This window comes from Berghia stephanieae, chromosome 1 (assembly GCF_034508935.2).
Source record: "Berghia stephanieae isolate SIO BIC M18660-M18661 chromosome 1, UCSD_Bste_1.3, whole genome shotgun sequence".
NCBI classification, from domain to species: Eukaryota; Metazoa; Mollusca; class Gastropoda; order Nudibranchia; family Aeolidiidae; genus Berghia; species Berghia stephanieae.
The window spans coordinates 119,091,769-119,163,857 of record NC_088360.1 but is presented as its reverse complement, the minus strand read 5'-3'; the positions used below and the strand labels follow the sequence as shown (position 1 = coordinate 119,163,857).

The 72,089-nt window shown below is 35.7% G+C and overlaps 3 protein-coding genes and 2 long non-coding RNA genes across 5 annotated transcripts in view; 2 read left to right on the top strand and 3 right to left on the bottom strand.

Moving 5' to 3' along the window:
* Nucleotides 1–1,533, top strand: part of LOC144962907 (deubiquitinase DESI2-like) — a 9,016-nt gene extending 7,483 nt beyond the window's left edge. Inside the window, exon 6 of the mRNA XM_078896298.1 lies at nt 1–1,533. This exon is cut by the window's left edge and continues 1,928 nt beyond it. The gene's annotated coding sequence lies outside the window, so the exon portion shown is untranslated.
* Nucleotides 1,534–14,869: 13,336 nt separating this feature from the next.
* Nucleotides 14,870–20,406, top strand: LOC144962906 (uncharacterized). The gene is made up of 2 exons (XR_013643541.1): nt 14,870–14,989; nt 17,564–20,406. It is a non-coding gene; the product is annotated as an uncharacterized LOC144962906 (long non-coding RNA).
* Nucleotides 20,407–29,595: 9,189 nt separating this feature from the next.
* LOC144962905 (thioredoxin-related transmembrane protein 1-like) lies at nt 29,596–53,856 on the bottom strand. The gene is made up of 8 exons (XM_078896297.1): nt 53,474–53,856; nt 52,310–52,425; nt 51,902–51,947; nt 51,494–51,622; nt 37,660–37,705; nt 35,456–35,557; nt 34,920–35,006; nt 29,596–33,828 (listed from the first exon to the last, which is right to left on the bottom strand). The coding sequence occupies exons 1-8, from the start codon at nt 53,638–53,640 to the stop codon at nt 33,688–33,690; spliced, it is 834 nt and encodes a 277-aa protein (XP_078752423.1). The 5' UTR covers nt 53,641–53,856; the 3' UTR covers nt 29,596–33,687.
* Nucleotides 47,400–49,897, bottom strand: LOC144965305 (uncharacterized). The gene is made up of 3 exons (XR_013643994.1): nt 49,688–49,897; nt 48,467–48,528; nt 47,400–47,651 (listed from the first exon to the last, which is right to left on the bottom strand). It is a non-coding gene; the product is annotated as an uncharacterized LOC144965305 (long non-coding RNA).
* Nucleotides 53,857–63,545: 9,689 nt separating the features above from the next.
* LOC144962699 (uncharacterized) lies at nt 63,546–64,001 on the bottom strand. Its single transcript, XM_078895868.1, has one exon. It carries the CDS (start codon nt 63,999–64,001, stop codon nt 63,546–63,548), a length of 456 nt encoding a protein of 151 aa, XP_078751994.1.
* Nucleotides 64,002–72,089: the final 8,088 nt, after the last annotated feature.

Below are 72,089 nucleotides of genomic sequence, written 5' to 3'. Positions count from 1 at the left end.
CACCATTCATACACATGGATTTTGATTGGTTGGATGCCATGTTAGAGACTGGAATGCTGAGGCTGTTAAAAATTGTTTTGTATTGTTTCTTGGAGAATTGAACTCTTCCTTTTAGAGATGATCGAATGTTATATTTGTTTCAGTATAACCCAATACAATTTGTTACAGAGGCAAGAGGAACATATCTGCTACCAAATTCAATTATATTTTCGTTTAAGAGTAAGAATTGAGGAATTTATATTGGCAATTATTTATTTCTTATTTATTCCTCTTTCCACATATAAATGGAACCATTTCTATATGAAAAATTATCTCCTTTTTATGTTTTGTTTTGTCCTAAAATTTTATTAAAATTCAAAATTTGATTCATTTATATTTTTGCCAAGTATAGTACCAGATAAATCTGTGAGAAAAAAGAGTTATTTTTTAAGATTGATGCCCAAATAATTAGCATGTCAGTCATGGAATGCTGAATTATTGGGATACTTTTTGTTCTAAAGTTGTATTTTTCTTTGTTTTCTGGCACTGTATTGCACCAGCTTTTTTCCAGATTTTTGTTTTGGCTAATTGCCTGATTGTCTGACGTTCCTAAACCTTACAATTCCTGGTTTTTTTTAAAGGGTTGAGGTTTGGGACCATTTTGCATTGACGAGCTGTACAAGAAATTAGCTTAAATGTATCGGTTATCAGTTAAACGGTTAGAACAAACCTTTATTTAGGTAATTTGGTACTTGATTTTATTTTTTTTTACTTTGAAATGATACATTCAAAATTATTGTGACATTATTTACCTTCCCTTGTTTGTTAACACTATTGTTCTGAACATGTGCAATTAAACCATAAAAATGTTGAAAGCAGCATTCTTCATTTTATTGAAATGAATTGTTCTACCCATATTCTTAATGAATGTTTAACTCAAGATATTTGTGAGTTTGTTAATTTTCCTGTGATTTTCTTATCTGTCAGAATGGAGATTTATGTCTCATATCATTTATTACCATATAGCAATAACTCATTCTAACATTTTTGAAATCTTTTTGAATATCTGAAGATCAAATTGTTTTTGTTGGTTTTTGTTTTCTTCTAAAATTTTCCTTTTTGTTCATACTTTTTGCCATCATATAAAGAAAAAAGAGAAAAGAAATGAATATGAAATGCTTTTTTATCTTTCCTGTGTTTCTTTTATGTCGATCAATATGAACTTGATAACACTTTCACAGAAACTGAAGTATTATGTTATATTAATGAAGTAGCACATCTTTTTAAGTATGTTAAATTGTATTTACTTAATGAATTCTTGATTGACCACATTGAGCAGCAAGTGATTTGAGAGTCAAAAAAAGTCATCTCAAAAAAAAAAATAATTAACTGCATGGTTTAGTATCATAATTGGTAGAAATGAGTACATTTTCTTGTGATCTAGCAACAGGTTTTTAGTGACAAGTTTCGGTTGGCATATAGGATTGTCAATTTTGCTAAACTACATTAATAACAGTTCTAATAATCTTGATGTGATACTCTATCAACATCTCACTTTGACTTTTTTTCTATTTAATCAGTGGTCTTTGTTGTCTGTACTGTAATGAACAGGATGATAGTTTTATCTTGGTACGTTCATTAAAAAAAAAAAAAAAGTAGTCCTCTGTGAGCTATTGGGCCCATGGAGCCAGAGTTTATCCCGGTTTCTATAGCATGAAACAGACAATAACAATTGCTTGCTATCCTTTGGATAGGATGCAAGTCTATCACAAAATACTTTCCGACAAATCTAACAGACTCAGCTACCCATTGGGTGGACAGAGGGGTCAGAAAAAAAATCTGGACGACACCCGGATCGATCTCAGTCCCTTTGCATGTGAAGCGAGTGCTCTACCAACTGAGCTATCGGGACCCCATGTTCATTTAAGTTTAATAAAAATAAGAAAAATGCTGCCAAAGTATTAATAAAGCAAGACAACTTGTTATTTGATCTAGGATACATGTTGCTATTTTTTACAGATGTTGATCGTCGTAGAAATAAGTCATCACATACTGATATAAAAGCTAGACATACAACGGGAGTGGGGGTCATCTGCAAAAAAAAATTAATTCAATGTTCACATTCTTCTACGGGCGATATCTATTTGAAAAATTAAAATAGAGAATTTATATAGCGCAACGTCCACTATTTGTGCTCAAAGCGCTTTACAAGGGGTCCCTAGCCAACAGCAACACTTAAAATGTAGGATGGGACATGACACCTGTTAGTCGATATTACAACTTTTCGGACAGAGACAACACTGTTAATGGCCAAGTACTCATTTTACACCTGAGTACGGTGAGAGAAAGTGAGTAAAGAGCCTTTTCCAAGGGCTCAACTCTGCTCCGAGTGAGGCTCGAACCCGGGACCTTCTGGTTCGATAGCGAGTGTCGTACCACTAGACCACATAGCCGCACAGGTTTGGGGTTTGTACTTATTTTCATCAACAGATAATTTAAAATTACAATTATTTTTCTTCTACCATTGTCATTTCACAATTTGTTTTTCTTATCATGTCTTATTTTCTTATATCGACACATTGTTTTCAGCAGAGCGCATGTAATTTAGGATTTTGAATACTGTGTGATTGACATTATTGGTCTTCCAATAGAACAGCTGACAGCTATTTATTGTTATTTCTCATCAGTAACAGCTCCCATAGTGGGCTGGGAGGTACATAGTGTGTCTTCTATCCCCTTATATCTGTTTTCCAACATGCTTTCTGTCTTGGTCTTGGAATGAGATTACTTGGTTTTGTCCTGGCCCTGGCCGGAGTCCTGGCTGAGAGAGGGAAACAGTCAAATGCATAGTTATTCTTTTGGGAGATGATATTTTTTTCCTTGTAAATCATCTCTCTATTATATATTATTATATTTGTTATTTTGAATGTATAATGTAAGCATTTGAGTGTATTCCTCTTTGTTGGATCTTGTGCTTGTGTCCGGATGAGAGTTATAGGTAATCTCAAACTAAGTATATTGATGGTATGCTCTTGGAATCTACATCTGTTCCATATTTGTCCCTAGTTCCCCTTTGTCTTACTTTCTCTTGTGTGCTTTAATTGTAATTCTATAACTTTTTACTATCCCATTTTGTTCCTTTTTACTGGCGTTGATATAACCTAAATGTGTTGCAAGCGCCATAAAACCCTTAAAAACAAACAGAAACAAACAAACATCATCGGTAACGGTATTTGACTGTATATTAGAACCATATATAAATATATATTTAATCTAAATGTTGTAGACAATGTGTGATGCCCTTGTCGTCTGTCCTGTTGTGGAATTCTATTTCATTGAACATTTAGGGAATATTATTTGAAAAAAACCATAGCGGCACATTTTGTCAAAAATGAGTGATACGGCCATGCTATATAAATCGAGGCACTGACAGTGGAGTCCACTTCACTCCTGAGGACCAGAAAAAAAAAATTATTTTAAGATTGCTTTATATTAAATATTTTAATAGGAAACAAACAACCTTTCAGTTCAAAATGGCAGACAGGTAAAAGTCCGGAAGTCTCCTTTGTTCATTAATATTAATATTGAGTGCATGACTCTTTCTTTATAATAGTAATAATAATAATAATAATAATAATAATAATAATTATAATAATAATCTTTATTGTCCAAATAAAAGGCAATTCATGTGAGGTAAAAAATGCTCAAACAGTTTGGTTCATGGTATGAACATCAACACATTTACAAATACAGACACAGACATAAACAAACATACAAACATGCATAGTCCTTGTCATTTGGTGTCCTACATTTTTTGTTTGTTTTTTTTTTGTGGGGAGGGGGGGGGGGGGAGCTGGCTCGGCGCATGGAGTTGGGGGGGGGGGGGGGGGGGGGGAAGACCACTATAGCAGAGATCAGTTTTATTTTAACCAAACCAAGACCTATTTGTGTTTATATTTAAACCAGACTTTAATTAGTTGACTAATTAACGGAAAGTAATAAATAAAATGGGGCCCAATTGACAGCGTATTTGAAATTAGTTTTTATCTTAAGCATTTAGACTCCACTGTATAACATTATTAGCATGGTTTTGCAATTGTGTTGATTAACATTGTTAATATCTTTTAAATATGGCCTGCAACAATTCATGTGTAGGAAACTTTTATATTATTATTATTATTATTATTATTATTATTATTATTATTATTATTATTATTATTATTATTATTATTGGGGTTCCTGATAGCTCAGTTGGTAGAGCACTCACTTCACACGCAAAGGGACAGAGATCGATCCCGTGTGCAGTTGAGATTTTTTCTGACCCCTCTGTCCACCCAGCATTAGCTGGATCTGTTAGATCTGGTGGAAAGTACTTTGCGATAGACTAGCGACCTATCAAAAGGGTAGAAAGCAATTGCTATTGTCCGTTTCACAGCTATAGACATCAGGATGAACTCTGGCTCCATGGGCCGAATGGCTCTGAAGGACTACTATTATTATTATTATTATTATTATTATTATTATTATTATTATTATTATTATTATTATTATTATTATTATTATTATGATGCATTATACCCAATTGTAAAACTCTGACTGTGGTCTTTTGACCTACCATTGTGGACGAGGAGGTCGTTTTGCTGTGTATTCTATCCCCCTATATCTAATTTCCTTCTTTTTTTTTTTGTCTTGGAATGAGATTACTTTGTTTTGTTCCGGCCTTTGCTGGAGTTCTTGTCTGAGAGGGAAACAGTCAATTTATATTATTAGGTTTGGGAGATATTATTTTCCTTGTAAATCATCTCTCTGTAATGTATTGATACGAGGCTAAGTCAAAAAGTAATTGGACTCTGCTGATTTAAAACAAATTGAATCAATACCATAAATCATACCTCAAATTGAAGCTTGGCATTAGTAGAGTAGAATGTTACTTCTCAACATAGCCTCCACCTGTCTTGATGGCCACATTCACCTTTTTGTAAGGGCATGTATGCATGCATCCCGTCCATCCATCATAAAACTTAATTGACTGAACTTTGAGGCAATTTTTCAATACTGTCTTGGTTTTCTCATCATCTTCAAAGCGATGTCCCCTTATTGCCTCCTACAGTGGACTAAAAGAAAGTTGTCCATTCAAGTGATGCGAGTACCTCCCCAGTCCTGACAATTGTATGTGAACAGGCATTGTCATGAAGAAACAGTTCTCGTTCCATCTCCAAATCCAGCCTAACTCGACTAACTCTTGCCTTCAGTTGGTCAGAGCCTGTATGTATCATTCAGAGTTGACAAAGGACCCCTGTGCGGGTGGTTGGATGGGAGCATCACCCTTGAATCATATACCTATGATGTTCGCATGGGTGTACGATCCGATAGTGATGTCGTTTCTTCTTCTCTTTACTAGCCTATCCTGCTTCTTTGGTTTGTGATTGTATTTTTGACAGGGGATATTTTTTTTTCTGTAAATCTTCTGCCTGTTTGTTCTTGGTTATTTATAATTTAGCTTATGATATCTTTAGGTTGTGATTTTGATTTACATTTGTACTATTTTTGTTAGATTGCTTGTTTCTTTGTTTCAGCGGTCTCTCATATAACCTCAATTGTGTTGGAAGAGACCTAAAGCAACAAACAACAAACAACAAACAAGGACCCCTGTGGTAGGAAATCTACGAGGATTACACCTCTAATATCCTAAAAACATGCCATAGGTTTCCCAGCTGATTTCTCAGTTTTTAATTATTTTATGGTCTTTGGGGAAGATGTCACCATTCCATTGTCTCTTCGACTCGGGTTCAACATGATGAACCCAGGTTTCATATCCAGTGATTATTTTACTAAGAAAGGCGGAGAAGCTCAGAACAGCAATTCACTCTCTTTCACACTCTTGATCAACTGCCTGGGTACCCATTGAGCGCAGGCCTTCGAGAATTCCAAGAATTTGACTAGTTAATGCAGTCTTCTATCACAGATTTTATGGACTCTGCTATCTTATCAAGAGATATTCTTATCAGATCTTATCAAGCTTCTGTCTTTATTCGATTAACTGGGTTGACACTGCTTGGAGGGCGACCATCACTTGGTTTGTCAGATAAAGACATGATTGAGGGGTGTCAGATTGGGTGATGGATTGCCTAACTAAAGCCCAAGTTTTATAAATTATCTTAAGGTTTCTCTTTCGAGAACAAAAAATTCAATGATTGCTCTCTGTCGCTGACGGCATGGGGGCAGCCATTTTGAACTGCGATAACTTTGTCAAAATATGACAGAATTTCAACTTTTGGTTTAAAGAGTACATGTTTAAGGTAAGTCCAATTGGGCCAAGTATGACTTCACATGAAAAAGAAATGAACTCAGTAGGAGAAATGGTCCATTACTTTTTGACTAAGCCTTGTAGTTTGTTTTTTAAAAATATAATATTGTTTTAAAAGTTGACTGTTCCTCTAATTTCTTTTCCTATTTGAACCACTCTGCTTTGTCTTATCTTTGTTAGGTGCTTATAATCTTAAATCTAGAATTTTTTGACAACCCATTTTCTTCCTTTTTACTGACTCTGAAATGACCTAAAAGTGTCGTAAGAATGTAAAACCCTTAAACTTAGGTTTGTTTTAAAAGCAGAATTTTTTTTTTTTTATGACTCACCTCAAATTTTACAAAATTGTAGTCACATCTTAAACTTAAAACCCCAGATTTGAATATAATTTCTTCATTGTAAATATTGTTTGAGCTGAATATTGCAAGTTACATAAATGTGATAATGCATGGACCTTAGACGCAAGTGAGATGTTTCAACCAGTGTTGAAATATTAATCTGAGAAAACATTATTCCTTTTCACTTTTTATTCCACATTTATCATAAATGATATTAGATTTCATGATATTAGAAGACTGCCATAAAAATACAATCAGAAAAGTGTAAATAACCCCAAACATCTTGCTAACAAGTTTTTAATTTTTCACATTTTGTTGTAACTCACCGTAATTGAATCATTGTTAGAAGTTTGCAGTCTTGGTTTTGAATCAAGTATAATGTTAGGTGAAATCCCATTTAGGACTCGTGCCATATCTGGCAGGAGATTCTACATAGTTCACGCCCTTATTATCAAATTCCAATGTAATTTGTCTTTTCCATGTGGGGGGAATGAAACCAATAGGTTTTACCTTGGACCTGCCTTGAGACTATCAGCTTACAGGATGCTCAGGGTGGAATTACTCATAGAGCAGGGAACATTGGCTGACAGGGCTGGCAGATTCTGCATCTCCTCTATTCCCCTTATTTATCCTTTCCATGTAGGTTTGTCTGAAGTGACCTAAAAAGTGATGCAGGCACTTTTAAAATCCCACGAAATACATTTTCAAAACATTCACAGTGATGGGTTGCCTCTTATGTCTAGAAATAATCGGATGTTACAAGAGTTGTTACTGATTATTTGATTGGAATATTTTGATATGATTTTAAAGTTATTCAACCACCTTGAGATTTAAATAACCAAATCAATCTAGAATGTAAATTGTTTGAGTGTGTGTGTGTGTGTGTGTGTGTGTGTGTGTGCGTTATAAATTATTAAGTGAGGTAGATAAAATAATCATCAACTTAATGCCAATCACTACCATTATTTAATTTGCGAGTCTTCTTTGGATATTATTATTATTCAACAGCAGTATCACTTGTTCAATGGAGGAGGAGGGGGAGGGGGGGGGGGGGGGGGTCTTAAGACTCAAACTTAATGATAGCTTGAACTTCGGTTCTCCTTTTCTCTGTTTGAACAATACTTATTGCAGACCTACCATTCATTCTGATTTTATGAGGATGTTTTGATTTATCGACTGTTTTTTTTTTTTTCAATTACATTCTGATATTAAACTTTTACCTTTGGTTTTGTTTTATTCGTGGATTTTAGGCAAGAAATGCCACCTGTCATTATCAGATCAATTATCTTAACTCTCTCGAGTTCACCCTCATTGAAAATCGAACAAATTTGTTCGATTTTCCATGCATATGAACTCGAGAGAGTTAAATTGGTCATTTACAAGCCATTAATTACACAAAATATTACACAGTACTCGGTGGATTCTGGCAATCTGTCTCTGGGGAAGCTAAAAGGCATACTGGAATCCGATCGTGCTGAAACCTGATGTTCATGTGAGATAATGACTAATTTTATGGTTACGAGTTGGTCATCCAGCTCCAACGTATCGTATTGCACAGTGTGCTGGAATTTGGCCTGCTACAATCCAGCGAGTACAGTATTTTGTGTCTTTGCACACACATGCATGTTGACCTATTTTCTTAGGCTGTGCTAGAATCTCATCATCGCTCTCTGTTTATTCTTTGAATAATGAGTATCTCAATTTATAATGAATGTTGAGAAATGAATTAGTAGTTGTAATAAAGTTTAATTATGCTAAAGAGCTGAAGAATAGTTTTGGAAGAATTGCAGAGTGCAAGATGGTTTATTGTATCATACTCTGGTTTTGTTTTTTTTTTGTTTTTTGCAGTCCTATTTGGTTTGGCGGTACAATACGTAAGTGGCAGATCTTTCAGTTTTGATGTCGTCCTAAAATGACATATTTTGTTTTTTTGTTTGTTTTTTTTTTAAATATTAGAGAACAAACTCATGACTTTTACATACAGTTCTGTTTCAAGAGGGGTTCATCAATCTCAAATCGTTTTTAAGATATTGAACATGATGATCATTTGCTTTATACGTCTGTGTCCACAATATTGAAATAGCTCATGAATTGATCTATCACCTCTTCATACTATCTGTTTGAATATGATTTCTAGTATTAGGCTCAGGAAGAGATAATACCTTGGGCAGGGAGGCACTTACTGTGTCTTCTATCCCCCTTTATCTGTTTTCCAATTTGCTTTCTGTCTTTGTCTCGGAATGAGATTACTTGGTTTTTTCTTAGCCCTGGCCTGAGTCCTAGCTGGGAGGGAAACAGTCAAATGCATAGTTATTGTTTTGGGAGATGATATTTTTTCCTTGTAAATCATCTCTCTGTTATGTATTATTATGTTTGTTATTTTAAATGTATACTGTAAGCATTTGAGTGTACTCCTTTTTGTTGGATTTTGTGCTTGTGTCCGGATGAGACTTATAGGTGATCTCAAACTAAGTACATTGATGGTTTGCTCTTGGAATCTGCATCTGATCCCTATTTGTTCCCAGTTCCCCTTTGTCTTCCTTTCTCTTGGGTGCTTTAATTGTAATTCTAGAACTTTTTACTATTCCATTTTCTTCCTTTTTACTGGCGCTGATATAACCTAAATGTGTTGCAAGCGCCGTAAAACCCTTAAAAACAAAAACAAAAACAAGATAATACCTTTTTCTTTTTTCTTTTTTTTTTTAGACAAAACACCTTTGAATTTTTCTACCCTAAAGCAGCATAAGTCTGTTTTAGAAATGAAGTCCCTTTTCCTGATTTTATCAACACATTATTATATTTGTAGATCAGATATCGGGACCAAGCTTTTACTCACCTGCTTTTAATTTTAATACCATTTTGGGCTTAAATATAGAAAATATTCAAATTTACACGGTTGGCATTCAAAATGGGACAGTAGGTATATTTTCATTCCTTGCCTTACTTTTTCTCAGGCGAAACTAAATTCAAGGTCGATACAGCACTTGCTGAATTCTAGCACGCTAAAAAGGTAGAATCCAGTGAGCACTGTTCTCATTTGACAATCCCTTTATCTTCCTTTGGTAGTGAAATGACCTACAACTTCAAGTGTTGCAGGATGATGCCAGTTTGTTGATGTATTAATGCTGTTTCCTTATCCAAGTGTGGTATCTGTCAATATCAATGAATTGTGCGTTTGAAAAGGAATAACTGTAAAATCTATTAATTTCATGTCGCAAGAAACTGGTTTTACAATCTGCTTAATTTGGGTGGGGTTCCTGACCTCCCATAGTGGGAAGAGAGGTGCTTTCTGTGTCTTCTATCCCCTTATATCTGTTTTCCAACTTGCTTTCTGTCTTTGTCTTGGTTTTGTCTTTCCCTGGCCGGATACCCTTGCTTAGAGGGAAACAGTCAAATGTATAGATAATTTTCGGAGATGACATTTTTTTCCTTGTAAATCATCTCTCTGTTATGCACTGTATTATGTTTTGTTTACATATTATATATGATTTGTAAACAGAGTGTATTCCTCTTAGAGGGGTCCTGTGCTTGTGTCTGGATGAGAGTATTAGGTGATCTCAAACTAATTACTTCGATAGTGTGCTCTTGGAATCTACATCTTTTTCCTATTTGAACCAATTCCCCTTCGTATTACCTTTTCTTGGGTGCTTTAATTGTAATTCTAGAACTTTTTACTATTCCATTTTCTTCCTTTGTACTGGCGCTGATATGACCTTGTGTTGCAAGCGCCGTAAAACCCTTAAAACAAAAACAAACAAACAAATCTACTTAAGGATACCACGATGTGAGAGTAATTTTTTGTATATTTATTTCTTTCAAATGGATACTATAGCTTTTCTATCCAATAAATCACACAACACACTTGAGGGTACATAATACATTCAGACTGGATCGCACTTGATCTCACATTTGCATTAGTAGGATCAAAACATAAACAAAAAAGAAGTTGAAATTTACATTAGAATTGCCACTCATTGTTTGTAGGTCCCCTATGTCTTAGACATCGTCTACCTCTTGTTCCAACTTGTCTCTTTTCACTTCATTGTTGATCAATAATACATGAACACTGTCTGAATTGATTTCTATCATAGCTTTAATACATTTTTTAAAATGTTAAGTGCATCCTTGCATAAATCCAAATATTTCTTTAAACTTAAACATATATTCAATTTTACATCTTAAAGAGGGTTTTACTTACTTTTTCTTTAAATTATATCACATCTTACGTCTTCAACAAAACAATTGTGGAATTAATTAAAGAAATTATTTTGGAAAAAAACACGTCTTCTTTAGTTTCCTTGTGCTGTGTTTAAATAGATTGTATTGAGTGAAATTCCCTTTGAGTAACTGCGGCCTTCTGGGCGGGAGTTGCTTTATCAGCCCACGTGTGGTGTGTCTGCTTTCCTCTATATTATTTGCCCTATCCATATGGCTTTGTGTGGTCAGAACGAAACCATTGATTTGGTCTTGTCCAGGCCCTGAGTCTTTTCTTGAGAGGGAGGGGGGGGGGGGGGCATAGATTTATTCTCTTTATTAGAGATGATACATTCCATGAATATCATCCCTATTATTATCAATATTATTATTATTATTATTACTGTATTATTGTTATTATCATACCTACTTTTTGTAACCATCTTAGTGTACCACTCTTCTTGGTGGGATCCTGTGCTAGTGTCTGGTTGTTCCCGAGATAGACTTATTACCCTACTAGGTGCGGTCTTTTGACCTCCCATGGCGGGCCGGAGGCCACTTGATGCGTCTTCTATCCCTTTTTATCTGTTTCCCGAATTTCTTTCTGTCGTTGTCTTGGAATAGGATTAAATGGTCCTGGCCCTTGCCCGAGAGCTGAGAGGGAAACAGTCAAATGTATAGTGTTAGTTTTGGGAGGTGATATTTTTATCATTGTAAATCATCTCTCTAATAAGCACTGATAGTTATAATTTTGTAAAAACATTTGAGTGTATTCCTCTTAGTGGGATCCTAAACTTATGTCTGGATCTGGATGAGACTTTAACATGATCTCAAACTAAGTACATTGACGGTATGCTCTTGGAATCTACTTCTTCTTTTCCCTATTTGAACCAAATCCCCTTTGTCTTACTTTTTCTTGGGCGCTTTGATTGTAATTCTAGAATGTTTTGATTGTTCCATTTTCTTCCTTTTTACAGCGCTGATAACTGGGTGGGGATCCTGACCTCCCATAGCGGGCAGGGAGGTACATACTGTGTCTTCTATCCCCTTATATCTGTTTTCCAACATGCTTTCTGTCTTTGTCTTGGAATGAGATTATTTGTTTTTTTCCTGGCCCTCGTCGGAGGGAAACAGTCAAATGCATAATTATTGTTTTGGGAGATGATATTTTTTTCCTTGTAAATCATCTCTCTGTTATGTATTATTATATTTGTTATTTGTAATGTATAATGTAAGCATTTGAGTGTATTCCTCTTTGTTGGATTTTGTGCTTGTGTCCGGATGAGACTTATAGGTGATCTCAAACTAAGTACATTGGTGGTATGCTCTTGGAATCTTCATCTGATCCCTATTCGTTCCCATTCCCCTTTGTCTTACTTTCTCTTGGGTGCTTTAATTGTAATTCTAGAACTTTTTACTATCCCATTTTCTTCCTTTTTACTGGTGCTGATATAACCTAAATGTGTTGCAAGCGCCGTAAAACCCTTAAAAACATAAACAGCGCTGATATGACCTTAATGTGTTGAAAGCGCTGTAAAAACATTAAAACATTTTTTTTTAAATATTACTCTTGGAACCCACTTCTGTTCCTAATTTGAACAGGCCTCTTTCATGTAATCTTAACACTTTATCTAGTATCCTTTTTTTATTACCTAATTATCTGCCACATTGACTTGGGCTTAGATAACTTTGGAACGGTGGGTGGAATTGAATGTTAGTCGGTGGATTCTTCTATCCTTATAGATAGCATTTGCTCTTCCAAGTGGCTGTCTGTCCTTGTTCTAGAATGCTTACTTCTCTTTTTTTTTACCTTCGGGTTTCTTGCTGGAGAGAGACAGTCAATGGGATTTCCATTTTTTGAGAGATGAAATTTTTGTCTTGTAAGTTATCTCTAGTCAATAAATGTTTTGTTGTTTTTTTTTTTACCATTTGATATGCACTTTGTAACCCTCTGAGGGTACCCCAATTAGTGGGATCCTTCCTAAGTGGGCAGCGAGGCACCTACTGTGTCTTCTATCACCCAATATCTGTTTTCCAACATGCTTTCTGTCTTTATCTTGGAATGAGATTACTTGGTTTTGTCCAGGCCCTGGCCGGATACCCTAGCTGGGAGGGAAACAGTCAAATGTATAGTTAGAGTTTTGGAAGATGATATTTTTTTCCTTGTAAATCATCTCTGTTATGCATTGTATTGTTTTCTTTACATATTAAACATGATTTGTAAACATTTGAGTGTATCCCTCTTAGTTGGGACCTGTGCTTGTGTCTAGATGAAACTTTTTGGTGATCCCAAACTAAGTACTTTGATAGTGTGCTCTTGGAATCTACATGTCTCCTATTTGAACCAATTCCCTCTTTCTTACCTTTTCTTGGGTGCTTTAATTGTAATTATAGAACTTTCTACTGTCCCATTTTCTTCCTTTTACCGACGCTGATATGACCTTATTGTGTTGCAAGCGTCGTAAAACCCTTCTGTCTTCTGTTTGAACTTGTCCCTTTGTCTTACTTTCTCTGAGATGCCTATGTAAGTGCAGATTTGTTAATCATCTTCTTAAATACCGGCACTAAATCAACATAAATATGAAAACTCTCTAAAATAGGTTTTAAGAAAAAAAAAACAAACAAAAACACAAGAGAACTAATCACATTAAAGTGCTGCATGGGCCGGAGAATCCGTGCATATAAATAAACCAAACATTGGTACATTCTAGCAAACTGAGTGAAAGCTCTTTTTTACTTTTTCACTCGAGCCCACTTGAGAAACACTCATTTGTTTTTGTTTGTTTTAAAAAAATGTTTTTCTTCCTTATACAATTTATTCCTTTCCTCTTTTGAACTTGGACATAAGGGTGATTATTGTTGTTTCGTGGGTTGTCTTTATTTCTTTATGATCTAATTTCGCTTCAGCTTGGGTAGAATGGCATGTTATGGTCAACCTGGCCCCTCCCTAGTTAAGATCTTTTGCTGGGATTAGGACAGTCACATGTAATCCACCACAAAATGGCATTACATATGTCGCGCTGATTCAGATGATGAAATTTGCATCTATAATTTTTTTAAAAGAAGAAAAATGTGGTTTGAGTTTAAACCACTTTTTCCCTCGAACAATACGCGAACGGAACAATCTACCACACGACATAATAGACATCGAGACCCCATAATATCATTTCAACGCGTTGTTCACTTACACAAGCGCACCGGGAGGATTGAAAGACGGGAGTGACAGGGTGTGTTGTAGATTTAAGTGATTTGTATATGTGAGATCTGCAATGCAATAATGGGCACATTATGCCTTTTGCATCTTATGGACTTGAACTTGGAAATGTTATTTTTAATTCAGGAGATTGAGTATCAGGGGTGTGGCTCTATTGGTTCAAACGGTGCCTGGCACCACATCCATGTTTTAAATATGGATAACAGCATTTTAAAAAAATATATAAAACTGAGAAATGCTATATATCGCCTTTTATCAACAGGATACATGTCTAACAGGGCGCAATCGACATGTACTTATTTGCATCGAAATGCTATGGGCCTTGGTGTCCTTATTTGCAGGTCTGATAACTGACTGCAAAACATGGGCTTGTTTTAAAGGTTGCAATATAGAATGTTTTGGGTTGGTTTGATAGTATTTCCATTCCAGCAATGAGCCAATAATTTTGGTTTCAGACCTGCAAATATGTACACGTCTCTATGGGCTCATTGTTGTAATGGATATACTCTCACACCAACGCAAATTATTGCCCAAAACAAGAATGTTTAATCAAGCCCATAATTGTCTTCTGTTATCAGTCATGTGTGCTCGTCGGACGCAACCGACCTTGGAAGTGAAAGAAAGCGATGCTTAATTTGAAAACAAAGTGGATAAACAGCTCTCTCTTGTTAACGCCAGTTTAACTTGCGTTGATGCATTTGTATATTTGTAAAATATTTACATTTGCAAATAAGTACCCACACGTCGACCTGCGTGTTTTCGTGACTCACATGTCGAATAACGCAAAATCTATCTGGCAATCTTGTCTTGCATCTGGCAACTCGGATTTTAAGAAACGAAAGTAAAAGTTAGAGGAAAGGACGATTGCTTGTGAGACAATTATCGGTTGACTGGAGCTTGTTCTTCGGTGACCTAGCCAATATTAAATGAAAGAATCCATATTATTTCATCATCAATGTGAGACATATCAGAATTACTAGTTTATTGATCTTATAAGGTCTTCATACACCCACCTCGCAGCTGTGGCTGTAGTTTTACTGTAGTTGTATCTAAATTATTCACGATTATTTTGATGGGGGAGTTATTTTGGCCGCCGCTGGTGATGTGTGTTGTTGGTCACGCCTTAGACTTATCGAGAGGATGTCCAGTGGGGGAATTGCAATAGTAATAGCAAATTTTGAGTTGTAAAACTTTGGAACCGTTTATCCTAGATCTAAAAGTAAGGTATCATATTAAATGGTTTTTAAATGCCTATCTGTCTGTGTAAAAAATAATTATTTAGATATCTAGATCTAATTTTTTATTTTTGAAAAAAATATCAAACCACTTCTCTCTAGGTAAGTGTAACGGTAACTGTGATCCTAACTCCCCCTCATAATGAGGCTCATTACCTCGGGTTCCAACCAAGTTTATGAAATCTGGTTTGCTTTCATGTATAGTATGAATGCTATTATGAGTTCTCTTTTTATCTCTTTTTATTTTAATAGGCTGTCATTGTTCCCAGACACCTGTCTGGGAATAACGAAAATCGGTTATCCCCAGACACATGTAGCAAGTGGGCATAAAGATTTTATGCAAAATGCCAAACTAGGCGTGAAAAATATCAAATATTCTGGAAAAAATGCGAGTGGTTATTTGTGTCCCAAAACAGTCAATAGCAATTGGTATTTAACACAAGATGAGAGTAAATCGTGATCAAATGTCAATCCAGCTTTTTTCTTTTAAAGCAAGTGGATCAATGAAATTTCTTTTGTCACTTTGATCTGAAAACGTCAAACTGGCAATTCGCCTTTTTATTTTCAACCAGGGAGAAAGTTGTTAATCATCAAATCTGTTCATAGTCCACCAACCATTTTAATTTTTACTACCTAGGCCTACCTACCTGTTAACTTTTTATTGATCATCTTTTGTTTCTATAATTTGTTTATTCTGGCCACAATTTTGGGGATATTGATGATGGTCGGGAATTTTTTTTTGTTTTTTTTTGAGCGAGTCTATTCTCTTCTCCTTTGGAGAAGGATGGATGGGAGATTTATCCCTTGCAACGCTCTGTAAAAAGAAGACTGACTTTAAAAAAAAAAAAGTAGCGGGACCAGGATTCAAACCCACAACGTCGATTCTGGTAAACCTTCCAGGGCAGACGACTTAACCATTCAGCCATGACACCCACTTCGAAGTCGACGCATATTGTGTATATGTAGTAACAACTTATTTATTGTTGGTTAATTTTATGTTTTTATAGATATTTTATTAACTTTCCTTATTTCTATGTGCATTTGGAAACATTCCATATTCTGGAATATGGATAATTGTTTAAAAGTGCGGAGTTTCAAATATGTGTCTGGGAATATCGAATTTGTTTTTTGCAAACTTTTTCATTATGGGTTGCTATTTTCAGGAGGGGTGGATAATATTTAAAAATAGCAATCCATTGAAATTTTCTTACCAATGAAATTCAGTGTACAGTTCACTCCGGATAATAGTAACACCTTGGGATCAGCTAAAATGTGGCGATTAACTGAAGCCGAGTGTCCAATCTACTATGGCAACATTTTACACATTAGTGGTATACACAAACCAGATGTTGTGAATATTGTTCTTAGTCCACCACAGACTGAGCAATATGATTAAAAAAAAAAAAAAAAACATTTGACAGCCCTGTATACATTTGTCATGCAAAAACAGCTTTGACTTTGATGCAAGTCGACGTCTTATTCAGATTGATTCACTTTCATTTTTCTGTTCTTAACGTTTGTAAGAGTCAAATAGTTAAGCCGTGATGAGAGACAATAGAGCTCTCACCAAACTCATTGATCACAATGCACAATTGTCAATCCCAAAACAAAGGATATCGCTCAGTCTCTCTTTACAACTGTTATTGTTATTGTCTACCTGTTGTAAAGACTATGCCCAGCCCCCCCACCTTCTATCTAATGGCCACAGATTACATCACAAACCCATACTGCAAAGCCCCTCTTTTGTCTCTCTAATAAAGTGGTGACACACTACTGTCGCATTAAATCCCGCTCACTCTCGATTTTTCAACTTATCACGATTTCTTCCATGATGAAATTTAATCATGATATTTTGTTAGATTGATTTCTTGAATTTACCACTTTTGAGGGCGAAAATTTGTTGCGATTAACCGAAGTTTGTTGCAATTAACCAGTGACTTTTATATAGAATTAATTCGGTTTCTTGGGAAATGTTGCGATTAACCAAAAGCTGTAATTAACCAAGTTGCGATTATCCTGAGTGAACTGTACCTTTATGCTATCCCAGCTACCAACAGTTCCTGGGTTATTAACCGAGATTCTTAAGGGCTGAACATCAGTTCATGATTGGCTTCATCGCTTTGTTTTGCATAAAAGCCACCCTATGTCATCAATTTGAATCATCTCATCAATCACTAATATACTCTTCAAAATGTCTCCTTTTAATTTTTCTTCCATGTCATGGTTGAATGTCTATAAGGAATTGTACTTTATTTTTATAATTTATATTTTTATTTATGCACCTTTTTTTTTTCAGATTATTCCAAGTGCAGTTAGATTTGCTTGAAAATCAGTGCTTCAAGTAAAACATAAATTTACTGGTAATAACAAACAACCCACCTGTAATCATGTGGCCAGTTGTAATGGCAGCCTTACGGACCTATGCACCTTATGTAACATTACCTGCTGCTGCAGTGATAGGGTTCATTGGATATAATATTGAATGGACCATTCGAGGAAGCAAAAACACAGCCTTCAAAGCTGAGAGTACACAAGAATCAAGGAATGAACGGACATTAAGAGAGATTGAGATGAATGATCCAACAAAAGTAACTCCTCTGAAGGATAAAGCAGACATTCCAAAAACTATTTTGGGAAGAAATGATTTGTCACAAAATAAGATTTGATTAGTTTGTTATTTTGATGTTTGATATATATAAATTTAAATTAAAAATCCAAATGTGTTTATTATACATGGCACCGAAAACTGTACTGAAACTGAACAGTTAGCAAAAAGCCCCGGTACCGTGATATAGCCTAAATGGTGTTACCGCTTGCTGATTACAAGAGATGAAGAAGTTGTGATTGAGTAAGGGGAGATCACTGAGTAGGAAAAATGTGCATAAAACATGCATTAAAATTTTTTTCTGTGACTGGATTATCAAATTATGAGTCAAGTTTTCTTCAATTTACTTAAATATTCATCTTTCTTCTTTAAAACTGCTTTTAAATGAAGAAATTACATCCAGAAAATAAATTATTAAGGTTTTGATTAAAAAGACACCTAAAATCTAGTATTTTACCAAAAGTACATTGGATAAAATGTTAATTTCATTATAATGTCACTGTACAGATTTGATTTTTTTACGTTAGGAAGCGTTCACATATTACGTCATCAAAAATTTGCCCTTTTTAGACCCCCCCCCCTCCCCCAAGTCATCACTTGTCATCATTGACCTGACCCCCTCCCCCCCCTCCCCCAACAGATGATGACGTCATCTGATTTAATAAAAACTAAAAGATACTTTAATTTCACAATATTTATTATTCATTTTTCAAACCATAAACATTGATTATCAACGTTTGATAAAACACATTCAGACATTTTATTAATTTCAGAAACTGTTGATAATTTATGTTTTACGATACAATGGGGACATAAAATTTTAATTTGCAAAGATAAAATCTAACAAACATTATTTAAATTAGGCTACTTGGTGCAGGTGCTATTAAAAAAATTTCAGAAAGTGTAATTTAAAATAGTATAGGAGGCAAATTATTTTATAGCATATTAGTCTTTTAGTGGAATGAATTTCTGTTTCAATTTCCAAACATAAAATTAATTGATTCAAAAATGTTTCTGCCTTGGACCTCTGGCAATGTACTATAAATAGTATCATCAATTTCATCTTCATCGTCATCACTTTCTCCCATTTGCTGTTCTTCTTGTATGCCGCATTTTCGTGAATGGTCTTTCATTGCTGTGATCGAGGAGTGATACAATGAACATTTAGGGCAAGTTCGCCTTTTGAGAAGTGATACCCCTTACCCATCTTGTTTCTTGAGAGATGGGCAATACTCATCATAGCAATTTATCTTTAGCTGTTTTGAAAGGAACAAACTTTGAAATAGGCTTAATATGCCTATGTTTTGATGACATCATCTTGGGTCTGACCCCCCCCCCCCCTCCCCCATGTCAACACATGTCAACATTTGGTAGACCCCCCCTCCCCCCTAGCTGATGACGTAATATGTGAACGCTCCCTTATATAATAGTTAACATGTTCTATTTTTTTCATAGTGAAAACAGAGTTGCTCGTTAACAATGGTTATTGAGTTATAGTCATTTGAAGTGAAATAGCTAAATTCCTTGAAAGTCAAAGAATGTTATGTTACTGACATACTAAATAATTTGAATTATGTCTTTAAATTGTTACATGTAATCCATATAGTATTTTTAAACCATAGATATCCTAAAGCCAATATTTATCACAGGTTTTCCATCGCAGAAAGGACATCAACAATTGCTTGCGAATCTTTAGATAGGACAATGGTATGTGAAGCTCTTTTTTCTCGGATCCTTTCATCCAACGAGCAGGATTTGGTAGCTGGGATTGTTTGATCTGATATTACTTAATTCTAGGTCCACCATTCCTCGACAGTCTATAGCTCTAGTTGGCTACTAATCACCCGTCTGCACGGCAGAAATAAGGTTATATTGAATTCGAAATGGACCACATAGGCTAAGCTACCACATCACAGTTTCTTTCCCGGCTTCTGATTGGCTGATACATACGGTGAAAATAACCTCCTTTACTATTTTCATCTAATGGTGAGAATAGCTTGTTAAGCTATCTTCTCAAAGATTAATTTAGAGGGTTTTCCATTTTCCTTCCCTTCTCATATCGTTTAAATGAAGAGACAAGATAAACAAGGGATTTTGAGACAAAGAGATTTTTAGTATTGTGATGAAAAATGTGACTGAGAAGAGGGCAAGTAAGTCCATCAGAACATTAGAATCGATGCTAGTGAATAAGATACAGAATTGTGGAAAATTAAGTTTGTCCAAATAAGAAGACACAGGAAATGCAAAAAAAAAACAAAAAACAGTACCAGTACAATAGAATTTAAAACCTGTAATTAAGTTGTAAAAAAAATAAATATTAGGATGAATGAAGACAGACTTCAAAGATTTCAAGATGCTTTTTTATCCATAATTTCGGCACAGACTGTTAGCAACTGTGAGGGTGCTATTGTTAACTTGAATGACCAATTGCTCAATTGAATAATTTGTCGGTTTGTCTGTACAACTGATGTTTCATGATGCCATATCAATTATGCACATATCTAATAGAAATAAAATACATGTCCAAGATGTTACATATTTTTCTTGGTTTTTTTAAATTTTTTATCTTGTTATATTTTGTTATTATAACATTTTAAGAAAATCATAATAATAATGATGATGATAATAATAATAATAATAATAATAATAATAATAATAATAATAGCAATCATGAAGTAATAATAATAATAATAATAATAATAATAATAATAATAAATAATATAATAATAGCAATCATGAAGTAATAATAATAATAATAATAATAATAATAATAATAATAATAATAATAATAATAATAATAATAATAATAATAATAATAGCAATAATGAAATAATAACAATAACAAGTGGTTGAGGCATTGCAATGTGACACGCTTCAGGCACTTTCATTTTTCTTCTTGGGCAAGATTATTAACCCCCAATTTGCTCACTTATCAGACGTTTGTTTGATGGATTATTATATTCTTGCCCAGGAATGGCATAATATATATATATATATATATATATATATATATATATATATATATATATATATATATATATATATATATATATATATATATATATATATTTTAGTCATATAATTTGGAGTCCTAGCTTTCTTTTAATTTATTTTGAGTTGATACCCATGAATTTCCTTCCGAACAACGATTTTATTGCTACATCTTTTATACCCCAATGTCATATGCCCTTTCCACGTGGCATGAGACCACTTACCTAGGATCAGATCTGGGCCTCTTATCTGTCCCCGCGGAAAATTGCAAATGAAAACCCAAAAAATTGCGCCCAAAATTCCAAAAATTGCATGCAAAAAATGCAAAAATTGCAAGGAAAAATTGCAAATTTAAGACATTGTTTTCAATAAACAGCGCACAATAATATATTCTTGCTTTAATTCTATGACAAGCACAGTCCACCGATTTTAGTTGGTATGTATTATACAGTATTGTGTCCATAAATTACATTGCATTGATATTGACATTGCATACTCAGAAAAGAAATATTATGCCAGGTGTATACAGGGGATGCCACCAGGAGATTTTGAAAAAAACCCAAATAATACTTTAACACAAATGCATGGATTCCTAACATTTATGTGGTAGAAAAGCTCATAAATTTAGAAAAATATTATTATTATTATTATTATTATTATTATTTAGTATTATTAATATCATATTATTAAAATTATTATTATTATTATTATTATTATTTTAGTATTATTAATATCATTATTATTAAAATTATTATTATTATTATTATTATTATTATTATTATTATTATTATTATTATTATTATTATTATTATTATTATTATTATTATTTTTTCCAAGTACATCTATACATCATAATAATACAGTGGAACGAGGTCGAGGGGACCGACCATAAAAACTTTCTATTTCCGAGTTACATGAATCTATGTTTATGGTAGTATATTAAACACCCATAATAATAATTAAATATATATATATACAATATATATATATATATATATTATATATATATATATATATATATATATATATATATATATATATATATATATATATATATATATATATAGAATAATATATTGATGTTAGCAATATAGCTATTATTAAATAGCATCTTTAATAGTTTTGTGTGACGGTGGCAGTAGTACATGGTTAGCATTATATGATTATATGTGACTCCAGAACATGGAAAATTGCAAAAAATTGCGGCAATTGTCAAAATTGCGAAAAATCGCAAGCGCCGCGATTTCCTGGAGGGACAGTCTTATGGGAAGGAGATAGCCAGATGAATGTATATATATTAATATATTAAATTTTAGTGAGATATAATTTTTCTGTCCTAAATGGCCATTATTTATTTTTATAAGCATTTAAATTGAGTGTTTCCCTTTGAGTTGCTTTGTTGTGTGACACACGGCTTGGGCGGCAAAAGTTGAGTCTTTGGAATAGGCTCTAGATTCACATTCTCACTGCACTAAGGTGTTAAATGAGTACCTAGTCAGCGTTATTAATTCTGCTGAAAAAAATTGCAATAGTGCCTTACAAGCATCATTTCTGATCCTAAAGTGCGGCTGTTGGCTTGGGACTCTTTCTAAAGCGCTTTCAGGACATAAGTGGGTATTTCACTATATGTTGGTTTTTTTTTGTTTTTTTTTCTCGAGGATTTCATACTTGCATCAATGTTGATCTTCTTCCCATCTTTATCCTCTTCTCTTGCTTTTTTTCTTGGGAGTGGGAGCTTTTAGTGTTTCTTAACACAACATCTATAATATTTGACTACTGTGTATTCCATTATCTTCCGTCTAGCGCTGAAATGTCCTATGTCACAAGCTCCATAAAATCCTTTAAAACAAACCTTTTCTTCATTTTCTTTGACAACTGTTGTGTAGTAACCATGTCTTCCTCTGTTACAAAAACTGTCACTTGTTGATATAAAACATAATGACTCAGAAATTATAATGACATTCACAGCAGTAAAGGATACAATAACATTATCCGTCACCAGTCAGGAACAAAAGAAAAAGAGCAATTGGTGTTTTGTTCTTTTGTCAATATTTGTATCTCTCTTATTTATGTGTTTTGTTTCTCATAATTTGCCATCACTCTCTCTTTATTTCAAATTTTATCGTATAACCCTCTTTAATTTGACTTAGTATGTGACATCAAAATCATGATTTTAAAATATATTTTTTTGTAGGTACCTACCATATGTCATTAGTATTAGTGAGAAAAAATATCACAAAACACATATCATAGTCATAGGTGGGAATTGAAAATCATGGTTTCAGAGGGATCCACAAAACGAGGGCTCAAACTCAAAGAAATTTCGATTGTAGTTGAGGCCATGACTCAAGGTGGCAAATGTTTTGAAAATGATGCATTTCAGAGAACAATACATTTTAAAAAATTGTAATCATCTTATCAATATACCCCTTTGCATTTTTCAAGATATCTAGAACAAACAGCATGAGCAATTTGGAAGGAATCAATGTGTACTTCACTGTTTGTACCTTTATGAGTGAAAATCTATGAAAATTTTATACCAAGAAAATGCCTCAAAGATGTTCTTTTAATATGAATAAAATTGTGTAAAAATTTAATAGTTATTATTGTTTTGAAAAGTTATGGAAAATGAATTAAGAAAAATCATAAATTCATGTCAAATGTTTAACTGGGTGGGGTCTTCTGACCTCCCACGGTGAACAAAGCGGTCACGTTCTATGTCTTCTATCCCCTATTATTTGTTTTCCTTTTCCGTGTTGCTCTCTTGTCTTTGTTCTAGGTTGAGATTGCTGAGAGGGAGACAAACATATACAGTCCATGCCACCTTTAAGCACGGTCATTGGGAGGAGACAGGGGTGCTTACGTAAAGCCGAAGCGTGCTTGAGTTCAAATTTGACATAATCCAAAGGTTTCCCTGAAATACTGAATTAAATTTCACGAGTTATTTCCCCCTGTTAGTCTTGATCACTCAGCACCACTCAATGTTGCTGCATTATTTATTGTTTCTCGTCTTAGTGAAGTGGTGTTTGTTTGGTGTTGTCTTTTATTTTCTTTAATTTAATTTTTATTTTCCTAATTCATGGGAATAATAGGATTCAACAGTCGTGATGTTACTTCCCTCGTAATGACGCATTGTATCTTAGTAACTGGTTCTAAACCATTGGAACAATGGCGGATGCCCTAATGAAATACGTCTCTGACGAGCATAAAAGTGTATCCAGAGGACAACCATTACACTGTCATGGCAGTTTTTTGCATTGCAAAATTTGCAATGTTTTGCAAATTTTTGAGATTTTGCACACAAAAAAAAAATTAATAAATAAAATATATATATATATATATATATATATATATATATATATATATATATATATATATATATATATATATATAATATATATATATATATATATATATATATATATATATATAGTGGGGACCCGTGATGATAATCTTCAGCGGAATTCTGGGATTATAGGATTTTTTCATAAATGTCCCGTTGTTTTTGTCATGTCAAACATTTTCTTCTAAGTGGTAGTTCAGGGGGAAAAAAACAATATGCCTTCTATCATTTTTTGACACCTCTGCTCAGTTGCATGAATTTTGATGACACTCCTTTATTTATGACGTAAGTCTAGACACACTGGCGCCAAATGTCAAAAGTAGCACGAGATACATGGTGGCCATAGATGAGAAGATGATCGAAAGGGAAGGGGATGGAGCAAATGGGTGTAAATATTTGTGTACTTTTCAGCTGCACAGCATGACAGTACATTTGGCGATTTTATACGTTTTATAAGCGTGTCTTTTTTTTTCCTTCCTTTTTATTGTTGTTGTTTTTGATTGGTCTGAATTTGTTAATAAAATTCATTACAATGTGTCTAATTATAAAACAATATTTAAAAAAAAATAAAAATCAATTCATCAATTCTCTCTCTCTCTCTCTCTCTCTCTCTCTCTCTCTCTCTCTCTCTCTCTCTCTCTCTCTCTCTCTCTCTCTCTCAGCCACCCTTCTATCTTCATATTATATTATGTTTATAGATATCATTTGGTAGAGATAATAAGTTAGGCTGATCGACTTAAGAAATGATTGTTTAAATGCTAATTTAAATTAGCTTTGTTGATGGAATAAGTTTTGCAATTGATTAAAGATTCTTATTTCTAAGCTGCATCATCACAAGGTTGCAATAATTAATACAGACACTAGCCGGGTTTGTTATGTAAAAACAAATACCTCCTGGTCTTTTGGCCAAAAGTTTATCATAATCTCTTGATATAGTGGGCGACATTATAGTTATAGGCCTCTACATTGTTTAATTGGAAATGACAATTCAATAAATTATATTTGCAAAAGGTCAGGATGTGTCTACTTAATGATCAGAAGTGCTTTAGGACTAATACTATATTAAATAATTATGAATAGTTATATTTGCATTAGATTTGGACTTGACTGACGGGCCAGTAGATTTTCCTCCTTTTTGACAAATTGTCATTATCATCACTGGGGGACTTGTGCTTGTGTCAGGATGAAACATTTAGATAATCTCACTGATAGCGTGTCCTTCCTTTTTCTTGGGTACTTTAATTGTAATTCTAGAACTTTTTTTTAGATCCCATTTTCTTCCTTTTTACTGGCGCTGATATGACCTTACATTTGTTACAAGCGCCGTGAAACCCTTAAAAACAGACAAATACATTTCTCTTTCATGAACTAATTATGGGTTTTTAGGAAAATGAATCGCAATTTTTGGCAAAACTTTTGGCAAATTTTTCTGTTTTTAGCTTGCAAAATTTGGGATTTATTTTTGCAAAAAACCGCCATGTCAGATTACATATAAACCTGATCATTTTTAAAACTTTTATCTGATCACATTACATGTGAAAAAATCTAGCCAGCATGAAGAATAAAAAGTACCAATTTTCTTTGTTTAGAACCAAGCTAATCGTTGCTGGGTGGATGTGACATCAGACTATTGATTCTTATTGAATAAAAATACTGAGTTTGAAAACCTGGAGTAATTTGTCCTTGGGGTGAATGTTGATGTTGGAGAGGGTCAGTCTTATTTGGGTGAAAGGAATTCAGTTATTGAGATGTGAAACAATGCTCTGTTGCACACCTATTGAAATGGCCTTGACTTAAGTTTTGAGATGTGAGATCAGTCGATTCCATAAAAACATACAATATTCAAGCTTTGCAACAGCTGTGAGGAAGAGGGCATTTTGGTCACCACCTCCACTTCGTCATTCACCCCTCATCCACCTCCACTCGGGATTGCTTATTTTACAGTGTATTTTGGAAATTTCACTGTCCATTAATTCACCAGTCTGTGATCGGGAGTGGAGCACAATAACAATTTACAATCACAATCAGATACAGTCTTGTATTGAAGCTGAAGCGTGCCTGAAGCCAAAGTTACTGTGTTTTAAGGTGTCAAGGTGAAAGACAGCATGGTCTGTAATACCTTTTTATTCAGAGATGAAAGTCCCCCCCCTGTTAATCATCTCTCTGTTAAGTATTTTTATCGTTATTAGTTTTGAATATGTAAACATTCGTTCAGGGTATCCCTCATAGTCATCATAGCGGGATCCTTTCTTCTGCCTTGATTGTAATGTCAAAAATAGGCACAATGAGATTACTTATGAAATCTTCTGTTCCGTATTGAACCAATCCCCTTTGTCTTACTTTTTTTTTTGGTGCTTTTAACTTCAGATTAACAACTTTTCCTCTATCATCTTCCTTTATACTGGTGCTGAATAAAACATACAGGTAATGCAGCTCTCTTAACCTAAACAGCTGAATGTTATGAGTGCTCTTGTACTTCTTTCCCGAGGAACTAACACTATGAAGGAGTAACAATGTGAATTCCATAATAATCGAAAACACTTTATTCAAAATAAAAATGGAAGCATTTAAAATGATCTGAACATGATATAAGAAATGAATGACGAGAATGTTTTGTTCCAACAAATTATTAATTATTTGTGAAGGTCATCACAAGTTGATTTCAGATTCATCTCATTCTACCGATTTTCTTCTTTGGGACAATCAATGATTTCATTTGCTTCATTGATCATGCTGTGAAATGTCTTCAAATAATAAATCCCAGCAATATAATTGGTCATTTTGTTTAGGTTGGCCCCAAAGCGGTATTTGCAATTTTAACTAAGAGATCAAGCATGTCTATGTTTCTTAAAAAAGATCCAATATGAGAATGGCAACAAACCATGTGATCAATGCTTGGGGATGAAAGAATCTATTTTGTTTGTTTTTTTAGGCAATTTACAGCACGTGTGACAATCTTATTTTAGTCCTTCAGAGCCATTCGGCCCATGGAGACAAGAGTTTATTCCGGTTTCTATAGCACGAAACAGACAATAGTAATTGCTTACTATTCTTCGGATAGGATGCAAGTCTATTGCAAAGGACCTTCCACCAGATCTAACAGACCCAGCTACTCAATCAGTGCTGGGTGGACAGGGGGGTCAGAAAAAATCTTGACTGCACCCGGGATCAATCTTGGCGTCTTTGCGTTTGAAGCGAGTTCTTTACCAACTGAGCTATTGCAGGTCTGCACTTAAAAATAAACAGTAAGAAGAACAAAAAAAATGAAAAAAAGAATAACTTCAAACATGAAAATTCCATGAGCAATCAGTTCCTGTACTGTAACTGATTTTAAACCATTAAAATATATCCCATCATTGATGTAAAAATTCCCTTGATTCATCCTTAGGGATCTTAAGAGTCTAATCTAAAGAAAGACTAGAATAACAGACATCAGCCTCCAATTATACGCCTTAAAGTAGTAAAGGATATCTCTAAGAATGACACGCAAATGGTTACAAAAACTAATCAACACATACCTAAAATCAAAAGATAATCTAAACAGATCATCTCTCACAAAATCTAAAGTCATCTCTCTCCCCTCAGCATAATACCCTACGCAGGCCCCAATCGAAATTAAGTGGTCTCAATCCAAGATTGGAAAATAGCCATATGGAAAAAGATAAATAGGGTTATATAAAACAGAAAATGACTTCTCGGGGCCCACCAGAGAAGACAACCCCCCCCCCCCCCCCCCCCATTAATCCAACTTCGTTTTATCCTTTGGGAATGGTCAAGGACAATGAATAAAGTAAAGTTAAATTTGCATAAAATCCAAGATTTGAAAATTTAAAAAAAAATAAAAGTAAAGATTCCCAAGCTGCTGTTGATAAAAAGAAAGAGATCCAAAGAAGATTTCAATAAATTTATTGTAAAGTTATCAATGTAATAGATTGAGTTATAGAAACACTATAAAAAGTCAAACAAAGCTAGCTGTTTTTCAATGCTGCCCAATAGCCCAATTATCTCACTCCAAGACAAGAAGAAAAAGTCTCATACAATATGGGCAAACATAATTCTTGTGATAGAAGAGACCAAATAAGGCATCCACTTAATAAGCAATAATGCAATACATTCATTTTACGATGTCTGCAAATGGGTTACCTTATTTTCAGTAGAAAAGGCTTGAACTGAAAGCATTAGAACTTATCTATGCTCCCTTTAAACAAAAATTGCTGATTTGCTTTTAGTGCAAACAGTCTCTACCCATGTGGATGAGTAATTTTGCACTTCTTACCAGAAAGAATTCTTCAAATAAACTGACTGATTATAACTGACATTGTGCATCAAGAGAAAAGAAAATGATCATGAAATAAATAATCAGGTCTCATTAAGAATAAAAGTAAAAGGCATTCAGCCAACAGAAAAAAAAAAGTATCAAGACAATGGCATAAAGAAACAAGATAAAATTTTCAATTCCCTTTTTTTTTTTTTTTTTCATCTTCAATCCTCTTGGAAAATCTCTCCTTACGGTCTATTACAAAATAAGACCAAAATAGCCCAGTTTTCAGCAGCAATGTGTGCCATAAAATGAGCAAAATAAGACTGATGATTCTTGTCAAAGATGAGATGCTGAAAGGGGCACTTGAACCCAAGACATCTAAGAAATAACATAAAGCCTTATCCACTCAGTTTTCATGCCCCCTAATAATATCCTTGTTATTGTGATCACAATCGCTTCCAAACTAGTAGATTATTATTTGAATGGCTTTTTGTAATCTTTTTAATAAATGGACATGGCAAAAATCTTACCTTCTCTTAAAAATATAATTCCTTGCCGCAGTCATATGTGTTCTAATTTATTATTTTATTTTTTTGGGGGTCGAGACAAAACTTATAGGCTAAGAGTGTCTTTATAAATATTTCAATTATTGGTGATAAATACATTAAAATGTCTGACTCTGAAAAAATACACCGGAAATAACAAACGATCACTCAAACAAAACAACTTTCTTCTATGTCTACATGTACCAGGATAAACTCGTTAAATAAAGTACATGGCATCGTTGACTGCAAATAACATGCAAACGTTCATCAAACACTAATGTAAATCCAGTTATGAAATATGGTACCAACATTATTACTTTATCTGGCTCTAAAATTGTATTAAATTTGTTTGATGAGGATTTGGATTTATTAATTGCTAATAGTGATTTTAGCAAACCAATTATGAGTTATAACATGTTACTGAATTAAAGGAACTATGATAATTCATAATTCTGACTAAAAACAAAAAGATACAAAAGTTAAAAAAATTATGCAAATAAATGAATTTACAACAACACAAAAGTCTAAAAAGAAGAGATAGAACAAGAAATACTATTACTATGAATTCTTTAAGACGAAACACTTTTGTTTTGTTTTGTTTATTCTTTACATTAAATCACAGCTGCACGGTCCAATGTCTTCATAAGAACAAGTAAAATAAAAGGAATTAGAAACCAAGGGTCATATGTTATCCACTAAAGGTGAATCCCATAAGGTATCCAATTAGCTTATGTAGACAAGTGGTTCAAAAGTGTAGAATATTACACATTAAAGGAATACCTCAATGACAAGGTCTATATACGAGTACGAGGAAAATATCTCACACTCAAATAGCATCCTTTTTTTTACAAAGGTCCAAACTCTATAATATTTGAATTGCAAAAGGGATCTATGGATGTTGAGTAAAGTGTTTATGACGAAATTGCCTCTCATAACCCAATGAATGGAATGTAAATGAAATTAGGTATGGATACAAACTTCCATTTCCTCCCTCATTAGGTACTTAATCATCAGAGTTAATTCATTTTTGGTCATTTTATCACCTGATGCGAGTTTATGTAAACTTATCTTATGTGGTGCTTTGATTAAATATATATAATTCTTTAATCTTTCAAAAAATAAGAACAACACAATAGCAATAGGATCGTTATAGGGTTTCCCATTGTCAATTTGGATGGCTATAACAAATGCCTTGATTTAACATCAAAGAAATTTGAACGAATCATGTTTTCATTCAGAAGTCAGCAGATATTAAACCAAGATCAACTGGTTTTGAGCTTTCATTACACGGTTCTGTACACCGTGTAATATTTATTACAAATGAATGGAGAAAACAGTATTTAAAAAAAAAATTAATTCAATAATATGGTTTGTTTTGTTTTTAATGGTTTTAGGGCACTTGCAATACAATTAGGTCATATCAGTGCTAGTAAAAAGGAAGAAAATGGGATAGTCAAAAGATTCTAGATTTACAATAATAGCACCCAAGGAAAAGTAAGACAAAGGGGAATTGGTTCAAATAGGGAAGAGATTTAGATTCCAAGAGCACACCATCATTGTAATAAGTTTGAGATCACCTAAAAGTCTCATCCAGACACAAGTACAGTAGAACATGAAAGTAACGTACTCGGAAATAGCGAGAACTCGGAAATAGCGAGTAAAATCTAAATCCCCGTTTTTTTCTCTTGAGTCAATAAAATTAGCATGAAAGTAGCGAGTATGAAAAAGAGGTCAACTCGGAAATAACGAGCATTTCCTGCCCCAGCCTAGGACTTCGAAAGAAGTAAAGCAAAACAACAGACAAGGGCGATTTAAATATTTTTAGCCTAGCTTCTTTCCTTTTTTTATTTTTCGTTACGAGTAATATTACATAGTAGTAGTAGCCTAGTCTGTAGTAGTACATAGTTGGGGAAACACATTTGGGTGTGTGTGTTTGTGTGCGTGTGTGTGTATTGGGGTGGGGGTCAATTATTCACCCAATGTGGTGCCACGCGACACGCGAGGTAAGCACTGGCAGCCAAGATGTCAACACTTAGCAGTATCGGTCAGCGAGTAGCATTCGTTAACGAACGACACGATCAACGAGAGAGGGGAACCATCATTTTCAGTGGTTCAGTGATTGAGTGATGCGTTTGCTTACCTCATCAAACATGCCTAGTGCATACATACACTCGCACATACACACACACACACACACACACACACACACACGAAATCTTGATGGAAATGGAAGGGGTGGATCAACTTCAACCTGTGGTCATCATTACGTAGTTAACGAAGGCCGTGTTCAACCCCGCCCTCACCCCACTTTATCCACACACAGTCATTTGCACACACGCAGGGCACACACGCACAAACACACACACGAAATCTTGATGGAAATGGAAGGGGTGGATCAACATCAACTTGTGGCCATCATTACGTAGTTAACGAAGGCCGTGTTCAACCCCGCCCCCCACCCCACTTTATCCACACAGTCATTTGCACGCACGTGCGGCACACATGCACAAACACACACACACACACACACACTGTCTTTCCATATTTTTGTACAGCCGAGTGACCTTTCCTGGCAACTCGGGAATAGCGAGAACTCAGAAATAGCGAGTAATCAGGAGTGGACCCGTCGAACTCGCTATTTCCGAGTTCTACTGTACAGGACCCGACTTGGAGGAACACACTCAAATACATTATACAACAAATATAACTACACGAGAGAGAAAAAATATCATCTCCCAAAACTATAACTATACATGTTAATGTTTCCCTACCAACCGAGGACACCATCAAGAGAAAGAATGAAACCAAGTAATTTCATTCTAAGACAAAGACAGAAAGTACATTGGAAAATAAACATAGGGAGTATAGACCACACAGTAAGTGACCTCCTTGCCCACTATGGGAGGTCCAGAACCCTACCCAGATGTTTTAAATTAAATGGACAAAAACATACATAAAAGGTAATATAGCAGAATAAAAGCTTACTTAACTGTTTAACATTTTAACACAAAGATTGTTAGCTATAAATAAAAGTCGACACATAAATACACCACATTAAGCTTTTGATGCTTAAATCGAAATAAAAGATACAAAAGAGAAAACAAAAAAAAAAAAAACAACAGCAAATAATCAAATAAAAACTTCACCAGCGAGAGAATACTCAGGCTGCAAAGTATTCAAAACAATGATGCAAGATTGACCTTAAGGGCAACAAGAAACATCATTTATCACTTCTGTAAAATGAGCTTCATTGGTTCCTGTTAAGGAGCGAATATTGTACAAAGTGCTGATATTGTGTTTTAAATGCCTCGACTCATATCAACAAACTTATCTTTGTGATAAATTGGAGTTATATACACCAACCCGATCCCTTCACTCGTCATCCGATGGAAAATTGCTTGTTACTCAAGAAAAGAACTATTACATGTGGAGGACAATCCTTTTCTAGAAACATACCAACCCTCTGGAACTAACTTCCAAAAGGAATACGGCATACTTCATCAGAAGATATGTTTAAAAAGCATCTTTGGGTTTTTTTTTTTGTTGTCTTTAAGTTTAAGGGTTTTACGGCGCTTGCAACACAATAAGGTCATATCATTGCCAGTAAAAAGGAAGAAAATGGGATGGTAAAAAGTTCTAGATTACAATTAATGCATCCAAGAAAAGGTAAGACAAAGGGGAATTGGTTCAAACAGGAAACATATGTAGATTCCAAGTGCACATTATCAAAGTAGTACAAGATCATCTAAAATTCTCATCCAGACACAAGCACAGGTCCCAACTAAGAGGGTTACACTCAAATGTTTACAAATCATATATAATATGTAAAGAAAACAATACAGTGCATAACAGAGAGATGATTTACAAGGAAAAAAATATAATCTCCCAAAACTCTGTTTCCCTCCCAACTAGGGTATCCAGCCAGGCCCTGGACAAAACCAAGTAATCTCATTCCAAGACTTACTTACTTACTTACTTATCCGAACCAGCGACCACCTGAGCTCTAGCCCTTCGGTCTCTCATTCCAAGACAAAGACAGAAAGCAAGTTGGAAAACAGATATAAGGGGATAGAAGACACAGTAAGTGCCTCCCTGCCCACTATGGGAGGTAAGGAACCCCACCCAGTAAAAAGCATCTTAAGACTTTGTTAATTTCCAAATTGAATTGTTAATGCCCCTGTAAAGCGCTCTGATGAGCACTTCCTCATGATACGGGAGAACGCTCAACAAATATAATATATTATTATTATCATTATTATTAGTATTATGTAAAACCCAACAACAAAATTTTTAAAAAAATAAACACTGGACTGTCTCAAAACATGAGTATTGTGACAAATCATGACAGTATTTAGGAAATCTCATATTTAATGAGTTGTCCATCTATGGGAAGCTTTGAAATGAAAATGATATTTTGTGGACACATCATCATTATAAAACACACACACACACACACACAATAAAAGCATGAGGCATCACACGTACAATAGTGAAACAACCCAAACAGCCTCGTCTTATTTTAATGCATAGCTTGCTCAACACTTATAAATAACAACTCACATGAAATAATAATTAATGGTTATCATTTTCTCCGCCCTATGGTACATAATTCAAACAATTTGCCACATAGCAGCCATTTAATCTCCTTTCACTCCAATCCAAGTACTAATCCCATTCAAGAGTCTTTGTTGACAAGTCGCTTACGAACTCCTTCAACCTCCTCGGGTGTAGCCTTTGGTGATGATTCACCTTTACCAGATCCATTCTTTGAATCCTCTTCTGCCTCTTCTGTATCATCAATCAAGTCAGTGTCATCCTGTCAACAACAACAAAATATTGAGAAAAATGGATAAATCCGCTAACATTATACCATCTCTATATCTTACTAGCCCTAAGTAACAATCATACATTCCATGCAGTGAGTGTTTCATGAGGCTTATTTAACCCTTTAACAGTAACACTGATATTTTTTAGGTCAGATAATGGTTTACCTTTATCTATGTTATTTCAAAAGCAGAAAAAACCATTTCCATGAAGAGAGTAGTAGAAGTACTCAGGCTTCAATTAATCTATAATAGCATTACCATTCTTGTCTTTTGCTGAAAACGGTAAGATCTGGTGTTAGGTCAATGTAAGATCGCATATAACCTTGAAGGGTTAAATTGTATTTTATCACTGATTGGCGAGTTGTTTGGGGATTGGAACTCTGAACAAACTCGCATGCACCCACAAAAAGAGACAGCAAGGTTTTGTTGCTTAAAATTTGTGTCAAGGTAGCAAATCCAAGGATTTCACAAATCTATAAAGTGGACCATTCACTCAATCTTCAGGTCAGTCTTTCAATTTCATCCTACCATCCCCAACAAAAACATCATACATTTACTTTGAGCATAAACACACACATACTCTCTCTCTCATACACACACACACACTACAAACAGTGCCTGCCATTTCCAGCTGCCCTCAGCATTTCTCTTATGTCTACTAACCCAATTCCATCTCGCCTTGCACCAGTGAGAAATTTACACAAAGATGAGTTTCACTGTGAACAAGTACTTTTAAAAAACAAACTCATTAAGTAAGCAACAAGAAATGCTCGTTTTTAAATAAATAGAGCAAACAAATGATGGAGTGAAGTCTTATTTTGCAGGTAGCATTTCTCTAGCCAAAATGACCTCATTGAATGCAACTTTACGAGATAAGAATATCCTCTTTATTTACTAAGAACATTATGGGGCCAAGACATTTATTTGGAGGGTAATAAAATTGCCAATATATTTCCCTCAAGCAAAGTACTTATAATTTCTGAATATTGCAATCAATTACATATATCTTAATAAATAACTTTAAAATAAAAACAAATGTCTTCCTTAGAATTTCAAATAGATATAAAAACTGAGTACTTACTGGACCAGGAATGTTATAGGATTTCGATTCTGCAGGCAGAGGTATGTATTTAGCAGGGAAAAAATTGTCACAGAAGATGACGATGAGCTGAAATTAAGATTCATTTAAAAAAAGAAAAATTAATAAATAAAATATATAAATAACAATAGGATTATACTCCACATACTTTCATACATGCATCACAAATAAAGATATGAGTGTATGGGCTCTAAGCTTTTAAACTGATGATGAAGTTATAAGGTAATGACTTAGTCAAAACCACTTATGACGCCCTTTGTCACAGTCATGTGCAATGAGTTCATTTTTTACAGCAATCCTAGCATTTGTAACTAAGTCTTTTGAGGGATTTGTGAAATAAATGACATTAAAGGGTTAAATAAAAATCAGATATTATCCCAATACTTTATATATAAAAGGAGTTGCTTTGAACATGACAGGGAAACCTGCTTTTATCATATCACAGTTCAAATACATGTCCAGGTCCCGATATAAGAGACAAAAGAAAAGAAAAGAACTTATCATACTCAATGACTTACCAATCCAAGAAGAAGGCCTGTGATAATTGTGAGGACAGCAAAGATTAAATAACACGCCCATTCTGGGATGCCATAAGTATCAACTAGCATACTGTAAAAACCCTGAAAACAAAATTTGATCAATAAAATTTGCATACAGTAAATTAAATGATTGATACTGTTTTTTTTTTTTTTAATTTTAAATACATGACCACACAATATTTGTTTAGTCATAACTCCAGACCAAATCGTTTCCATCAAGAGATCAGTATTAGTGATGTGGCTCAGAATTCAATTGAGGCACAATCACAAACACCCTTGGTGAAAACAAAAAGATATGAAGCCAGATTGGAGTTAAATTAAAGGGTCAGTAATGATTATTACTAATATATCCTTTGTTTTGTAGACAACCTGATTTTACTACAGCGTAAGAGAAAAAATATTCTGAAGCATCCCTATCATTCTTTGTAAAAAAAATGTAGCAGCTTAATCTTTTTTTTTTTTTATGGCACTCATCCGATTTTACCCCAGAAAAAAAGTTTGAAGCGTAATCCTGAGCACTATGATAAACTCTTAAGGTCAAAATCATTAAAGTGAGACCCAATTGTTATAATATATTATATATATAGTTTGATAAGAAGTAATATGGGTGAGGTAAATGGAGGGGTATCATAATAAGATTCTTGAACTGTTGCATTTGAAATTTTGAACTTGTACTCAGTGTTCGTTCCCAAAGTTGCACAGCGGCATTGGGAACTAATTTGAAATTTCCAATCCAGGAGATGAAGAAGAATCTTAAATAGGTTTATGTTTAAAACCAGATGATTGAACCAAATGAAGTAAAAAATACAAAACACCTACAAGGGTTACAAAAAATTCTATAGTACTATCCATTGATAATTTATTGAGGCTTATCAATGCATGAAGCAAATTGATAAATGTTCCTTTCCCCTCCTGCCCCTTTATCCCTTAAATCTTAGATATTCTATGAACTGCCACCAGGCCTCAATGATTAAATGAAAGGGTAGGAGAGTTTCAGATGTTCTAATTACCTAATGCAAAACAATCGTGTCAATATCCAATAATCTTTTAAAGAAATGCAATCCTTTGTTCTAACACAGTTTTGACCCTATCCAAGAATTTAAAATAAGCAAATACAACAAAGTCGGTACAGTCCACTCCGGATAATCGCAACTCAGTTTATCGCAAATTTCGGTTAATTGAAACATTTCTCAAGAAACGGAATTAATTCTATATAAATGTCACTGGTTAATTACAACAGGCTTTGGTTAATCGCAACAAATTGTCGACCTCAAAAAGTGGCAAATTCAAGAAATCAAACAAACAAAATCTCATAATTAATTTCAATGTCGATGAAATCATGACAGTTGAATAATAGAGAGTGAAGGGGTTTAATGGTTCAGGAGTGTGTCACCATCCTATTGGAGACAAAAGATTGTTGAACTTTGCAGTGTGGGTTTGTAAGGTCATCAGTGATCATTAGTAGATAGGAGGCAAGGGGCTGGGCGTAGTCTAGACAACAGGTAGACAATGACAGTTGTAAAGAGAGACTGGGCGATATCCTTTGTTTTGGGATTGACAACTGTGCATTGTGGCCATGGGTTTGGTGAGAGGTTATTGTCTCTCATCATGGCTAAGCTCTTTGATTCTTACAAATATTGAGAACAAAAGAGTGAAAGTTAATCCAAACTGAATAAGATGTCAGTTTGCATCAAAATGGAATTTGCTTGCCAAAATCTTTTCAGGGCTGCCATATGGTTTTTTTTTCAATCAAATTACTCAGTCTGTGGTGGACTAAGAACACTGTTTACAACAACGGGTTTGATTTCACCATATATCTGTAAAATGTTGCAACAGTGGACAGGAAACTCAACTTGGGTTAATTGCAACTTTGGTTAATCGTAACATTTTTGACGATCCCAAGGGGTTGCGATTATCTGGAGGGGGCTGTATTTTTATAAACATTGAAACAATCTAAAAAACTGATAATATTTTGTATGTAGATAGAATGTTTTCAAATTGTTATTTTTATTTCTACTTCTGGATTGACAATTAACAATGAATGGATCAGCAGTAATGAACAAGATGTTATTGTTATGTGTCAGATAAATCATGCAACACAGAAGTATATATTTATTCATATATCTTTGTAGGTATTTTCTTTTAGTAAAACGGTTTCAATAAAACGAGCCTGAACAACTTACTCTGATGGCCATGGCAGCTTTGAAACACAGACCAACAGCACCCATTCTAAACAGAAAAGAGAAAAAAAGTGTGTGCTATATTATGAATATATTTTCTAAGTAAGAGCAGACATTCACAATTTAGTCGAGTATTATAAACATTTAATAAAAAGAATAACAGCAATATTGACTGTTTAATCAAGTACATTGACCAACAAAATGATGTACTTCCGCAATGCTTATCAAGAAACAGACTATTTTTGTAAGACATGCTGAGGAGACTCGCAAAACTACACACAATTCATTTATTGTATTTGGTTATCAAAAATCCCTGAAACTTCACACCTTTTCAATAATCAATTGAAAGTATTTTGATTTCTTTTAAAGACTGGAGCTTAAAGAAGCATTTCCTTGCTGTTGGATCTACAGTTACAGTCTCAGATATGCCTTCCCTGTCGCACTCCTTTGAGAAATCAGAAACAAGAAATGAGGAATTTTTACCAAAAATGAGGAATCACCTCTTAGCATACTTGAAATGCAGTTGGTTGCTCCTGCTGTTTCAATGCTTTTTTACATTTGTTTTTTTTTTCTTTTTCATATCAAAAGCATCCCCTTTTCAAAAACTCAAATAAGAAACACTTAATATGGTGACATTCTGAAGTATGTCATTCAACATTTAGAGTGACATACGTAAAATAAATGTTCAATTAAAGTTAATTAAGTCTGATATAGTTGACTTGTCACCACCCTACATCAAAATAGTTATGAGATTTGTGTGGAAAAAAAAGTAGGAGGGAGAACCCAAAATTAAAGCAATTTAGACCATTATCAACTTAATCTAATCTATATATACAATAAGTCATCCATAGTCTCAAACTAAACTTCACTATACCTATAACGTACGATTGTAAAAACAATCCCTTTTATTTCCATCTACCTAATATGATTGTGGCATTCCAAGGAATAAAAAGCATAACTGGAATGATGTGTTTGAGGACACAAATATTTACCTATAAGACATGACCACTATCAATATCACCACTAATATTTAAATTGAATCGAGATATTATATAGTGCAATATCCACTAGACGTGCTCAAAGCGCTTTAAAAAGGGGTCCTTGGCCAACAGCAACATGTAAGATGGGACATGACACCTGTTAGGCGACTTTTTCAGACAGAGACAACGCTGTTAACGACCAGGTACTCATTTTACACCTTAGTATTGTATGAGAATGTGAGTAAAGAGCCTTTTCCAAGGACTCAACTATGCCCCGAGCGAAGCTCGAACCCAGGACCTTCCGATCCGAAAATGAGTGTCATACCACTAGACCACATAGCTGCACAATTTTCCAACAGATCACCTTGAGATACAACTACCTAGCACAACTAATTATTCAAAATTTGAACATTTGTAACACATTGTAACATTTTATCTATTTTCTTCATTTTTCTGGGGGGAAACCAAAAGAATAAATTGACTAAAGCAAGTTAAATACAATGTAGATCCATAATTTTTGTTTTCATGTTTTTTTCTTATTACTTGAGATGAACTCTATTACTGTTTAAAAATTTGAGTCATTCATTAAATTACCCCCTTTTATAATAAGATTAATCTTAAAATTCAGGATCACTGTCCAATCGACAAAGCTTTGGATCAAAAAAAAAAATTCACATACTTAAAATAATCTCTAATATATATATATATATATATATATATATATATATATATATATATATATATATATATATATATATATATATATATATATATATATATATATATATATATATATAAGTATCAATCCACTATTAAGGTGACCACTGTGAAATGCACCAATTGGAGGACCAAGCATATGTCTTGTTCAAATTGATTAAACTGTTCAATCTTTGTTCAAATGAGTATAGTTTGATTCCCTACAATGATTTATGAACACAATTCTGATGCTTGATGATCACAATGGTATATAGAAAATTACTCGGTCCCCCTAATGTTTTACTAAGTGTTTCTGTAGCTTTAAGGAGACATTTGGTAAAAACATGTTTTTAGGGAGACCACATTAAAAAACCCTTTTAGGGAGCCCAGTATATGTTTATATATGTGTATACCTAAGAGTGCATTTTCAAGTGAGCTACCACCAAATTGTCTAAAATAAAGTAAGTCCTTAAGATTAAGAGCTTCATGGCCATAGTGTCGAAGCTTATCCCAGTCCCAGTGTGCGTAGAGTGAAGTGGCCGAGCAACGCATTTACTAACTCCTGGGAAGGTCCATCCCTCAGAAGGGGCGCTCAGGGAAATAACCTGGGACTCAAACACGGCAAAAAATATTCCCAGTTGCTCCGTGCGCCATTGTTTTTGCAGTCCCCGACCCCTTTAGAAACCTGACGACCCAGGTTAAGATCAGAGATAGAAGGGACCAGGCAGAGGAGTTTATTTGTTGTTGTTGTATACCACTGAATGGACTTGGTTTGTTTTGTTTTTAAGGGTTTTACGGCGCTTGCAACACATTAAGGTCATATCAGCGCCAGTAAAAAGGAAGAAAATGGGATAGTAAAAAGTTCTGGAACTACAATTAGAGCACCCAAGAAAAAGTAAGGCAAAGGGGATTTGTTTCAAATAGGAAACAGTAGATTCCAAGAGCCCACTATCAAAGTACTTAGTTTGAGATCACCTAAACGTCTCATTCAGACACAAGCACAGGTCCCAACAAAGAGGGATACACTCAAATGTTTACAAAGCATAAATAATATGTAAACAAAACAATAAAGAGCATAACAGACAGATGATTTACAAGGGAAAAATATAATCTCCCAAAACTCGAACTATACATTTGACTGTTTCCCTCCCAGCCAGGTCCTGGACAAAACCAAGTAATCCCATCCCGAGACAAAGACAGAAAACAAGTTGGAAAACAGACATAGGGGGATAGAAGACGCAACGAGTACGTCCCTGCCCATTATGGGAAGTCGGGAACCCCACCCAGTGAATGGAGTTGGATGGATAGGACAGCAGATCTGATGGACACAATGAACGGCTTCAATCAACATCTCATTCACTTTAACTTGCACAATGCTTGCTTTGGTTTCGTGGTAGACAGTTCATCTGACGCCCGAGTTGCCAGGGTTCGAATCTATATTTGTGGCGATGCAGAGTCATTGTAAAAGTCTCATTTACAGTCTCACTTGTGTTAATTGGAGTACGTTACTGAATTGTAACAACGTTGTTCTGTTCGTGTCCATATAAATGTACTACCAGCTGCACGTTGAGCTCATTGTGGGTTTTATGATACATCAAGCTCGTGTAAAATTACATTTACATTTGACCGAAAAATGATACATAACGATAGAAGTCTACAAATCATATTGAAGGTTTATTTCAGTTCCAAAAGCCATCACAAACATTCATCCACTGTATCACATAAGTCTTTGGTCACCAAATAAAAGCATGAAGTTTGCTATGTGTACAGTGCAACATAAAAGGATAGAAACAGTTTTACTGATAAAACCCTCAAATGATAACAAACCAATATGTTGTTGCTGGTAAGTTGCTTAATTGCATTTGTTAAAAAGCATAAACTGTGAAGCAAAAGTGTTGAAAATCGTTTGAATAAAGTTTAATGCAAAAAAAAATAATTCTTAAGCACTTTATGCCGTTCTAAGCTGTCGTTGCTGCATTTTTTTTCATTATTAATTATTATTATTCTGATTAAGGATGAGGGGATAAAGAAAGAATGAAATTAAATGCACCGAGGTGTCATTTCTTGACAGTCGCCTCTAAAGATTGCAACTCTTAAAATTATCATAAAAAGAATAGTGAAATTTTACATTAGGTATCTAGAAAATGCTGAACATAAAGCTACATTGGCCAATTAAGTTAGGGTTAGTAGAAAGACTTTTTATTCTGCCATATCTGATTCTTTCAGATAGTTCTACATAGCTGCCAACTTTTCAAAAATAAAATAAGGAACGCTCATTTGGCCCGGGATGAGGGACGATGTGTGCCGAAGCCCCCCCCCCCCCCCCCCCCTTCATCGAATCGCAACATATAAAAGTCAGCCTTTTTAATTACTATTACTAACACTAACAAGTTTGAGATGACAGAGGCTAGTCCAAATGTTGCTCAATTATCGGGTTTAGTACCAGCACATTTGAATCGTTAAAATGACACTTTCCACAATGATTGTTGTTTTGTTTTTAAGGGTTTTACGGCGCTTGCAACACATTTAGGTTATATCAGCGCCAGTAAAAAGGAAGAAAATTGGATAGTAAAAAGTTCTAGAATTACAGTTGAAGCATCCAAGAGAAAGTAAGACATAGGGGAACTGGGAACAAATAGGGATCAGATGTAGATTCCAAGAGCGTATCACCAATGTACTTAGTTTGAGATCACCTATAAGTCTTATCCGGACACAAGAACAAAATCCAACAAAGAGGAACACACTCAAATGCTTACATTATACATTAAAAAATAACAAATATAGTAATAATACATAACAGAGAGATGATTTACAAGGAAAAAATATCATCTCCCAAAACAATAAATATGCATTTGACTGCTTCCCTCCCAGCTAGGACTCCGGCGAGGGCCAGGAAAAAAACAAGTAATCTCATTCCAAGACAAAGACTGAAAGCATGTTGGAAAACAGATATAAGGGGATAGAAGACACAGTGTGTACCTCCCTGCCCGCTATGGGAGCTTTCCACAATGAGATCAAAATTCAGAACGGACAATATAAAGAAAGAATTCAACTGCCTCAACTTTGATAAGGACCAATACACAAGAAGCACAATTGTAAAATAAATGAAATAACTTAAGATGGTTAGAAATGCATAACTACCAACCTGGTACATCACTTGAGAGGGCGTTTTGGGGTAAAAATTAGGTGAGTTCAGATAAAAAGTAGACGATTGCATATATGTTTTCTTTCATGCAACATAATGGTCTGTAAGTAGTATACTATAATAGTAGTTATAGTAAAATGCACCTCTAAATATTAGAGAATTCCTACTTCTTTACTTTGACAAGATAAACACACCTAAAAATGGAGTATACTTATTTTTCTTGAACCTAAACCGTTACAAAAGCTTGCTTGAAAAAAAAAAAATTAAAATCAGATGAAGATGTTTTTAAAGGGATTAAATTTATATATTTCATAAATTAATAAAGGGAAATAATCATTGTCATCTTTAATCAATATAAGCAATTGATTTTCTTATTGAATACCTTCCAATCAAAAAGGTGGATTTAATTTTATTCTTAATTAAAATAATATTTGTAACAAATAGTGAAAGTATCAATACTGTCTTAGAATATTCAAAGTATATCGAGGCTAACATCCATATCCTATGCAAATCTCCAATACATTATGAAAGGTTTGAGTAAAATACAGGCGTCATATAAACGAATGGAACTTTTTTAATTGTTGAAAATCATTTATGATAGAGGCATAATTCAAATTAAAGAGCTACACAAATGGAGATTATGCTCTCACTGGACACCAATAATAATGATAATAATAATAACAATAGTAGTAGTAGTAATAGTAATAATAATGGATCAATAATAATAATTCATTAGGCTCACATGGCTTTTTTACCACAAATTAGTCAAAAATTACAAAATACGGATTTTGAACTAAAAATAAGCACTTACTGACTCAGGAAGTCAAATACGGAACAAATCCGTTTTTAACAGAACGGTTGACAGCTATGGTTCTACAAAGCATTTGTCTCTCAAGCTGAGCAAATGAATGTTCATATAATATAAAAAAGGATATTGCAATGATGAACAGATTGTACTATATAAAGATAAAACGTTTTTGTAAACCCCCAAAATATGTCAATAACACTATACAATACAATGAATGTAATACAAATCAAATTCATGATTGTCATTACACCGATTGAAACGCTCTTTCCCTTCTATATTTATTTCTTTCATTAAAAATCTTTGTCTTCACCAAACTAATTAGTGTACCTTCAGGGATTCCTTTTTGTGAAAATACCCTGTGGTGTTTTAAGAACAGAATAATTTCAGACTTTCTAGGTAATGATCCCCTTGAACCATGTGCTGAAACATCTTCGACAAAGTTTTTAAAATATGACTTGACTCTATCTGTATCCTCATCTGACCATGACATGTATCTCCGATTTTTGCTTGAATTCCTCTTGGGTTCAGTTTGTTTTGAAGAACACGTAAGCTGATTTGGCACTCCTGCTTCACCATCAAATATTTCTTCTTGATTTGCAGCTGTTACTATGGATGTTCCAAAATTTGCATTTGAGTCTCTATTCACTACAAAGTCATTTGTTTCAATGTTACAATTTCCTTCCCCAGTGACCGATGCTGAGTTATCAATTTGACCCAAAAAATGACCAACTTCTGTTATTTCTCGTATTGCAAGTGGACACTGATAAATGTTTTGATTGATTGATTCACTGTGTCCCATATGTCGATAGAAGACATCTCTCTCGTGTTGTGGGACATCAAGTAAGGCAAATAATGTCGAAGCTCGGTGCCTGAATTTATCAGCTATTAACAACTGGGGTTTCTCTAAATCCTTTACTAAGGAAGTGACATATTTGATGGCAATGTAACCACTTACATGATCTTTGGATATTCCTGTATTTGGAAAAAGAAATGGGTTGTCTGAAATATCAACAGCTTTACGCTCCTGTGCAAGTTTCCTTAAAGGCTGAATTGTGTCATTGGGTATCAACACAGGGACCAACATCTTGCTTCCCTTTCCAGACTGATAGGCCAGCTTATACTTTCAAGTAACGCTTTTTCCAGAGGATCAGTGACATGTTGTACAAGCTGGGGATCAACCCATACACCTGAATCTGCATCATTCCAGTCTTTTAACAACATCCTTGCGGGTTCTCCGCCTCTCCTCGCATTAAACATTGTAAGCCTAGCTACGATGACATTGCGAAGCCTAACAAACATATGTGAATCAAATAATTGATAATCATCCTCACAAATACGGACCATCTCTTCAGTAATAAATTGCCGTAGCTTCTTTATATCATTCTCTAATGGCATCTCTTTGGGTTTTCTCAAATTTGTTCTCTTTGCTTCACATTGAACTCTGGCTGTAAAAAAAATACTATCCCAATTATAATCCAGGACAGCTTTGAACAAATCTATCTCTGCGGATTCTTCCATTTTGTTTTGCATTATATATTCCCCTTTTAAGAAATTAATTAACTTTTTCAATATAAATCCAATTGAAAGCTTCAAGCCTGCTTTCAATGTCCCATCCTCTTTCAAAGTCATTTCAGAAATGGTTTGCGATATTTCATTAAAGTTACAACGCTTCACCACGTCCTCTCCAGAGAAAGAAGGTTGATTTGTTCTCTTCCTAGTTTTTAAAATCAAATTTCCTAAGATGCGTAAATCACTCATTATAACTTTTCTCTCCTTCTTTGAACTTTTACTCCACAATTTTGTTCCTAACAATACTATAGCTTTGTCTGATCGACACAAATTTCCCACTTCATCATTCCGAAATTTGTCAAGAATATTCTCCTTTATTTCTTTACTTGCATTGGGAGCCACGGGATAAAATTTTACAACCCCAGTACACAGAGCATGCTCAGTACTACATTTCTTTTTGTGTTCATAAACCCTTCGTCCAGAGTAAAACCCCTTACAGCCAGCACACATAACAACTTCATGTGACCCTTGTGCTCTCTCACGCATAACTATTGAATTGTTTCTAGTGTTTGAATAAAAAATGCCCTTTTTCTTGAGATTCTCCATTGTTCTATCCCTTTCCTTTACAGGCTGTTTCATGGCCTCTGTAACTTCTGTCTCATCTTTGTGTTTCCTCATCAAATGCCTTGAGAGTTTTGTTTGCAACTGTCCACAGTATGGACAGGGTCTCCTTGGCTTTTTGTATTTCTCTGGAAAAAAAAGAAGAAAATAAAGCACATCATGCTATGAACTATGAAAATAAATCAATAGACAGATCGTATGCACATCAGCTACATGACAGCGATAGAGAGGAATAGCATTCCAAATATTTAAGGCCTGGACAAGTAACTGTCATAATTCCTTCTTGTTATATACTTTTCTACCATCTATTCCTTTGGAAGAGGTATGTTAGATTTGTGGAGACCTCTGCCACATAACAAATCCAGTGAAAAGACGCCATATTTTTGTTTTGAAATAGAAATAAATAGATCAATCCACCCACTTCACTGGGTTCAGGGTTCCCTCTTCATTATAATCAAAATATGAACATAAATCGGAATAGTAACACATTGAAGTCTCATCTGAATACATAGATTGTCCTTTGTTGTTTCAGCGAAAAATCAGACAGAATGTCAAAAGAATTTTAGGTTTTTCCCCAACCACCCTTGGAGGGATCAGTATCAGCGGAATGGTAAGCGTCATGTTTTTTACGTTGAGCAACAAAATTTACTCCAAATGCTTCACTCGACCCAGGCGGAAAAGCAATCAAGAATAGACCCAAGTCCTATCCAAAGACTAACATTTCATTTAAGTTTATTGTAGGCCCTTGGCCAATCGACAAAATTCAATTCACATAAATTATTTACAACAATCAGAAATTAATTATATCAATAATAGTAATAGAATGCAATGAAGGCAATATCATAATAATAATAATAATAATAATAATAATAATAATAATAATAATAATAATAATAATAATAACAGTAGCGGCAATAAGTAACAATTAATATAGTAACAAAAGTAATAATAGACTATAGTTCATAGTCATAACAATGACTTTCTTTGTCATTGAGGGAGTGAGAAAACATCACCGGCTGGCAGAACAAACAGCCGACATCAATCAAACGTCCTCCAGACCGGTTGAGCATCGGCTTCATTAATTCCTTAAAGACTTCCCCCCAACTGCCTGAACGATGCTGATGCCCAGACAACTTAATCCTGATTTATATTTTGTGGGAATGAAATATGACATGTATATGCCGGAAATATTTCAATAACAAACACACTGTTCAGATAGAAAATATTTGAGTCTTGCCTTTGTTAATTGACACAGGTAAGTTAGGAAAATAAATGCTAGTAAAAACGATCAGCAAGTTCGTGAACACTGCTTCTCAACTCGAACATATGTTTTCATCAAATCTACACACATCATGTTGTGAGCTGAATTTTAATGATCTCAGTTGTCATTGAAAGGACACCCAAGAATTTTAGAATAAAGAAAAATATTGAACCTGGAAGTCAAAAGGGTTTGTAGCACAGCAGACATTATCAAAGTATAATTTTAGTACCGACAAATTAAAAAGAAAATGTGCTTTTCTTTAAATGCTCCCAATCATCATATACTGTTTAGGTTGCAAGATTAATAAAAATGTTATCTACTCTGATTCTCGTTAAGTTTCCAGCTGGTCTGTGAAAAAAAGCCTTAAGCATCATAGAAATACAAAGAAACAGTTTTAATATATAGATGGGTTGTAACAAAAAAACCATTTTAACACTTACAATACAAGCAATTTAAGTCTATTACAGACAAAAAAAACCCCAATAAAATAAACATGAACATTTTTATGGCTGGTTTCACTGATATCACTCACACATTGGGGTTTCAGATTCTAAGATGTCCACCCTATCAAATTTGGATTTGTGCTTGTTATGTAAATGGTAGCGTATTTTGCGACGCAGCACTGCCAAAACAGAAAAAAATGCAATAACACAAATGCAGCACCATGGAGGGGTGGAAGTTTTCTTTTAAAAGGAATGGGTAAATTAAAATTGATCCCACAAATATCAAAGGAGAAGAATGACAAAAAAATGACTCACCATTGCACGTAACACGTTGGTTTGCAAGTGTATAGCATTCGGGTTGAACCTGGGTCCCAGACTGGCAACGAGGTTCAGTCTGTGATAGTTGTGGATGAGGCTCTGACTGAGTTGGGGAATGAGCACTAGGTTCCAGAGACAATGATGTACTCAGCATTGGGTACCTCACAGAGTACGTAGAGGAATCAGACTCGGAGTCAGCAACAAAATCGGGACCCTGTATATTTTGTGGAAAAGATGACAGATCAATCAATTTATTCATGTTGACAATAAACATGAAGAGCCATTGTTTAATAATCCAACTAAACAATTAGCTGGTTAATAATGCAAGTATAATAAAAAAGAGTTGAGAAAGGCAGACATATTGTCTAAGTATTTAATATGTTCAACTGTGCTTGGATAAATATAGATACACCAACCAGGGTTTCAGTAAACCGTTTTTAACCAACTCTTTAAATCCTACACCAGGACCAACAACTACAAAACAATTTTTTATATCACTACGATTCTGGACATATAAACGGTTGTCATTGCAACAATATGAACTTCCTAACCTTGCAACTGCAATATAGTTAACAAAAAAAGTTGATAAACATTACGATGCAAGAGAATTTGGACAAAATGCGAGATCAAAAGTATAATCCCAACAGAAGCTATTTTAATTTTTCCTGGAAACGCATCATTTTCACATTTTGTCAAATAAAAAACAAACGACTTCAAATGTGAATGGCTCATCAATGAATATCACTTCAAAATATAACGAGGAAGGTTTAAAATAGTGTTATTGTTGGCGAAGTCCACTGCAAAGAAAAATTTTTAACAACAAAAACTAGGAGATCTCACTGGTGTAAAACAGTGTTGTCCTTGTCCTGAAATATTGTATTGCGCCTAACAGACTGCAGGTCTCATCTTTTGTGGCAAATGTGTTTTGTCCACCACAAAATATGGTGATGTGAAGCATTTTGAGCATGGTGCCAACTGTGGATAAACGCTATACAAATGTTATGATTTTATTTTAATGTACATACTTACCACAAATGAATCATGTGATATGGAACTTTGTTCTGCATCACTTTCAGGCTCTGAGTTGGAGTCTATATAGAAAATAAAAACAACAAAAAAAAGCTGAAGACTATCATGTGCAAGTTTTTCTCTAAACTCTTAAACAAAAAATCATGCCATCTTATGCTGTAAAAGGATTTTTAAAAAATTATTTACCTTATGACTATTGTCCTTTGGAAAAAAAAGAAAATTAAGTCCGAAACCTTCTGGCTATTTTCTTTTAAATTTCAAGAACGTCAGAGTTGGCAAGGGAGGACGGAAATATAATTCCAGAAACCAATCTGTCTATAATCATATCCATATGATAGTTTTTCGTTCAAGATTCAGGTACAGTCCACTTAGGATAATCGCAATACCTTGGGATCATCGAAAATGTTGGGATTAACCGAAATTCAGTTTCCTGTCCACTATTTCAACATTTTACACATTTATTGTCAACTCAAACCAGTAAATAATATTCTTAGTCAACCACATATAGAGCAATTTGATTGAAACAAAAACCATATGGCAGCCCCGTGTAGATTTGTCAACCAAAAGCAGCTATGAAGCAAGCCGATATCTTATTCAGATTGGAAGAAGTTTCAATCTTTTTTCTCAACAATTCAACATTTGTCAGAGTTAAAGAGATTAGCCTTAATGAGAGACAATAAGCTCTCACCAAACTCATTGGTCACAATGCACAGTTGTTAATCCTAAAACAAAGGATATCGCTCAGTCTCTCTTTATAACTGTCATTTATAACCTGTTGTCAAGATTATGACCAGCCCCACCCCTCTTCTATTTAATGGCCACCGATGACGTCACAAACCCATACTGCAGAGCCCCGCCCTCTTTCGACTCTAACAGAGTGGTGACACACTACTGTAGCATTAAATCCTGCTCACTCTCGATTCTTCAACCTGTCACGATTTCATCCATGATGAAATTTAATCATGATATACTGTTTGATTTCTTGAATTTACCACTTTTTAAAAAACCGAAGTTTGTTGCAATTAACCAGTGACTTTTATATAGAATTATTTCCATTGCTTAGGAAATATTGTGATTAACCGAAAGTTGCGATTAAATGAGTTGCAATTATCCGGAGTGGACTGTAATAGTATTACACATCATGACTCAAAAAAAAAAAAAAAAAAAGCAAACTATGTGTACCTCAATGTTATTCATTTCCTCATCAAATTACATTCTTACCATTAACATCATAGATCACATCAAAAGGGTTGTCTGGATTGACAGCAAGACATTTTTCAGGATTTTTAAAGCTCAAATCTCTCTGATCTGAAGTTACAAAAGAAATAGCATATTCTCAACATTAAACTATGATTTTGTGATGGCTGTGATATGGCATACTGTATGCATAAAGCAAGATGCAAAGACAGGTTTAAGTTTAAATTATTTTATATTCTTTTCAAAAATCCATTCTAGTTTTGCCAAAATAAAATAAACACGAGAAGTGTTGAGTTGGATAGCGCTAAAACTAAAAGTAGTAGTGGTAGTAGTAGTAGTATTAGTAGTAAACGACAGATCTTACTCACTAGTGTGAATCTACAGTCTACAGAAGTTCCCGAATTATCTGACTCCACTTCCAAATGACTGACTGACAAGTGACAATCATCAATCGGTGTGTGATGTCTACCCTATTGAAAATCTTAAATCAACTGTGATGTAATAAGAATGGCCAATAACTTACCATTATAATTATCTCGGTGTCTCTTCAATGATGCCTCCAGCATCAATTTACCCCACGATGCCATAGACGTCTAGTTTGGAACTCAGCAAGTGACGAAAAAATACTTGCGGCTATAGAGAGGACGTCCGTCGGCCACTCTCTTTGTAAGTCAGTAGTCAGTGGTTATCAGATATCCTTGGTTCTTGAAAAATATAGAAACACAGCGGTTCATTTAAAAAGACTCTTTTGTAGATCAAGTTATAATGTTAGGTATTGCACTTTAAAATCTCTTCAGACATAGAACGAGTCAACTTGACGTCTAGACCAAATCATTTCGAAGATCAATATGGCAACAGCAACGCCTGGAATGGAGGATTTAAATGCGGCATCTGACGATTCTACTGCTATGACAGAAGATGCTCCATTTCACGACGTCGAGATGGCTTCAACTGGCATCAGGCATCAACATGCTACTCAATAATGGGTTTGATGAAGCGTTTGACTAAGAACTAAAGGCCGAGCTGATAACTGATAACCACCTACTACCGACTTGCAGAGTGAGTGAGTGCCGAGTGCCTCTTTATGCGCGAAATTGACTAAACATACGTTTCACGAAAAAAAGAGTTACTATGTTTGCTTGTCTCTTGTCACCAAGATAAGAATCCGGACCAAGATTCGATAAATCTGTTTCTAAAAATAGATTATAATTCGTATATCTTGTTCATTCCTCAGTTCATCAACTTTCACACAATTTTATATTAGGTTTTCATTACTATAAAAATCCATATAATGCTCTAGAATTTTAGAGAAAATTTCGGAAAGATATATTGCCTCACTATTGAAATATATCGATGAAAACACTGGTACCCCTATTGTACTTTTTTCAGGCGGTCACCTTATTGACCAACGTGAAAATTTAGGCATAACTCTTCTTACTGTGGTGTTTAACAAATAACTTCAATACTATGATTTACAATTATATATCCTTGACGGTTGGGTTGACAACCTTAAACTAAAAATAGAAAAGTGAATGTGCTAGAGGTCAAATCAATAGGGGGACCGGATTTTGGTCTCCCTATTGGTAAAGTACTGTAAAATGAACTAATAGGGGTACCAAAAGTCTCCCTATCCGGTATTAATACATATATATATATATATATATATATATATATATATATATATATATATATATATATATATATTGGCTTTGATTACAGCAGTCGGGAGTTGGCAGGGCTCAGGCCCTTTTTTTTTGGTATATCCGTCATATTTTTAAAAGTGTTACGCAATCAAAATTTATTTAGTAAAATCCAAATATTGTAACTTACTGCACTGAATTTGGGTCCCTGTACCATGCCACAGGTTCAATTTTCTCCCACTTTTTTTCATCAATGACCGATATTAAGTCTGTTGTCTTTCTTCCACCAATATACTGTCTGAATACTCCATCTTTGATACTGTCATTGTAAAATAGAATAAATACACCAAAATAAAATAACTATTAAAATTCTATATAATGGGTTTAGATCTAATAAAAAACAATCAACAAACTGGATTTTAAAAATAAGCCATTATACAATGTAATTATAAAAATTAAGTTATTGTAAAATCTATTTCCCTGCAGCATTTTATTTTTATGGAATAATAAATTTAAAGGGAAAAGTATGTGAGATTTTTAAAAAACATCGGAAAAACAAGAAAAAGTTGGTGAATAAGTTGAATACTGTAAAACTCACTGAAATACTGTTGGCAAAGATGCTATGAGAAATCTCCCACTCAATCCTGTAAAGGATACAAATGCAATCAATAAACAACATTTACAACAGTTTTTTAAAAAAAAATACAATATATAAATAATATAAGCGTTTGTTTTTTTTAATGTTGGCAATGAAGGAGACAACAGATATAGAGAGATAAAAGAGAGCAAGAATTTACCTTGCTCCTAATGAGTCACTAGCTGGAAGACAGAAGCTAAATGTACCACTTGGTCAAAAATTAATTTTCGACATACCTTAAATGTAAATATCCATATGGCAAGTTTTAAATAAAGTGTCACAAACTTGAAAACATTATATTAAAGTAACTTTTGGCTGCTTGGATGGGCACAATTTCTATTTTTTAGATAAAATACTGGAGAGACATACCTGGGTTTTCGGTAACATCTACAACTCCAACTGAGATGTCAAGATCATGACCCCAACCTGCAAATTCTTTCCATGTTTCTTTAAACGCTCTACAAGCTGGACACCATGGAGCCATGCTGTGAATAATAATAATAATAATAATAATAATAATAATAATAATAATAATAATAATAATAATAATAATAATAATAAAATAATAATAACAATATTAATAGATGGGTTATTGCATAGCTGTGCTGAAATATGTTCAGTTTTAGAGTTTTTATTTTATCCAAGTCCTCTCTGGTTTGGCAATGATACAAAAACAAATCAACAATGTTGTCCTCTTTAACAAAGCCAATACAGCTTCAAAAGCTATCCATCAAGTCGAAAACCAAAAAAAAAAATAAAAAAAAAAGTTTAACTGCTACTGCCTGTAAATTAAAGCCATTAAAAAACAATCGACATACTGTTCCTAAATTACATCTAACACATGCTACAGTGATTACTATGAAATCATGACAAACCCCGCAATGATAATCAAAAATCAAAATGATTACACATAGGTGCAACATGAAAAGTGCTCTCTACAAACGTGGCCCCTGTTTAGCTTTTTTATAGCCCTTTTATGAAAGTGGTGTATAACTTGCTTTTGCCCAAAACATTTTGATATTAGCTCGTCTATCTATAAGCAGAGTTTGTTGGTTTTTTTTGTTTTGTTTTTTTTGGTGGGGGGGGGGGGGGGGGGGTATAGCTTTTGCCCTCTATCAAATTTCAAACAAAGACTGGGTGGTTTTTACAAGGGATGGGTGGGGTTTTGGGTTAGGGATATCTCCCTTCCCCTGAAAAATAAAGAAATGAAAACTAAGCTGACGTTGTGGGAATTCTCCCACCAGTCACCAGTGGTGCCATAAAAATAGAAAGATGTAAGCAAATTGACCACAACAAAAAAAAAAAAAAACGAAAAACCTCCAAGGCCAAGGCCCAAGGAGATGGGATCACACCCTGACAATGAATTTGATAACATAATTGCTTTTTTTTCCGACAGTGTCTAACACTAACATTATTTTTGTGCATCGAGAAAAAAATGGTTAATTAACAACAAACTGTTTAATTTTAGTCGAGTTATATGGAGTGGAGATAGCCACTCCGTGTTTTTAAGGAAGGAAAAACAAAAAAGCTTACAATTCAACCATCCATTCTCCATCCAGAACCATCGTCCAATTACTATCTGTCACAACACTGGGGTTCTTTTCCTTTTGAGATGACTGTGAAGTGGCACAACACGTCAACATCACGAGTACAAAACAAGTACAACAAGCACTGCTTTTCTTCAAGTTCTTGATGCCCATGATAGTGGTGATATAAAGGCTTGAAATATTCCTTTTGTGTTGCTATATCGTTATTTGCCCTAATACTTATTGACTTCTAATCACAACTAATATGTCTACTAAGAACGTAAAGTGATGAGTGATAGATACCCTAGACAGACGCTGAGACATAAATTCTTCCCCGACTGTTATCGTTACGACTGTATTACTGTCACCTACATAAAGATAGCCGACAATGGTATGCTTTTTTATTTTCACTTTTAAAAAGAGGGTAGGCGTCTTCTTTGGCAGTGATGTTATTCGCATTTTAATCTGTTCTCCGTCCATGACGCGCTTTTGTTGGGATTCTGCCGACATGTATCCAGATAATTGACCTTAAAACTTATTTGCAGGTCATATTATAACTCAAAAAATAGTTATTGTCTCATTATTGTAATGGGAATACTCACAAACCAGCATAAAATATTATCCATTACATCAATGTTAAAAAAAAAGAGCTTTATATAGCGCAATATCCACTAAATGTGCTCAAAGCGCTTTACAGGGGGCCCCTGGTCAACAGCAACATTTAACATGTAGGACGGGACATGACGCCTGTTTGGCGATATTACAATTTTTCGGCCAGGTACTAATTTTACACCTGAGTACGGTGAGAGAATATGAGTAAAGAGCCTTTTCCAAGGACTCAACTATGCGCCGAGCGCGAGGCTCGAACCCAGGACCTTCCGATCCGAAAGCGAGTGTCATACCACTGGACCACATAGCCGCACAAGCCCATAATTGCGTTCGGTTATCAATCCTTGAGCTATACTGGAGCTTTTATATTGCGCAATATCCACTAAATGTGCTCAAAAGTTCTCTGACCAACAGCAACACGTAACATGTTGAATAAGACATGACGCATGTTAGGCAATATTACAATTTTTTTCCGACAGAGACAGCGCTGTTGACGGCCAGGTACTCATTTTACACCTGAGTACGGTGAGAGAATGTGAGTAAAAAGTCTTTTCCAAGGACTCAATTATGCGCCGAGCGAGTTTCGAACCCAGGACCTTCCGATCCGAGAGCAAGTGTCATACCACAAGACCACATAGCCGTACTATCAGACCCGCAAAATAATAATATTATGTGCACTTCGCTTGCGACTATGTGGTCTTGTGGTATGACTCAGGTGAACAGACTGTATGAATTGCTCGATGGGTATGACGCTCGCTTTAGGATTGGAAGGTCGTGGGGATCAAGTCTTGCTCTGCGCATAGTTGAGTCCTTGGAAAAGGCTCTTTATTCACATTCTCTCACCGTACTAATGTGTAAAATTATGATAACTGACCGTTAACAGCTTTGTCTCTGTCGGAAATAATGTAATATCGTTTAACAGGCGTTATGTCTCATTCTATATGTTACATGTTGCACGTTTAATGGATATTGCTCTAATTTTTAAAAAGCTCAAAGCTCAGGGATTCGGCCTATTCTTGTTGTAGAGACCTTGATCCAATCATTAAGCTAGGTGTGCAGACAGATCCTGTGGTACATTTTACATATCAATCAAGTTAGTAATGTAAACGAAAAAAGACAGAGTGCCGGCTTCAAACGACATAACTTATAATAAACCTCATGAACCACAACACTATTACTTCGGAGAATATCAATGCAAAGAAAGAGGATTTAAATTAAACATGAGATAAGCTGCTCATAGCTTGACATCGTATCAGATCGAGGGACCATAAATACATTAAACTTTTACCCCCCAACTACATTGTCTATGAATGCAACACACACACATACATACACACACAAACACACACACACACACACACACACACAATATATATATATATATATATATATATATATATATATATATATATATATATATATATCAGACTGCCTCCCTCGCCGCAAAGGACTACGTCACGTGCAATAACAAGAAAAGAATGCGGATTAGTCTTGAGAAAACACATGGCCTTTTAGGACAATAAGAGAGACCCGTTTACCATCTCCACCAACGCTCTTTTGTTTTGGTGTGATGATTTTAAAAAACTTGAGCATTTATAGAGCACAATATCCACTAAACGTGCTCAATGCGCTGGCCAAGAGCAACACTTAACATGTATGACATGACTACTTCAACTATTACAATTCTTTTATCGACGTAGACAATACTGTTTGTTTGTTTGTTTGTTGCTTTAGGTCTCTTCCAACACAATTGAGGTTATATGAGAGACCGCTGAAACAAAAAAAAAACAAGCAATCTAACAAAAATAGTACAAATGTAAATCAAAATCATAACCTAAAGATATCATAAGCTAAATTATAAATAACCAAGAACAAACAGGCAGAAGATTTACAGAAAAAAAAATATCCCCTGTCAAAAATACAATCACAAACCAAAGAAGCAGGATAGGCTAGTAAAGAGAAGAAGAAACGACATCACTATCGGATCGTACACCCATGCGAACATCATAGGTATATGATTCAAGGGTGATGCTCCCATCCAACCACCCGCAGACAATACTGTTAATGATTAGGTAGGTACTACTCGTTTTACATCTGAATAAGGTGAGAGAATGTGAGTAATGACCCTTTCCTTGGACTCATTTTTTCACTTGTCAAAGGTGGCCTCAAACCCTGGATTTACTGGTCCAAAAGCAAGTGTCATAAAACAAGACCAAAAAAAAAAAAAAAAAAAAAAAAAAAAAACAAAAAAAAAAAAAAAACAAAAAAAAAAAAGAGTATTGACTAAGCAAGTCATCTATCAATGGTACGGTTTTCTGCCGTTTTTTAGCTCTTTTGGCATTCATATTTTAGACATTTGAGACGGTTTTGTGTCTCAAATGCTTGGGTCATACTATAGTTATATTTTATTTTTATTTTTCAGGTAGATCTATGCTGCTTCGCTCGTGGTATTTGCGTTTGGAGCAGGCATAGGTAAAGTTTGTCAATGCCAGGGAACCCTCTTGTGAGGTTCCGGACATAGCGTATATGTCCAGGATTGATCATCCTTTTTTACTGTCATTACGTCTCTAATGACCTACGGGACTCTAGGTGCTTAATCTTTTGTCCTGGCCCGGGGGTAGTGTGCACTAAGTCACCTGTCACCGGCACGGTTTTCTGCCGTTATACTTTAGACTACTCTGACCATAGATGTCAGGTGCTTTGTCTAGGCCTCATCAGCCAGATTGTTTGTATCAAACGATCTATTTACGTCTGATTTTTATTCGGTCGGGGCTTTGACTGTTAGTCGGCCTCTGTTCCGGACCAGGGATAGTATGGGACGGGGCTTTGACTGTTAGTCAGCCTCGGTTCCGGACCAGGGATAGTATGGGACGGGGCTTTGACTGTTTGTCAGCCTCGGTTCCGGACCAGGGATAGTATGGGACGGGGCTTTGACTGCTAGTCAGCCTCGGTTCCGGACCAGGGATAGTATGGGACGGGGCTTTGACTGTTTGTCAGCCTCGGTTCCGGACCAGGGATAGTATGGGACGGGGATTTGACTGTTAGTCAGCCTCAGTTCCGGACCAGGGATAGTATGCACTCAGTCAACTATCACTGTTTGCCTGATTTTTAGACTTTGTAAGGTGGGCAGTTATTTGCTAGGGTCAAAGTGCCTTGATGACCCTGATAACTTTTGGGTTTTTTGTGAATGGCTTCCTCAGCTTTGCCCGGGGCCAGGGATAGTATGCGCTTAGTCATATATCTCTGCTGGATTACCTAACTTTGCATACTGGGTGTCAGGGATATCTGTTGTGTAGGGGTGGTTTACCTCTTGATTTTGGATTATACATATCCTTAATAGACCTGGTTGGATTTTTTGTTCACATCTTTTTAAACTAGATATTTTATAGACATCTCCTTACATATGACGTTAGACAGGCGCTCTTTAATAAGAGCCGTGGTGTATTCACTCAGAGTGGCATTACTTAACACTCTGTATTGGTTGATTTGACAACATTTTATGTTACTTGGACCATTAACCTAGGTGGTTTAACATTTTCATACTTAGTAGGGAGTCCTTCGATCAGACATTTGCGCTGGATAAAGGGGGAGCTGGTTTTCAACAGTTTTGCCATCTCTGGAAAGAATTTCTGATGATATTAGATTCTAGATCTTTATTGATTGGAGACTATGGGTAACGACTTATGGTTGTGAGGCTGATGCACTAACTTTTATACTTAAGTTTTTATCAGTGTTGTTAATATACAATGACCTACAGTATATTTTCCCTTGTTTCGATTGAAATTGTTTGGGATTTTTAGCAACTATTTTGTATATAATTTTTTAATGCATACATACAACATGGGTCTTGATTCCCGTTTAAATGCAAAAGACGCATCGACCCACGATTTGCGGCAGTCTTAGTTTCCAGCATAGTGTAATATACACATGACGTGACACGGATATCGGTATATTTAGTTCATTTTATTATTTAAGTGGGCCGGAGCAGAATTTGTCAGATTGTTCCATGGAGGTCTTTGTATATTTGGTTACAAAGCTGCACCAGGGGGAAACTGGTGACGATGAGGATTAGGGACGTGTGAGGAATGATGATGAGATGATGATGAGGATGATGATAATAGCGTTGGTGATGGTGAAGCTCTGGAAATTTATAAAAAGTAGGAGGTGCGATTCGGTTGGTATAGCGCCCCTTGAGCATGATCGTGTATTATACTCTGATGCAAAGGAAAAAGCAGACATACTTAATAACCAATTCTGCTCTGTTTTTGCTTCAAAAGCTCATACCAAAATTACCACTCAACAACTACAAGGCGAAGAAAATGATTCCAACACTATGGCCGAAATCAATGTGACAGTAGAGGGCGTTTCCAAACTCCTCGCCACTCTAGATCCAAAGAAAGCATGTGGCCCAGACAAAATACCATCCCGTCTCTTAAAGATACTGAGTAACGAATTTGCACCTGCCCTCACACATTTGTTCAAACTCTCTCTTGAAACGGGAGACATACCAATTGTTTGGAAGCACGCTCTTGTCCAACCCATCTACAAGAAAGGTGATAGAAGCAGGGCTCAAAACTACCGTCCAATTTCATTAACCTGCATTTGCTGCAAACTGTTGGAGCATATAGTGAGATCCTCAATAACTGAATATCTCGAAACTAACAGTATTTTTTGTGATGAACAGCACGGATTTAGGAAGCACCACTCATGTCAAACTCAACTTCTATCATTAACACATGATCTGTCAGCTGCTATTGATAAAGGTGGTCAAATTGATCTAGTACTACTGGACTTTGCCAAGGCCTTCGACAAGGTCCCTCACCATCGGTTAATCCAGAAATTGTATGACGTTGGTATCAGGAACAAAACCTTACAATGGATTGCAACTTTTCTGGACAATCGCACCCAACAAGTTCTTGTCGACGGCGAGACTTCCACTATCGGGATGGTGACATCGGGTGTACCTCAGGGCTCAGTCCTTGGGCCCGCCCTATTTTTAGTGTACATAAACGATCTTCCACGAGGTATAAGGTCAAAAGTGCGCCTCTTTGCTGACGACACAGCATTATATAATCAGATAAAAACAACAGACGACTGCAAAACACTAAATGACGATCTAGCTAAATTACAAGAATGGGAAACAATAAATCAAATGGAATTTAACGTATCAAAGTGCAATGTTCTAACCATCACAAATAAGAAAGCACCTATAACATTTGAATACCAACTTCATGGTCAAAACCTGGAACATGTAAAGACAGCAAAATACCTTGGCATTGAGTTTGCTAAAAACCTCAAATGGAATGACCACATATGTCACCTGGCTTCAAAGGCAAATCAAACAAGCGCTTACATCACCCGCAATTTAAAAAGATGCCCAATCACAACTCAAACCCTTGCTTTTAAAACTATTGTTAGACCAATTTTGGAGTATGGCAGCTCAATTTGGGACCCATATACAAAGAAAAACATCGACACCTTAGAAAACATCCAAAGAAAAACAGCAAGACGCATCACAAACACATTCGATCCTTTCTCAAGTGCGTCTGAAATATCACAACGGATTGGCCTTGAACCTCTGGAAAAGAGAAGAAAGATAGATAAACTTAAATTGTTCCACAAGATCTACTACAAAAATTCGTGCCTTAAACTTCCAAACGACATCAAAGATATCGGGACAAGAAATACGAGGGGACACACAGCAAGAGTGACCATCCCAACATCAAAAACAGACGCCCACATGTATTCGTTTTTCCCTTCCACTGCCCGACTATGGAATAGCCTCCCAGCTGAAGTGGCTGAAAACGGTTGCCAACATGCCTTCACGCGATTGCTGGAGTTCACAACGTGACTTTTTAATCTATGTGGTTTTAGTATTATGTGCAGAGTTTTAGCAAGTTTAAAATGTAAAACACTACAAACTGTGGAGTGATCCTCGACAATATTGGAGGTTTTCACAAGACGAAGAAGAAGAAGAAGAAGAGGATGAGGAGGATGAGGCTGTCTGAGTCACATCTTATTGACAAGGAGTGAAGACAGATGGATGTTTATGAAGGTGAAAGGAGAAACTAATGTAGTATCTTAAACATTTTAATTGGTGAACAGGTCCGATTAGGCAATTGTCTTTCGGCTTGGGCAGGCATGCCTGTTATGACTGATGGGACTGGTCGGTTTGTCAGAACTTCAGGTTTCGGGCGTGTCCGATGTTGGTTTCTGGTGTGAACGCTGGTAGGAGTTAATCTCTTATTCTGTAATGTGAGTCACTTACTTTAGCCTAGTATGGGGATGATTCTTCCTGGTTTGAGTTCCAGTTGGTGACATTCACGAAGATTTTCTTTGTACTTGTTCGATTGTATTTAGGTGGGCTTTGTTGATTCGGGCTTGATTGATGCATATTCTAGTATTTATGCCTAATCAAGGCAGGATTAGCGGGTGTTTTAACTCACTCAATCCTAGAATTTTTTGCTACTTTTCAAAATTGGATATATTAAAAATGAGCATATACATAGACATTTTTGTTCAACCACCATTAACATGTAAAACTAAAAACATTAGCTTTGATACTACGCCTATAATTTGTCGCATAAAATACGTAATAAATAGGCATGGGGCAAAAGTAACCCTGTTAAACTACGGATATAGTCAGTTTTAGGGTTGAGCGAGTTAATGGCCTTAGGGATGGATCCAGAGGCCTTATGAGTTATAAACTGTCGCCTCTATGTTATGGAGGTTTCTGATCCCAGCCCGAGGACTTGCTTGTTGTCTACGTGCCATCATCGCTGCTACGTGCTAATGTTTGACTTATATTATTAGCTTGTGGTGTTACTGGAATGATTATTATTGTCCGACTCCCATGCAATTTTGACGTCATTTAAGACAATTGCGTCGACTGGTGTTTTGTTGTTAGGAGTGGCCAGGGAACATAAATACTACCCTGTTGGTTGAACTGTTGTATAAAATCAACGATTTGTTCACTTTTGGTGGTATGACCATGGCCTTCACTTTTGACTGAAATATTTGGTAGAGTCAGGCTATTTTACGGAAGCTACAGTTTAGGTGTTTCTGTAGGGTGCATGCATGTGTAACTCGGGATATCAATTACTCTCTTCGTACAACAGACCTTACCCTATTGCCACAAAGGGTGGTATGCATTAAGCATAATGGATTCGTTGATTTGGACTAATAATGTAGCGGATATTTCATTATATTTTACGATTCATTTAGTTAGTCTTGAAGCGATAATATTTTGTGGGTCTTCATCGTTTTACATCGCGTGCTACTATATGACTTTGAAGTCTCATATGAATTCACAATTCGACCAATTGTGTTGTAGAATGGATAGATAAACGATACTTACCAAAGTTGAAGTTTGTCTGTTATTCTACAACACTGGTCGATTGTGAATTCATTTGCCCTCCCTTACCATAATTATCATAATATACCCTCCCCTCTAGTTCTGGTGATAGATTTATATTATCTTCATACAATCCATGAGCAGTTTATGTTAGAGTTGGGTAGTATCTGGGCTCATATAGTAGCCCGCTCAAAATTTAAAGTGTGATCGGTAAATGGATGGTTCATCACTCAAATGAATTCACAATCGACCAGTGTTGTAGAATAACAGACAAACTTCAACTTTGGTAAGTATCGTTTATCTATCCATTCATATTGTCAAAATAACACGATTGTCAAGGTCGTGATGGTGAAACAAAATAGAAGTGGTGCCAATGCTGCTGACGATGCGTTAAAGATGGTACATAGTAAAAAACAAAGTGATTGTGGTAGATCGCCCGTGGCTCATCTCTCGAGGCGTTCTAATGTGTTCAGACTTTGCATTATCATCCATACGGTACTCAAAATTAAAATTTTAAAAACTGTGGTGAAAGAAGACAAATCTTGCGCTCAACAATGAAATGTGATTAGAATCCAGCCATTGAGGATGTAGACTTACAATCATCTGACGGAATTAATTCTATATAAAAGTCACTGGTTAATTGCAACAAATTTTCGCCCTCAAAATGTGACAAATTAAAGAAATGAAGCAAACAAAATATGATTAAAATTTATCGTGACAGGTTGAACAATTGAGAGTGAGCTGAATTTAATGTTACAGTAGTGTGTCACCACTCTATTACAGACAAAAGAGGGCGAGACTTTGCAGTATGGGTTTGTAATATCATCTGTGGCCATTAAATAGGAGGAGGTGAGGGGGCTGATATAGTCTTCATCATTCATCATCATTGCCTTTTTCACCCTGGGTCAGGGTATAGGCCACAGACAAACAGTTTCCATCCTTCTCTATCCTGAGCTATCTTTTTAATCTCATTCCAGGTCTTACCACTTCTCTGTATATCAGCTTCTTTAATTCTTCTCCATGTTCCTCGTGGCCTTCCCCTTGATCTTCTGCCCTGAGGGTTCCAGTCCAATGCTTTCTTTGTTATAGTTATAGTGGGGTCGTTCTTTCTAAGCGTGTGTCCAATCCACCTCCATCGTCTTCTTCCTATTTCTTCCTAGATATAGTCTTGACAACAGGTAAACAATGACAGTTGTAAAGAGAGACTTGTGCTATATCCTTTGTTTTGGGATTGACAACTGTGCATTGTGACCAACGGGTCTGGCGAGAGCTTACAGTCTCTCATCACGGCTAATCTCTTTGAGTCTTATAAATGTCGAGAATAAAAGAGTGAAAGTTAATCCAATCTGAATAATGAAATTTATTTATATTGCGCCCAATGCTCTATACAATAAAGCTCTAGGCGCATAACAATAACTTCAATCCATTCAAATTTCTCTCTCTCTCTCTCTCTCTCTCTCTCTCTCTCTCTCTCTCTCTCTCTCTCTCTCTCTCTCTCTCTCTCTCTCTCTCGCTATATATCTCTCCCTTTCTCATAAACACACACACACACACACACACACACAAACCTTCCACCATCCAACTATTTAACATATCTAAAAAATAAAGTTATATATATATATATATATATATATATATATATATATATATATTATATATATATATATATATATATATATATACATATCCTGTGATCATCGTCTGCTCAAATAAAATAACTAATAAATTAAAAATTCTCGAAATGAATAAGTTTTTAAGTGTTTCCTGAAAGCGAGTTCAGTAGGGACATCATGAAGAGATAATGGGAGATTGTTCCAGACAGTCGGTGCAAAGTGACTAAAGGATCTGTCAGAGAGTTTTTTACCCTTTTTTTTTTTTTTGGCACTTTAAGCAGACAATGATCACCTGATCTCAATGCACGGGGCGGAACGTATGGTTCGACAAGATCATCGAGATAAGCAGGGACGCTTCCGTGAAAACATTTAAAACACATAACTCTAACCTTAAAGAGCACCCTGGCCCTAATGGGAAGCCAGTGTAAAGTCAAAAGCATTGGAGTCGTGTGTTCACTCTTATTTCTTCTTAAAACTATTCTAGCAGCTTGATTTTGAAACCGCTACAGTTTATCAAGTAAGAAACCTGGGGAATTAGACATGAGTGAATTGCAATAGTCTAAACGAGTAAATACAAAAGCAGACACTTGACTCTTTAAGGAATTTTGATTGTAAAATGCCGAAAGTTGGCCAATACGACGAATTTCACAATACAGTGCTTTGCAAAGTTGTGTCACATGATATTCCATGGACAGGTCACTGCTGAAATAAATTCCTAGGTTTCTGACGTTTTCAGAAAACGTTATTTTCACATCATCAATACAAATCGAAAGGCCTTGTTCACACATGTTATTTTTAGGATTACATAATAGGAGTTCTGTTTTCTCATCGTTCATTTTCAGTTTATTAGCTACCATCCAGTTCTTCACATCTTCAATGCAGTTCTCCATCGATTTGAGTAACCATTTAATTTCGTTTGGTTTTGCGGATTGGTAGAGCTGGGTGTCATCAGTGCACATATGGTACGTGTCACCGTGATGACTTAAAACCCCTCCCAATGGTTGTGTGTATAAAGTGTAGAGAATGGGACCAAGGACAGATCCCTGGGGCACACCAAAGTCAACCTTTAAAATATTAGATTTTATTGCTTTTACTTGAATTGTTTGTGTGCGGCCGATGAGGTAGGACTCGATTCATTTTAATACTGTTCCAGACAATCCAAACGTTTTGGAAAGACGCTCGACTAGAATCGAATGGTCTATCGTGTCGAACGCCGCACTTAGATCTAGGAGGGCCAAAACCGAAACGTTCCCCATGTCAGCCTCACACAAAAGGTCGTTTTTAATTTTTAGTAAGGCAGTTTCAGTGCTGTGATGTTGCCTATAAGCTGATTGATTTTTTTTCATATAAGTTGTAATTTACCAAATGATCGTTCAGTTGGGCTGCAACAGCCTTTTCCATGATTTACGAAATAAACGGTAAATTGGAAACTGGTCTGAAGTTTTTCAGATTCTCTGGTGACAGATTCGCCGTTTTCAGAAGAGGAGTAACGATGGCGTGCTTGAAAGGATCGGGGACTGTTCCCGATTGTAAAGAGTCGTTGATCATTTTAGTGATAGTGGGGATGAGCGTATCCATATATTCAAGTAATAGTGAGGTGGGGACTGGGTCGAGGCAACATTTTTTAGGGGGAGAAGGTATTATGATTTTCCTGATTTTCTTCTTCAGTCACTGGGGTAAATTTGTTAAAACGAATCCTTGCCATTGTATGATTTAAATTCTGACGGAGACGCGGAACTTTGGTCAAGGTGATGTCTTATATTGAACACTTCGTTTTGGAAATAGGAACCAAATTCATTTGGAAGATCTTTTTCTGGGATAGTATTAGGGAAAACGCAATCAATCTTTTTTCCGGTCATTGATTTTGTTATACAGTATAATATCTTTGTTGTTGGAGAATTTGAGATTTTATCATTCAAATAAGCATGCTTTGCATTGGTAATCAGCGTGCGTATTTTTTGACTTGATTCCCTGTATAAATTTTTATGTATGGAAAGACCGGTTGATCTCCATCGTCGTTTTGCGCGTCTTCTTTCGGATTTGTCCTCTTTTATAGTATTGTTCATTCACGGGACTGATGGTCGATTCGTGACTGTCCTTGTTGTTGGAGCATGGCGCTCTAAGAGCTCAGAGAGCTTCCCGTCGTATTGGATTGCAGTCTGGTTTTGGTATCTGTAAAACACTCCCATATTTCCCTCTCCAGACTGTCCTTGTCGATGTTTCTAAAACTCCTAGATGTAATCTTACGTCTTACAGAGAGTGGACGTGTCAGATTGACAACGAAAGCGATGACGTTGTGATCTGACAGGCATTGATCCGCCACGTAGATACTAGATAATTTTGATTTGTCGTTTGTGACAAACCAGTCAAGAATGTGGTTTCGTCGATGCGTTGTCTTTGTCAATCAGTTGGTGAAGGCAGTGTGAAGCCAATAATGATGTAATTGTTTTCACTTCGGGACTTGATTGGTTGCCGTAGTGCATGTTGAAGTCCCCTAATATTATTGGTACTGTGGGGTTCCTTATTTGTAAATCTAATAAGTTGTTCATTTCTGTTATGAATTCATTTGTTGTTGTTTTATTTTTCTTATTAGGCGGTGGACGGTATATGCAGATGAAATTGCAGTTTTGCTGCCTAGTCTTGATGTTAACTTCACAGCATTCAAAAGTTTTGTATTACGCTTCAATAGTCATGTCGTCACTTCCTCGTAATGACGCATGGTAACTTAGTAACTGGCTCTAAACTATCGGAACAATGGCGGACGCCCTTATGAAATATTTATCCGACGAGCATAAAAGTGTATCCAGAGGGGGGAATATTATAATTATGATCATGTTTTGACTTTTATACATTCTGATCACAAGACATATGAAAAGTTCTAGCGAGCATGAAGAATAAAAAGTACCGATTTTCTTTGTTTAGAACCACGATGGCCATCGTTGCTGGGCGACGTGACATTAGACTATTGAATCCAATTGTATTGGACTTTCATCTCCACCTTCAAGTCTTCTTTGTGGAGGATAAAAATTCCCCCGCTCCTTCCACGCCTACGGCAAGCAGAAAAATGCTTATATCCCGGAGGAGTTAAATTTGAGATTATAACCTCATCTCCACTCTCGCGCAGCCATGACTCCATAAAAAACGCTATATCAATCTCGGACTCACCATGTCGTTCAATATTGTTGTCTTGTTTCGAACTGACTGTGCTTTCAGTAGCATACTTTCAGATATAGACGTCTATTTGTTGTAAGGGTTGGTGTTTAATTTATTATTTCCGAGTTTCCGATTATTAGTTTCGGTGACTGAAATTTGTGGGGGGTCAATCGATGATTTGTTTTTATTGGTCGTTGTGTATAAAATAGCGTTCACCTCATCTGAAGGCGTTGGTGGTGGACGGGGGTTAAAATGGGGATTGGATAAAAAGTGCTCAATAATGTTAGATTGTTTCGAAATGGGGACGCTGGCCAGTGTTTGAGGGGGGGGGGGGGGGGGGGGGGGGGGGGCTAATTGAATTTTGATTAGGGTTTGGCTGGGGCTTGAACAGCGTTGATGGAATGGTCGATGGCCAATTTTAACTTTAATTTTCTTTTGTTTTCTTTGTCCTCCTCTACTGCCTCGCTTTTTGTTTTTATTGTTGTTGTTATAATAATGGTGATGAGGTAGGGAAAGTACAATGACTACAATTATGGCGATAAGATAAAACACATTAAACACTTGTGGTTGACTATACATGATGAAAATATTTGTAGATTGCTTAAAAATTCTCTGTTAAAACTGTCTAAAATTAATTTTAAAATATGCAGCACATGATCACAGTCACAATGATGTAAAAATCCAAATAAGAAAGTTCCTGGAATCAGGTAAAAATATTGAAAAACTGAAGAGCACAGAAACACAGCTGCCTGCAAGGCGCACTACACATTACCTTTAAGATGTCGACTTGCATCAAAGCTGATTTTGCTTTGCAAAATCTATACAGGGCTGCCATATAGTTTTTATTTCAATCGAATTGCCCTGTGGTGTACTAAGAACAATGTTTACAACAACTGGTTGGAGTTTACCATATGTGTGTAAAATGTTGCAATAGTAGACAGGAAATATTCAACCTCGGTTAATTGCAACATTTTTGCTGATTCCATAGTGTTGCGATTATCCGGAGTGGACTGTAGTAGTAGTAGTAGTAGTAGTAGTAGTAGTAGTAGTAGTAGTAGTAGTAGTAGTAGTTAGAGGAGGAGGAGGAGGAGGAGCAGAGTAGTAGTAGTAGTAGTAGTAGTAGTAGTAGTAGTAGTAGTAGTAGTAGTAGTAGTAGTAGTAGTAGTAGTAGTAGTAGTAGTAATAGTAGTAGTAGTAGTAGTAGTAGTAGTAGTAGTAGTAGTAGTAGTAGTAGTAGTAGTAGTAGTAGCAAAAGCAGTAGCAGCAGTAGCAATAGTAACTGTAGGAGTATGAGTGATAGTGATGCCGAGACCCATAAGGCTCAAAGATAAGACTAAGGTTGTAGGAGGGGGTGTGCGATGTGGATGTTAGTGATGGTCAACTTTGGTGTTGAGTCCGCGTACCCAGTGGCTTGATAAGGTGAGTTTCCCAAAGTCGGCGGGAGGAAGTGTCGGAATGACATAAACTGAGCACACATACGCGCGCGCTCACATACTGTACATTGCAGTAGTCAGGCAGATTGAAGTGTCTGGCTACTGCTGTGTCTGCAGTTCGGTATGCCGCACAAGTGCTGCAGGAATCTGTCATCCAGCCTTTTTCCGGTGTTGCCAATCTAGTCTATGCAATTACGTGCTCATTGTGTGGGATTGCTTACTCCTAAAACTACCACCACCACTACTGTTTATGTTATCACTAATACAACTCTATATAATATCTTATCCATCTATATTTCCCGCTAGCTATCGTTTTCACCTGTTATTGTATCTATTCGTCTACTTATTTACCCATTTAATACATAATAATAATAATTCCCTTTATTAATCCCATATGGGAAATTTGTCTCTAGTTCAGGGAAGACTGGAATAACCCAGGCGCAGAGCAGCGCCGCAAATTGAGCTAAGCGAGGCGACTTGCTCAAGGCCACACAGCGCAGCGGCAGGTGATCGAACTCTGTACCTTTCGGGTAGAAGCAAAGACCGTAAAGCTGAGCCACGCTAGCTATCAACCTGATGTCATCTCTCTCTATCTCTCTCCACTAGTGCCGCGCTGAAGACCGGTCTGAACCGCGGTCCGACGGTCTTTTAGCTGTGAACCGAAGACCGGTCCCAGAGGGGAAGACCGGCGGCGGTCCTCACTTCTTATCACCTTTCAACTAGTGCGGGGCGGTCCTTGCAAGGACCACGGTCCTACGGTCTCGCGCCATAGCCTACTACTTCCCCAGCGATTCGTTGCTTCGGTTGCCTATCTTCCACCAATCACCACCCATCCCACTTAATTAATCGCACCCACCCCCCTTTGCCATACACTAAACGACACAGACGACCATACAGACAGACGACCACCAACCTCCACTCCGCAAACCGCCCTTTCGTGTGTGAGATGGGGGGAACAGGAGGCGCACGCCTTGGACGATTCCATTATACGGGTAAATTTCAAAATTTACTACACCATAATGATCGCAATGACAATGATCTATGGTGAAGGCATGACCCCTCTTCTCTAATGGGTTATTGTTTGAAATGTATGTGACTACAAAAGATGTGTGTGTTTGTGTGTGTGTGTGTGTGTGTGTGTGTGTCGAACCTAGCAAGTAGCAAATCCGATTTTTTGTTTTCTTTTGTCCATCTCTTGTCACCACTCCTTTCTATCGCAGTGTTGTCATTTAAAATAATACAATAATATTAAAATTTCGTTTGGTGTTTTTACTAATCAAATAATATGAGTTTCATTAGTTTCTTCCTTCCAAAAAACCCAGTTATAACGTCTGAATTTTAAAAAAGTCCAATAGAATATTTGGGGACCCCGATAGCTCAGTTGATAGAGCACTCTCTTTATACGCAAAGGGCCAGAGATCGATCCCGGGTGCAGTCGATTTTTTTCTGAATCCCTGTCTACTCAGCAATGAATGGGTAGCTGAGTTTGTTAGATCTGGCGAAAAGTCACCATCGACCCCTCTTATTACCTCATCCACCCCCTCTTATTATAACTTCACGTCTCTCTCTTACTCTTCAATGCTCGCTGCCCTCTAATGTGTGTGTGTGTGGGGGGGGGGGGGGGGGGGAGGGGGGGGGTAGGAGTTGCGTGTGTGTATCAACGCCACGAACAACTCGATCAACGCCTTGGGCGATGCCATTATCTCCGTTAATGGGGATAAATTTCAAATTTTATTAAATTATCGAAGTAACAATGAAGTACGGTGAGCAAATAAAGAAGGCATCACCCCTCTTCTCTAATTAGGTTACAATTTGAAATGAGTGTGACTACTCCGTGTGTTTTACTCCTGTAGACCACGGTTTTCATCGTGTAGCGGTCTTTAACGGTTCAAGAATGAACGATCCCACGGTCTCAAAGGTCAAACCGGTTCGAATTTCCAACAGTCTCTCAGGAATGTTCAATGTCGAAAAGGACCGGTCCTTGCGGTCTTCATTTCCCAAGGACCGTAGGACCGTGGTCCTTAAGCTTGCCAAGGACCGCCCCGCACTACTCTCCACCCCCTCTCCATTTATCTATCTGCCTATCTTTCTACGAGCTATCTACTCAACTTTCCATTCACCTCGATACTCGACTTGCCCATTCCAACAACTCCCCAGACTGCCTCCGTAACAACGTTCTACTACAACTATTATTATTATTATTATTATTATTATTATTATTATTATTATTATTATTATTATTATTATCATCATCATTATTTTTATTAACATTCTTCTTATTTTTATTATTATAACTATTACCATTATTGTCCCTATTACTACTACTAGAACTACTATTTATTCTACTACTACTACTAATTATAATATAACGTTTACATTATGTCTTTTATCTTCCATTATTTTCTAGAAAGTTCCCGTCTCTCATACGCTCACCTGCCCTTATCATTCCTAACACACCCTACGGACTCTCTACTCACAAACCCACGCCACGCTGTTTCATTCAAACTCCAACCACCCTTTAGTACAGACGTCATAATTCATACTCCATTTTATTTTGTTTTCAACGTTCCTTTGTTTATTGTTGTGCCGACGAAGGGTATATACTCGAAACGTCCATTGCCTGTACCGTTCCCACAAGAAGCCTTTCCATTTTTACCTTTTCTCTAATAATATATGTCTCAGTTATGATTCTTCTAGCAGCTTTGTTTTGAAGTTTTTGGATTTTTTGTCAAAGTTGACTTGGGGAGGCCAAACAGAGAATTACAGTAATCAATTATTGTGCTAGTTACAAGTGCGTCCAGTCTTGTACATTTTTCATCCACGAGGTTTCTAATTCTATAATAATAAACGATTTGGCATTTTTTCGAAAGATGATCTTTCGTCGATGAAGAATCCTTGATTTTTCAGTTTTTGAATTGTGAATGATAGTTGATCCAACGGTTATCTTATTAATAAACATTTCAGCTTGCTTCTTATGGATAATTAGTTCAGTCTAATCATCCTTTAATTTAAGATAATTAAAAGCCATATTATAGGGAGCGAAGTGGCCAAGTGATTAAAGCATTGCATTGTGATCCGGAAGGTCCCAGATTCGAGCCTCGCTTCAAGCATTTTCGCTATTACCTTGGGCAATATTCTTAACCCCTAATTTGCTCACTTGGACTACATGGGTGATTCCTGTTGACATCAGACATCCTTCATGGAATGTCAAGGCGACGGGATCGTTGCAAGAGGGCTTAATTTTATTCACATTAAAAGGCATCCACTGTCGAATATCATGAACGCAGTTTTCAATTTAGCCTTCGATGACATTGGGTGTTCTGTGTTGTTTTTCTTTTTCATATGATTGCGCATTACTGATGCAAATCCTCCACCCCCCCCCCCCCCCCCAAACAAAAATTAAAAAAAAAAATCTATTTGAAGGTATTTAAATTGCTCAGAACCTCGATACCAGCAGGTAAGTTTTTCAATGAGTGGAACATAGTGTGTGTGTGTGTGTGTGTGTGTGTGTGTGTGTGTGTGTATGTGTGTGTGTGTGTTTTGTTTTTTAAAATAATTATTGACACATTTCATATTTGAATAACTCCAAAGCTATGGTGAGATTTCATCAAACGTGTTTTTGCCAAAGGTGCAGAATTTATTTAAGTTTTGGTTGATATGTGTTTTAACACTGTGCGCCCTTTAGTGCTGAGTTATTGTGAAATTAGATCGAAATTTACGGTGTATTTGTTTTTAATCATTGACACATTTCAGGTTTGAATAACACAAGAACAGCTACGATGCGACTCTCTCAATTTGGTTTTCAACATAGAAATCCAAATTTATTAAAGTATTAAAGTGTTTTCTGAAATTTTACTTGTGATCGAGTGTTTACGCAATTTTCCGATTTAAAGCTTCACGTGACCACCACCATTTTGAATGACAAGCCGCAAGCGTCTTTCCAGTTCGTCCTTTGTCATTTGCAGCATTAGTAACGTGACAGAACAAACGGTTTCTCTTATTTATATCTCAGATGAAACATGTCTCTCACGAGTGTTTCTAAACACTGTGCTCATCACAAATCCCCATTTAAAAAAAAGTCAAGTGGGGTTCGACAGGTGATCTTGGAGGCCAGGAAATTGGACCTTTCTTGGTACTGCTCCGGTGACTGAACTTGTTTTTAAGTTGTTATACCAGACATTTTTATCGTATACCGCACACAAAACGAACGAAGAAGTGCTAAAACAAACATACCAACAAAGGAAACTAATGCCCTTAATAGTGGATCGACAACTATCCTTTTTCGGACACATAGTAAGGAAAGATAGGAATGAATACCTGGCAAGTTGTGGAAAAATACCTGGTAAACGCGCCCGGGGGAGACAAAGAAAAACACTCATAGACCAACTGAAGGGCTTCACCAACCTAACAATCCAAGAGCTGTTTGAAAAAGCAAGAGACAGGGAGGAATGGAGAGAGATA

What these genes read in the sequence shown, in the direction of transcription:
- LOC144962905 (XM_078896297.1), bottom strand. Translation starts at nt 53,640, where the DNA reads ATGGGCATCAAGAACTTGAAGAAAAGCAGTGCTTGTTGTACTTGTTTT. An exon ending in AGATGTTACCGAAAACCCAG is followed by an intron (nt 51,948 to 52,309) that starts GTATGTCTCTCC and finishes TATCCTTTACAG; the next exon opens with GATTGAGTGGGAGATTTCTC. An exon ending in AAGCTGCCATGGCCATCAGA is followed by an intron (nt 35,558 to 37,659) that starts GTAAGTTGTTCA and finishes TTTTGTTTTCAG; the next exon opens with GGTTTTTACAGTATGCTAGT.
- LOC144962699 (XM_078895868.1), bottom strand. Translation starts at nt 64,001, where the DNA reads ATGTGCACTGATGACACCCAGCTCTACCAATCCGCAAAACCAAACGAA.